The sequence below is a fragment of the Micropterus salmoides genome, unplaced genomic scaffold, assembly GCF_014851395.1.
Source record: "Micropterus salmoides isolate LMB-PRFRI ecotype aquatic unplaced genomic scaffold, ASM1485139v1 Ms_hic_scaffold_16, whole genome shotgun sequence".
NCBI classification, from domain to species: domain Eukaryota; kingdom Metazoa; phylum Chordata; class Actinopteri; order Centrarchiformes; family Centrarchidae; genus Micropterus; species Micropterus salmoides.
Genome location: NW_024040707.1, coordinates 32,723,506 through 32,795,291, shown reverse-complemented (window position 1 = coordinate 32,795,291; position 71,786 = coordinate 32,723,506). Strand labels below are relative to the sequence as shown.

General features: G+C 41.2%; 4 protein-coding genes across 7 annotated transcripts in view; 2 read left to right on the top strand and 2 right to left on the bottom strand.

Annotated features, from left to right (window-relative positions):
- The window catches only part of LOC119904968 (putative beta-lactamase-like 1), an 8,833-nt gene extending 4,190 nt beyond the window's left edge, over positions 1 to 4,643 (top strand). The window contains exons 5-6 of the mRNA XM_038721608.1: positions 2,899 to 3,004; positions 3,150 to 4,643. Coding sequence (XP_038577536.1) covers positions 2,899 to 3,004; positions 3,150 to 4,128 — 1,085 coding nt within the window. The 3' untranslated portion in view covers positions 4,129 to 4,643. The remainder of the gene's footprint in view (positions 1 to 2,898; positions 3,005 to 3,149) is intronic.
- Positions 4,644 to 12,376: 7,733 nt separating this feature from the next.
- On the bottom strand, positions 12,377 to 17,020 carry trappc6b (trafficking protein particle complex 6b). 2 transcript variants are annotated; one of them, XM_038721642.1, is made up of 6 exons: positions 16,511 to 17,020; positions 16,364 to 16,431; positions 15,993 to 16,110; positions 15,772 to 15,855; positions 14,594 to 14,737; positions 12,377 to 14,295 (listed from the first exon to the last, which is right to left on the bottom strand). In XM_038721642.1, the coding sequence occupies exons 1-6, from the start codon at positions 16,589 to 16,591 to the stop codon at positions 14,278 to 14,280; spliced, it is 513 nt and encodes a 170-aa protein (XP_038577570.1). In that variant the 5' UTR covers positions 16,592 to 17,020; the 3' UTR covers positions 12,377 to 14,277. The 2 variants fall into 2 exon arrangements, with proteins under 2 accessions (XP_038577570.1, XP_038577571.1); XM_038721643.1 differs by having other exon boundaries at positions 14,644 to 14,737; positions 16,511 to 17,015.
- A 5,725-nt stretch (positions 17,021 to 22,745) lies between these two features.
- Positions 22,746 to 46,044, bottom strand: LOC119904976 (forkhead box protein P1-like). 3 transcript variants are annotated; one of them, XM_038721625.1, is made up of 13 exons: positions 45,922 to 46,044; positions 45,414 to 45,481; positions 33,546 to 33,697; positions 32,864 to 32,954; positions 32,432 to 32,606; positions 31,262 to 31,354; positions 30,116 to 30,203; positions 29,409 to 29,483; positions 29,130 to 29,277; positions 28,041 to 28,117; positions 27,853 to 27,954; positions 25,330 to 25,451; positions 22,746 to 22,970 (listed from the first exon to the last, which is right to left on the bottom strand). In XM_038721625.1, the coding sequence occupies exons 3-13, from the start codon at positions 33,693 to 33,695 to the stop codon at positions 22,913 to 22,915; spliced, it is 1,179 nt and encodes a 392-aa protein (XP_038577553.1). In that variant the 5' UTR covers positions 33,696 to 33,697; positions 45,414 to 45,481; positions 45,922 to 46,044; the 3' UTR covers positions 22,746 to 22,912. The 3 variants fall into 3 exon arrangements, with proteins under 3 accessions (XP_038577553.1, XP_038577550.1, XP_038577552.1); XM_038721622.1 differs by having other exon boundaries at positions 29,130 to 29,280; positions 45,922 to 46,041; XM_038721624.1 differs by lacking the exons at positions 45,414 to 45,481; positions 45,922 to 46,044 and adding an exon at positions 35,926 to 36,014 and having other exon boundaries at positions 29,130 to 29,280.
- Positions 46,045 to 67,665: 21,621 nt separating this feature from the next.
- The window catches only part of LOC119904977 (probable G-protein coupled receptor 173), a 10,788-nt gene continuing 6,667 nt past the window's right edge, over positions 67,666 to 71,786 (top strand). Inside the window, exon 1 of the mRNA XM_038721626.1 lies at positions 67,666 to 68,801. The gene's annotated coding sequence lies outside the window, so the exon portion shown is untranslated. The remainder of the gene's footprint in view (positions 68,802 to 71,786) is intronic.

Genomic DNA, 71,786 nt, shown 5'->3' with positions numbered 1-71,786 from the left:
TGATGATGGCGCTAGATGAAAAGTCAGAGGATCACCAAAGGTATTGTAGTTCATCCTTTATTAAAGTATTACTGTACATTGTTTAAAACAACATACACGCAGAGGCCATACAAGGAAACGCATCAAGCTAAGGGAGCACTTACAAAATCCAACTGAATTAGCCTCCAAACCCTTAACTAAATTTTAAATGCTCTAATAGGGATCAGCTTATCTAGCTGCATAACTGTCTGCAAGTGGGTCCAGGTTGGACGGAGGCCAAGAACATAAAAGCCTAACCCTAACCCATTTCAGTGAGTCTTAGGGGCATAAGTAATTTGAGCACAAACAATAGTTACTGGTTAAAGATACCTGTTAAGGGTTTAGCTATAAAATCAGATGCAAGTTTATGTAGCCCACCTCACTCAACTCTAATTTTGTCTCAGGTTTGCCATATCATACATCTTCACATCTGATTACCTTTGCATGGGAGGTGAATTGGTGAAAGCTACGTGAAATTTTTAAGTGGGAATATGTGTACTTTAACAACATGCACTTCAGGCATATGACTCTGACTGGGTTGCAAAGAGGCCGAGCTAGCTTATTTTATAGCTATGTTATTATTGTTACTGTGAGCTGGAACTTCCATGCACTCTTTAACAACAATAGCCCTTATTTCAACACCTTAAACACATTATCCTTAACATGAATGAACATTAATCAAACCACTGCGATTGATCGCAATATTAATTCACCTTTATTACATTACCTTTGATAAAAAAGGCTTGGTGACTCAAAACAATAAACCAAATAATAGAACCCGGGATTTTTCTTTACTCAGTTCTCTGTTGGTACCATATATGTTGGCGCGCTGTTGGAGCTCATTTAAGCCTTGCAAATAATGTCTGTAATGTCACTCACGGTTGCTTAGGAAACTCCAAAAGTTGGGACTTCTGTCTCTCTAACCCTGTATCGCGCTCCGAACTGGGCAATGAAGAACTCCTTGTAGAGTCCTTAGGGTGCAGGATTTTCTCCTCTGATGTAACGTGGCGGTCAGTCAGCACCGCGGCTGCTTCCATGAAGGGTAGCCGTCTCCCACAGTCGAACAACAGTTCCCCTCACGCACGTGTCTTCTCTTCACTCCGCTAGCTGCAGTGCTAGCACGCTAACAACAGTTTAACATGTGTGTTCTTCAACTTCAGAATTACGGCGTAAACAGTCCAAATACACAAGTTGTTCCTGCGTCCGGTACCTCTAACACCAAATCTACCCGGTTTCTAACTCTTAACTGCGACGAAATTTAAACATTTAACACAACTAATAACAAGCGCTCAACTTTGCTGTATCGTTCACCTCTCTCTCGCTCTCAGAATCGTTTTTTGCCCCTCTTCCGCTCAACCCCCCCTCTTAGGACCTGATAGGTTGCCAACAACATCTCTAAGTAATCACTGACACACCTGACTATCGAATAAACAGTGAATTATATGGACATGAGAGATTCAAGAACTACAATACTACTACTACTACTACTATAAATGGGACATTTCAACATTTTACCAACTTAGAAATTACTCCATATTAATGCACAGTTAAAACTATTACACAGCAATGATAAATTTAACCTGTCCATGTCTCAATTTACCCTGTACATTTGTTACTGAAATAAACATTATATAAACCAAACTAGCAGGGTGCTACATTTAAAAAGTATGGTTCTGGATTATCTGGACCTGCAGATTTTTGAGTGTCCAGCAAAGGAAGAGCTCTGTGAACTTCTCCAACAGAAATGGGAACAGAATAAAAAGGCTGACTATAGAAAATACATGTCTGAGGAAGGCAGGGTTTTTGCAGGCAGGGACAGGTTCACCAGGGAAGTGCTAGTTCACGCTAATGCTGGCACTAGAGGACAGGTCAGGGGATCAGGATCCATAGGATTCATTGTCTGGGAACCATGAATGTCTTTACAAAATCTTGTGAAAGTCCATGTAGTAAATGTTAGGATATTTCACTGTATAAATATATAAAGTTTGACCTTGATGGTTTTGCTAGATGATCCTGTTATCCTGACCATGAAAGTAGTGCTGTGTGTCTTCTGCAGTGTGGCTCAAAAGTCTTCCTGTGGATTTATCCCACTCAGTTTTTGTAAAGGAATATTGAGTATGCAGGTTTAAATTAAGCCCTGTAGAATAAATAATGTGTTTGGCATGTATAACAGAAGAACATTTGCTTTAGCTGCGTTTCGACGAAAGGAACTATACCACGGATTTAGGAACCTTTGGAGGAACTCACTGCGTTTCCACCAGTGGCACTAGGGTCTAAAGCCACTTTTCCACTGCATAGTACCAGCTCGACTCGCCTCGACTCTACTCGCCTTTTTTTGGTTTTCCATTGCGGAGAAGTTGTACCTGTACCTGCTTCCAGGTCCTTTTTTCGTATCACCTCCATCGAGGTTCCAAGCGAGCTGAGGCGATACTAAAATGTGACGTGAAAACACAGTAGACTGCTGATTGGTCAGAGAGAATCGTCACTATTCACTGCATCATCATTGCAACAGAGTTTTATATTTTACAGTTTTCATACTTTATTTAATCTCTAAATCCACTTCTGAGAGGTTTTGAGGTGAGAAATTCAGAATTTTTTTAATGTATGAATACTAATAGGGCTGCCCCCTAATCGTCAACTAAAACATTAGTCGATGAGAAAAGTCTTGGTCGAACAAGTTTTCATTGGTCAGTTGCAGAAAAAAAAACAATGTCATAAACGTGCAACTAATGGTTTGAACTAACAACTGCTGGTCAACTAGGAAAATCAGCAGCCCTCATTACTGAGCGTAGTCCATTCTTGAAAGCTGCCAATGCATTCATGACTTCATGGACGAAACAGCCCACAGATTTACTCACTTAGGTGCTACTATTTTGACAGGGTTACCCAGAAGATTAAGGTCAACTAATCTCCTTTGGAGTGGAGACACAGAGGCAGCCCTTGATTTGTTACAGGATGATGTCCTCGTGGCAGATCCAGGCACCAAGTAAGACTCCTTTTGCTTCCTGTGTTGCTCTATTTTTGACTGTGATAACTTTAGACTAGGGGGTTGATGTCTGTGTATAGAACAAGGACCCTTATTATTAGGTATTTTGTATGCATCTGTAACATTGCTGTCTCTTTTCAATCAGATGTCACTACAGCAATGTTGCTTTTTCCCTATTGGCCAACGCCTTGGCCCAGAAGGTGACTGGCTCAAACTTTGAGAGCTGGGTGTCAGAAAATGTTCTGGAGCGGCTCAGCATGGAGGACACTGGTTTCAACATAACTCCAGTCATTCAGAGGCAGATGGCTGTGGGCGTGTACAGCAATGGCCAGCCGGCTCCCCTTTACAACCTCGGCTGGTATCGACCTGCAGGTCAGATGTATTCCACCGCAGCTGACATGGCCAAGCTCATGATGGCTCTTCTGGGTGCTTATGGTGGGACCCTGCTCCGCCAGGACACCCTAAAGACCATGCTGACCCCCGTTTTCCGATGCCACAGCAGCTACTTTGCCAACTTCACTGGCACACCGTGGGAGATCAACGAGCAGTTTGGCTATGATGTGGTGAGGAAGGACGGGGACTTGGATGGCTATGCTGCCACCTTCTCCATGGTGCCACGGCTCAAGCTGGGACTGGTGGTCCTGATGGCCGGAGTTCGGCCTACAGACCAGGACCTTGTGAGCCAGGCCTACAGCTATCTAATCCCTGCACTGGAGAGCGCTTTTAGGAATGCTCAACGAACTCTCACACCGCCACCCGACCCAGCTCCATATGTGGGCTTTTTCACTTACAGGAATATGACTTTCTATGAGATAAAGGTGGACTCAGACGGGGTACTGGTCATGCAGCAGTTTGGACCACAGGTGGACACAACTGTGCCGTCCAAGTACCGAACTATTCGGCTGGATTACCTGCAGGACAGGGTGTTCAGGGTGGTGTTTGAGAGCCCGTACCCTTGCAAGCTGAAGGTTAACAGTGCCTCGGTCTCCCTGGAGGCACAGGACAGACAACTCTTCAACTTTTACGTCTTCAGCAAGAAAGGTGTGTCACCAGGGTTTGATTCCCCAGGACTCAACACTTACAGGGTGACAAGGATACCTGGCAGACCATTCTTTACTTCATAAAGACAGGAATTCAACTTAGAACAAGGTCACTCTAAGAGGGTACAGTCGAGGACGAACCCAGTGGGAACTTGAATATAATAAAATACATGGCATGGCAGTTTTGGACTGTTGGGTTAGTGAACATGTGTGGTCAGTGTCATGAAATTCTCTCTTGCAAATTTGATTAATCTGCACTTGTATTTTAATATTATTATATATACCTCTGCTCACCTCTGCTCATAATATATATTATATAATTTAGTCTTGTCCAAATGTCCAAAGGAATCTTTGAAAGTTATTCTTCTGCAAAGTAACTAGCATAAGCAAAGCAAAACTGATGTATTATGTTTACTGTAAGTAAACAAGTAAGTAAGTTTGCTATGATGTGTTTGGTTAATGGACAATGTGGCAGTATTCCTATTTAACCTCTAAGTGCCTTGAATGTGACTTAAGAGGGGAAAAACAACTGATTGAAGTTGAAGTGGTCAAGCTTTTGAAGATCCAGATCCACCAGTAAATCAGGTAAACCTGTTGAGTATATTTCATGAAGAGCAAATTCTATATACCGTATATGTATATAAATATATATGCTAATAAAACTCATATTATATAATATATAATAATATAAGTGTTTATTAAATGTTATTATATCATAAATAAGTGAAAATGACACGTAAACATCAGTCTAAATGCATATTTTCTACATTGCTAGACAAACAGTTAACACTGAGGTGACAAGAAAAATATCCATTGAACAAACCTGCAATATATATACAACATGAGAAACTCTTTCAATACAATATAATAACCATTAAAGTGTTACCAAAACAAAGGTATCGTTTAATGCAGGTTCATCTGTTGCATCATTTACATTGTACAGTGGTTCATCTTGGGTCAAGGTGGACTCAACTACACTCTGGACAATTTCAGGGAATTAACTTCAACACCATTTTTAGTTTTATCAAAAACAAGTTTTGCCTCCCCTTGATCCAAGGTCATAGTTAAAGGTTAAAATCCAGGTTAAAATCAAGCCTTCCTTGGATAACTACGACCTGGATGACAAAGAATCCTCACAGACAGTTTTGTCAGGTGAAGTCCCTAATAATTAAAAAGGAGCAGATGGGACTTTTTAGTATAAATTCCTCCAAACTTAAATGTAAATGTATTTGGTTTTAAAGCTGCATTAATGTTTTTTGGCCACTTGGGTGCAACAGAACAAGCTGTAAACACAACTTTATAAGATGATATATCAGATGTTGTGTTTACAGCTTGTTCTGTTGCACCCAAGTGGCCCAGAAGGTGACTGGCTCAAGTCACCTCAGGTGAAGATACCAACGATGGTTGTTCAGTCTTGGCCACAGGTAGTCTTAACGACTGTAACGACTGTCGTCACAGCAACAAGGAACACTAACGAACCAGCGGTATCGATGACCCGGGATAACGACCACACTGAGGTTAAATAGCTGAGTTTCCCTGCCAATCAGTCAGAACTGAAGAAGTCCTTTGGATGAGGGACGAAACGTCTTCCAGTATCTTCAACCAAGTCCAGTTGCCCTTGATTTTAACCTTCATTGGACTGCTCTCAGAAAGAAACAGACAGTTTTGCAGTTGCATTATACATTTGAAGGTTGTATTCAGGCGGTCAAATGGACGTGAAAAAAATTAAAGATAGAAGCTAAAACCTATCGATCACACAGTACAAGTGAACCACCGCGTTGGGGGACAATGATTGAGACAAAAGACAACGCTCAACACTGTTCCTGTAAAGCAGGGTCGGCCTCTGTTCATTATTACAATCATTAAAAATCAGAACAATAGGGCTTTATTATGTTGCATCCAGTAGGAAGTTAGCTAGCAAGGGAGCGCATCCATGAAAGTGTCGGACCACAGTTAGAGCGAGTCCTATACTGTGCAATGATTGGCCAGTTGTGTATTCGGGGCGTGGCTTAGCAAAGGGTCAATTCCTGTGCAATAACCCAGTAATCAGAAGGAGCTTTATTGCCAAGTAGTGTTTTACACATACGAGGAATTTGCTGTGGTGATAAGGTGCTACTCGTAGACAAACATACAGTTGACATAAATAAATGTAGAAATATATAAATATGGAATGGAAGAACAACGTTGTAGATATATATACATGTGCATTATTCTGGGTCTGTGCCGTGCAGAAGTAACGTAACGGAAGAGAATATTGTGTACATATATATATAAACTGACAACATAAAAATATACAACAACAAAGATCAACAATCAACAACAAATATGTGCGAGATGAAACAGTATTTACATGTGCAGAGACATTTGCATCATTTGCAAGAGTGTGGAGGGATTATTGGGTCAGAACTAAAACTAAAAGTCGAAATCGAAAACTAAAAGTCGAAATCAAAAACTAAAAGTCAAAGTCGAAAATGAATTTGGTATTTAGGATTGGGCATTTAGTCATTTAGGATTGGGGATTTGGTATTTAGGATAGGGCATTTTGTATTTGGGATTGGGCATTTGGTCATTTAGCCTTTTCGCCATTTCGCCATTTCGGATTGGGCATTTGGTCATTTAGCCATTTAGCCATTTAGGATTGGGCGTTTGGTCATTTCGCCATTTCGCCATTTCGGATTGGGCATTTGGTCATTTAGCCATTTAGCCATTTCGGATTGGGCATTTGGTCATTTAGCCATTTCGCCATTTCGGATTGGGCATTTGGTCATTTAGCCATTTCGCCATTTCGGATTGGGCATTTGGTCATTTAGCCATTTCGCCATTTAGGATTGGGCGTTTGGTCAATTAGCCATTTAGCCATTTAGGATTGGGGATTTGGGGATTAGGGGATTTAGGATTGGGGTTTGGGGGATTTAGGATATGGGGATTGAGGATTTGGGGATTGAGGATTGATTCGTGTATGCAAATAAGGAGGCGTGACCCAAAGCCTGCAGGGATGGTTTGGAACGGCTGAGGCGCAGAGGTACTTTATGGACTGCAGGGGGAGCTCTGACTGCCAGCACACTGCCATGAAAGCAAGCAGAGGAAGTGAGCAGGGCTGGAGGGATAATACCATAACTGAAAGTGTACAGCATTTCTGTCCATGTGGCCTCAAACACAAAGTCAACAGTGAAAGGAGAGCTATCCATCTGACGAGAAAGCAGCAGACAGTACAGCAGGTAAGATATGATAACATTAGCAAGTTAGCTGTATTAGGCTAACTGTTGCTGACATGCATGAGTTACATTACTGTCGGTACATGCAGGTTTTAAATGCGGCTATTAACCCCGCTGTGGGCTGTGTGTATAAACTGTAAAGATAAGGTGTAGAAGCTGTGTTTCTGGGTAATAGCACCATGCTGGGCAGGTGACAGGTGTGTGTTTACAGTGTTTGTGTGCTCTGAAAAACATAACAGCGCAGCTATAAAGTCTCAGCCGGCAGACCTAGTATAGTATTATTACTACATACATATGGATGTAACGTTGAGGCCTGATAGACATCCGCTAATCAGAAACAGAGGACACTACCTGCATCACTGCGGATGTCATTTGACCAGGGAGTGAATGGTGATTAATGCGATTGACATCATTGTTTTCCTAGTGTTTGTTTTTGCCCCATGCTCAGCTACATCTACACACCTGCACTGGGTTGCACTAGCTCTGTATTATGTGAGGTTAATGGGTTCTTAGGTTCATAACACAGGCAACCCTTTACATATTGTTTAGAGTGTAGCAGTGTTGTTTGTTTTTTTGTTTCTTCATGTATTGTTTTGTCATACCTTTGCTTTTTGGTATTGTTTAATTATGTATTGTGCTCCAGTGTCCTGTACACAAGCAGGGCATTGTTAAAAAGAAAGTGTTAGATCCCACTTTTACCACAAGAGGGAGTATACTGTTAATGAGTTATGTTAGGAGCAGCCTCAACAAGGCAGTTCTGACCCTGCTCATAACAATGGACCAATCTGTTTGTGTATGTTGCAGGTATTTTGCAAGCAGATGTAATATATGAACAGAACATACACAAGTAAGTAGACATAAATAGTCCATGTATCATCCGCTTAAGACCTTGTGGTGGTACAAAAATTGTGTCTGTAAAGCCTGTAACATGACTGTACATGCAGCTGTAATAAACAGGAGCTACAATACAAATCTGTATAATGTAGGAGTTGTGCCAAATGTTTTCCTTTATTGGTATACTGTTAGTGAGTTATGTGAGAAGCCTCAACATGGCAGTGCATTTCTGTAACTTAACGTGAGTCTGAACTGACCATGCTGATAACAATGTTTCGTTATGTATGTAGCAGATTTTAGTAAAGATATTCCAAGCTACACATGGAATAGTTTTCCCAGTGTCGAGTTTTCACTTTGAAGAGTTTTTATTCAGATGTGCAACAATTACTTCTCTCCTAAGTTCGAGCATAAACTCGACACTAGAGGCTTAGTAACTGCTTATTAGATTTGAACAAAAACAGTAACAAAAATTGGTTGCACCATGATTAACGTTGGGTATGGACTAAATGGAGTTCCAAAGTCTTTGAACATCTACAGATAGTCTTCAAAATGCATGTAAAATAGAGTCCACGACCATCTCCACTGTCTTCTGAGTGTTGAGCTCCAGACTGGCTGCACCAGGTCACCAGATGTAGGCGGACTCATTCCCACCTGAGATGAGCCCAATGAGGGTGGTGTCGTCCGCAAACTTCAGGAGCTTGACAGACTGGTGACTGGAGGTGCAGCTGTTGGTGTACAGGAAGAAGAGAAGGGGGGAAATAACGCAGCCTTGAGGGGATCCGGTGCTGATGGTCCTGGAATCAGAGACATGTTTGCCCAGCTTCATGTGCTGCTTCCTGTCCGTCAGGAAGTCTGTGATCCACCTGCAGGTGGAGTCAGGCACGCTCAGCTGGGAGAGCTTGTCCTGTCTTTAGTCTCTCTGAGTACAGTCGTTTAGCTTCTCGCACCTCCTTGCTAAACCTGTACTTTAACGGCCTGCACCCGGCTGTGTCACCACTCCTAAATGCATCCTCCTTTTCCAACCTTAGCTGACCGAGTTTAGCTGTGAACCAGCGTTTGTCATTGTTATAACTCACCCTGGTGCGTGTTGGAATGCAGCTGTCCTCACAGAAGCTGATGTAGGACGTCACAGCCTCTGTAAACTCATCCAGATTGTTGGTAGCCTTCTTAAAAACATCCCAGTCAGTGCAGTCCAAACATGCCTGGAGGTCCTCCACAGCTTCACTGGTCCACTTCTTTGATGTCCTCACTACAGGTTTACAGAGCTTTAGTTTTTGCCTGTAAGCGGGAATCAGATGGACCATCACGTGATCAGAGTGTCCCAGTGGAGCGCGTGTGACGGCGTGAGAGGCACTGCTAACTGTGGTGTAGCAGTGATCCAAAGTGTTCCCCTCTCTGGTTGGACACTTTATAAACTGTCTGTATTTGGGGAGTTCTTGGCTGAGATTTCCTGTTAAATTCACCGAGAACAATAACAAGGGAGGCCAGGTTTGTCTGCTCCACACACAGTAGCCGGTCGGCCAGCATGCGCTGTGCGTCGTGCACGTTGGCGTGCGGTGAGATATAATGGGGTGGTGATGGCGCATAGATAAGATGCTTGCCTTTGGTGTGGGAGACCTGGGTTCAGTTCCCACTGTGAGACATCCACCATTGTGTCCCTGAGCAAGACACTTAACCCCTAGTTGCTCCAGAGGTGTGCAACCTCCGAGATGTATAACAATTGTAAGTCGCTTTGGATAAAAGCGTCCGCTAAATGAATAAATGTAAACACCGACCAGGGAGTAAAACAGTTTACAGTTAATGATAAGAAATTCCAGATTAGGAGAACAGTGCTGCTCATCACACTGTGTACATGTATGTGTATGTGCACCTGTATATCTCATCTACCCCAACATGTACATCATGATAATAATAATTTACTCCTGCATCCTTTGCACTCTGCTCATTGCACTATTGTCTCAATCTGTCTGTTTTGTTTATAGTGTGTATATGTGTTCTCTATACTGTAGTCTGTGTTTGATTTTATTACTGTATTATTGTGTAAGTAAGCACATCGTGAGCATTGTACAATCCAGAGTCAAATTCCTCGTATGTGTACACATACCTGGCAAATAAAGCTGATTCTGATTGCTAGCTTGTTCTGGGCTAATGCTCTTCTTCGGTAAAAGGAAGGTGAATGAAACTAAACCTGAAATTATTTAGTATTGTTAAGAGGTTGTGTGGTGTGGGGACAGAGAGGACCCAAATGCAGCACTCTGAGGGAAGGAGGTTTATTGAGGGAAAAAGGGTGAGAGGGACTGGAGTGGAGGGAGAGGAGGATGTCGGGGAAACACAGGCACAGGGAACCAAGGAGCCTGGGGGCCAGGGAGCTGGGGAACACTGGGGCCGAGGAAGCGAGGAGGGGTGGGAGAACAGGGAGGACGCCGTGGGGGAAGTCTGAGGAGGATGAGCCCAGCCGACTGAATGGAGGACGAGGGTGAGTGTACCTGGGAGGGAAACAGAGAGACAGGGTTAGAGATGACAGAGACAAAGCACGGGGGAAATGTGAGAAAAAAACAAGAAACATGAGAGCCTGTACGTGGAGGTGGCACTGGGTATGGAGCAACAACGATCAAGCGAGGATGGTGTGGAGAACCGGGGTTGAAATACAGGCAGGGATGAGGTAATTACTGGCAGGTGTGGCAGGCTGACGAGGTGGCTGATGAGGTGGCTGATGAGGTGCAGGTAGTTGGCTGGGCTCAGGAGCAGAGGGAGAGAGAGAGAGAGCACACAGGGGAGAAAACACAGGGAGGCAGGCAGGGAACAGAAAACCAAGGAAAAAGCAGAATAACTGATAAGGAGAAAAAAACCAGGACACTCACCGTCAGCTGGGCTGCCACCACACAAATAGTATTATGTGTTTTACAGGAACACAGTGTGAATGCTGAGCAGACAGCTGTGGAGAGCTTTTCCCATGCAGAGAAAATAACAACCTGTCAGAGCTGATCTGAAGCCACTTTATCAGGTGTGTATGTGTAAAGTACTCTATCAGCAACATAAATATAAAACAATACCCATAATTTTCCACAGTTCCAAACAACAGTGCAGCTATTATGGAATCATAAAGAGCTCCTGCTGTTTTTCATTCATTAACTACCCTTCAGGGGTGGTTTTGCTTTGATGGCATTTGGCAATGCCATATTTGCCAGTAGCCTATTATTTTTACCACAGGTGAATGACTTTGCATATTCCGCAATATTCAGCACTACATCACATGAAAATACAGGTGTAAATGGACTCGGGATGCATTGAGGACAGATTGTGATCTGATCAACAAAACCACCTCTGGAGGTGGTCAGGCACAACATAACTACATGGAGGCAAATGCGTTGTTTATCCACCTACAACTACTTGGGCGGAAATATGTACCGGCCGCATTCTCCTTTAAATAAAAGAGTCAGCACAGACAGGCGCCTGGATAGTGAGTCCATACAACGTGCTCAAACAGTGCCGATCATCGATCATGCTCATGTTTTGGGTGAACTGATCGTAAATGTAAATGCTCCGTACTTGTATAGCGCCTTTCTAGTCTTTTCGACTACTCAAAGCGCTTTTACACTACATCTGCATTCACCAGTCACACACACTGAGCCTAAGTGCTCAAATGGAAACTAACATTCACTCTCACTCATACACTGGCGGAATAGCCGCCAGGGGCAAATCGGGGTTCAGTATCTTGCCCAAGGACACTTCGAACCGCCGACCTTACGATTAACGGCCAACCCGCTCTACCTCCTGAGCCACAGCCGCCCCGTGTCCGTTTGCGAACATGAACTCATGCTAGGGCTGGGCAATAAAACAATGATAATTCAGAACTGAAGAAGTCCTTTGGATGAGGGATGAAACGTCTTCCAGTATCTTCAACCAAGTCCAGTTGCCCTTGATTTTTAACCTTCGTTGGATGACTGAGAATCATCATAGACAATAATGATAATTATCACAATATAATTTTCCTCAAACAAGATAACAAATTTTCAATAAATACCCTATTTGATTTAATTAATTTGGATCACAACAAATTAGCACTTTATTTTCTATTAAGATTTATTTTGTTGAGGAAAAGGGACTGAAAAAAGATTGTAGGCTATTTCATTTTAATTTTGCATAGCCTATTTGTTGTTTTGAATGTTCTACTCTTGTAGAAGTTTAAAAGTACAATTTACCATCTGGTTTCTTCAACTTTCACTCAGGTGCAAAAATCAGCCTTTAAACTTATAGTAATAAAAACAATGATTAAATAATGATTGACTTTTATAGTGAAGTTTTTATTAACATTTTTGGCCATATCGCCCAGGCTTAACTCATGTAACCTACTGCTGTGTTAAACCAAAGTCCTTGGATAAACTTAATATAAACTACTAAAAAAACAGAAAACAATAGCCTACACATTGTAAAGAAAGGCAGCAAAAAAACAATGCGGGCCCAAACTTAGATTTCACTTTCCGGCCGAAATAATACATGGGCGCACCGCTAAAAAGAGAGAGAGAGAGGAGCCTAATCCATGGAGGAAAACAAGTCCCAGCGAAAAGAGACACTTTAGAAAGTTATTTTAACCTGTGGTTAGGCTATAGCCTTGATCATTTTTGGACCTGCGCAAATTTGAGGATGTGATGTTAGGTTGTTTGAGCCAGACAGATCGATCGGATCTTCCTTCAACCACTTTAAACTTGCGTCTCCCAATCTTGCAGCCACAACTGACTATGAAATGTGACGTGATGCCAGACGTCAACGTCTGCAGCTAATGCAAACGTAAAATGTCCATTTTCCCACTAGCCTTAAACGCACCATCTGCAAATTTAATACCTACAGTATGGTAAATTTAAGACAATTTAAGACCTTTTCAGACTTTATAAGGAGCCGCGGGAAACCCGATAATGTCATAAAGTGCTGTCCCGTTCCTGTTTAGCATTTAGAGCCCTTGCAGCCCATCGAACTCAATCACTCACCAGGTGACGTCAAATAAGTCGTGAGTGTTTAGGGGGACATTGAGATTGGGCCAGAGCATTGCAGGCCTACAGAGATATCTTTCTGTTGATAATAGTAGTTCATGTTTTAAACTAAAATTCTGGTCCTACACACTACAGATTTAACGTTGTTTTGGTTTTTACGACCTGAAACTTTCCTGCTGAACTCGGTCACTTCGTCTTCAGTGATTGGCTGACAGGTCATGGGTTTGGATCATATGCTGTCAAACTAATATGGGTCTAAATTCTAACCCATCCGCCATCAAAAACTGCTTTTGTGAAGACCTTCCCGTGAAAAAGCTCTGAAGTCGCTGTGACTCCTGTAAACGGCCAGGTGCTTTATCTGAGCTTAATCAGCTGTTCTCAGCAGGTCACACACAGGAATTCTTTCTGTATAGCATGTAAGTGGGTTTCATATTTCTGGAATCAAGAAATTAACCTGATCTAGGCTGAACTGTTGACAGTGAGGCACCGCAGTTGACTTCACACTGGAATTTATTGCAACGGATTCAACGTGAAGGTTCAAACAAGGTTAATAAAAACCGTACTGAACAGTTAGGACAGACTGCTGCCCATCATCAGTGCTACAGTGAGTGTCTTCACCCTGTGGGGAGCACTGGGATCACAGGTTAATTACTCATCTGCTTCCGTTCAACATCCAACTGTAGAGAAACGCAGTTTGTGTTCCAGGCCCCATTTCCTCATTTGTATTTATTCATTTATAGTTTATCTATCTATCTATCTATCTATCTATCTATCTATCTATCTATGCCATTTCATTTTCTATGATTTGCTGAAACATGAAACTAGTTTCTGAAAGCTTGGAATGATCATAGATTCACTAGCAGGGCTTTGTTTTAGAAATCCTGTCAATGTTACTGATAATTACCAATATCTTTTTAACAGTGCAGTTTAACTTTTTGCAACAGACAGACAGAGGGCGCCAAAGCTCTTCCATAAACAGTCCTGTGTCACACATTCACTCACTCTTCTCAAGAATACTCGCCATGGCGTTGGAAAGTGTTTGTGCACTTATGATAATATTGACTGCAGGAAATCATCAACGTAATCCCCAAAGTATAGAGACACGAATATTTTACTATTTGGCAAAAGCTCAAGGATGTATGAAGGTGAGGGAGAGAGCGGAGTGGGCGTGGCCTCGGCTAGTCACATTTTCTGGATCATGACCTGGAATTTACCTAAAGAGACATAAAGAGAAGAAAGCGTGTCAGGACACACCTTATTTTATTCACAGCACAGATCACCTCACAAAACTAATCCAACACTCCACTTGCTGGTGACAACAGATGTGCTGGTTGAAAGTTCTTGAAAAATAGTTGAGTTTTTGCCATTTTACAAACTGCCGTCTGCTTACTTCCTGTCAGCTCTACAGTAACACTAGCTTCTCCTTACAGATCTGTTTAATCCTCATTTTATTTACAGCCAGGCTAGCTGGGCTGTAACAGATGTGCAGTTCGTAACATGGATATACATCACCCCTCTGAAGATGTCTCTGATTGGATAACGGAGGAGTGACATCGTCTTACATGCGGGCATGATGGACACCTCAGCGGTCACAATACTCTTCACTCCCAGGTTGGACAGAGCTCCTCTCACCAGGCCACAGGTGAAGGACAGGTACTGCAGAGAGACAAACAGTCAGGTGAGGAGTCCTGACGGATGTACACGCTGCCACCAGCGAGATCATCCTGATTAACCTGCTGCTCTGCGCACACAACAAGCTGCAGAGTGTCAGTGAATTATTAAAGTGCATCTGAACTTGTGTTAATCCAGTTTTCCACCGTATGGTACCAGCTTGATTCCACTTGCCTTTTTGAGTTTTCCATTGGGAAAATTGGTACCCGGTAGTTTTGTTTTTTTTTTGGTATCCCGTCCGTCGCGGTTCCACGCGAGCTGAGGCGATCCCAAAAGGTGACATGAAAAAACTGCAGACTGCTGATTGGTCAGAGAGAACCTAGAATAATAACCTTGATAGCAGCGGGTGTGTTTACAGCTGAGCTGCTAACGTTAGATCAGTTTAACTGCTCAGTTTGTTTTTAGTTCACAATTCCTTCGGTGTTGACCATTCAGGAGGTTTCTACCAAGAGCCAACACTCTGCGTCAGGGAGCTGACCTCCTGACAGGAAGAGCTGTTGGCTGGAAATATTTTAACATCAGTCTGATGTAAAACACATAGAACACACCAGAACTTTTAATCTTTATTCATCAGGCCATGCTGTAGGACTGGCGCTGCCCCAGACCTGCCATGTTTTTATGTTTGTGTTTCTTTGTTCCTTTCTCTGTGCTGGAGCTCTTTAAAGAACTTTATTCCACCTTGTTTTCAGTCCATGAAAAGAAATCTCTCCTGTGGTTCTTCACCATCGCTGTTCTTCGTTCATATCTAGTACAACTTTCTTTTTTAGCTGAATCTTCTGCAGCTACGGAGAAGACAATCTGCTTCCTGTTTATACTGGCACGCACATGCCCATTCTAGTGTGGATTTTTTCAAGGGGGTACTGTCTGCAATTAAAAACAGAGGACGGGCACTAAAACGGTTCAAGGTGAGTCAAGCTGGTACCATGCAGTGGAAAAGGGGCTTTCAACTCTGTGGACTGTGAAGCTGCTTCATGTTGGAATGAATGACTGTTTAAAGGAATGAAATCAAGGCAGAGCACCTTCGGGGCTTGTTCCAGATACTGCTTCCCGGCTGACAGTTGACTCAGTAACCGGAACTTGTTGTCCTGGAGAACATAGATGCCCTGAAACACACAACAACATCAACACTGACAGACAGCAACAGAGCAGAAAACAAACAACATACAAAGTGTGTTTAACCCGAAATGAATTATGTCCCACAATGCATTCTGCTGACGTGAATGATAGAGCTTGAGGTTACCTGGTGGTTGGTTCGAAGGTTGTCGATCTGCTTCTTGAACACGCAGGTCCAGAAGTCTTTACAAATGAACTTCATGATGTCCAGCTCGTCTTTGAATCGCACCGTGTCTTTGGTCAATCTACAGAAGAGAAGAGCTGTGAGCTTCACCCTGTAAGTACGGCTGGTTTCAGTCTTAACATCACATTTACTGACAAGAAGGAAAATATAGTACAATATTCTGATTCTGTAAGTTTGCATTTGTTGTTGCATTAATGTATTTCAGATGTTTATTCAGTGTAACGCATCCTGTTGGTCCCTTTAAAAGGTGATAATAAAGTGAAATGTAAATGAAATGAAGCTGTGTGGCTGCCCACGGTGGGACAGCTGGTTACCTCTCTATCAGCCCCTGGCCGACTCTGAACCCCATATTCTCCAGTTTGGTGATATTTCTTCCATTCTCCTGAGGGGAGGACAAGAGTTGAGCAAACACATGAACTGTTCACAGAGAGGGAAACTCGGGCTAACAGACAGTTTCTTACCGTCTCTCCGTTTTCGGATGACTTGTAAATGTACTGGATCATTTCGTTATGTAAAAACTGGAAGGGAGCTTCGTCTGCCATCCTGCTTCCTCTGTAGCCTTTGGTACTATCTGAAGGTACTAACAGCAGCTAACGTTAGCTGCAGCGGCTAACTAACGTTAGCTCAGTGTAGCGGCGGCTGGTTTACCGGGCCTCTCACAAGGGGACCGGCATCACAAACACACAGAGACCCGAGAACAGGGGGCCTTTCTCATTTCCCAAATTTCTTTCTCCTCGATTCTCGAGCGTGTGACCCGGAAATTGATCTCAGTACGCCATCTTGAAGGACACCTCAATTCTTAAAATGCACATCGAGAATGGAGGAGGCTTGCTGAAGGAGCTACAAGCGAGGATACAACAGTGTATCCTTTGCGGAAGTCTTTTCAGCCGCTGTGATGTTTACAAGAGGCGTGACAAGCAGCTGGACCGACCCACAGCCGGAGCAGCACGCTGCAGTGTTCCTCCTGTATTCATAGGTTCTTCTTCTTCTTCTTTTGATTTGATTGGCGGTTGGCAGCCAGCATTTAGGAGCATTACCGCCACCTACCGGACTGGAGTGTGGAACAGATTATGTGCAGACTAACATAATAAACAAATAGAACAAAAAACAAACAAAAATTACTACTATAATAACTATATCCTTTCCATTAATCCCGTATCTTTCAGATATTTAATGAGATGCTTTGATATTCCCCATGCTTTATCCCCAAGGAGGTTCTCGACAGTGAACCTAAGCTCAGCTTTCTTTACAACTGCTGCTATTTTCCTCCTCGCCTCCACACTCAACCAGCACATGTTGAATGGTCTCTATACTATTAGATTTTACACAGTGTCCAGTTGGGTGTTTACCTAGTTTATAAAGTGAATGGTTAAGCCCTGTCTGTCCTATTCTTAGACGGGTAATGACTGTCTCTGTCTTCCGGCACCCACCCAGTTTTCTTTCCAGACCAACATGATTCTGTATACTGTAAAGATGTCTTCCAGTTTCATTTAGTTCCCAGTATTCTTGCCATATTTTTTTTTTGCACTTTCTCTTTAATGATTGTTTTAGCTTCAGATTTACTTAGCGGAACTTGTATATCAACTGACTGATTTAAGTGCTTGTTTTGCCAGAATATCAGCATCTTCATTTCCTTCTACCCCTACATGGGCAGGAACCCAAACAAAGCAGACAGTCCAGCCCTTATGATATAATCTACATAGAGAGCTATGAATACTAAATACCAGATCCAGCCTACAGGACTTGTACTCATAAGTTGTATTAGTTAAGCCTATTAAAAAGAATCAAATGCGCGATCAAATTTTCTGCCCTTCATCGTAAAGCGCCCTCATAAAGCGCTGTTCTAACAGCATTCCTTAATGTCATTTCACTTTGATATCACTGATGTTATTGTTGAATGTGATGTGTGGGTGGGCAGCAGCGTAGTAAAAATAAACAGTACATAGCGGCTGGATGAAGCGTCTCTCCAGTGACACAGTGCGCATTTACGCACGAGCCACAGCAACATAAATTAATAATAATAAATCTCCCGACACGCCGAGAAGATCTGATGTTAATTCATGTACTGTGTTCTTCTTCACATGCAAACGGTCTCACACAGAGTCCAGTTTCATACAGTAAAAGTGTTTGCAGTAAAGCAGCCGTCCTCCTGATCAATCCTCCAGCAGTGTCTTAACGTGGATTATAGAAGCTGAAAGTTTAATTCTGTTTCCTCTGTCCTATTTGTCTCGTGATATTTGCTGTGACATTACTGCACGGATGGAAACGTTTAAATGACTGACAGCAGCCTCTCTAATCATCAAAGTAAATCGTTAAAGATAACACTCATAGTAGTTACAACACACAAGAAAGAAATCACCTGGAGCTGCAGTGAAGGTGGAGGTGGCGGTAAAACGTCCATGCAGGTGCTGGTCTCTAAATCTGATAAAATAATTAGTTGGTGGGCGCGGGTTGGATGATCTATGCGTATAGGCCTATTTGAGTATTCCCGTTAATGTCCGAGTCGATCCGCGCATCACACCAATTCAGCTGCTATAATCCTGACAAATCTGCTGTGTTTCATCTTTTAATAACAGTGCCTATGTAGTCTGCACAGGTCATTCCAACAGTAGAGTCCTGTGGTGACAGTTTTAACTGGGGCTATATGAGATAAATGTTGTCATTTTGTAAAGGAACTGATGATGAAACTCTCACCTCATCAGGCAGAGGGCTGAAATGATCTAGTAGTATGAAAGGACATCTCATTTCGTTAAATGCCCGTTTCTCTCTTCTCGCGTCTCCTCCTCGTGCTCGCATCTCGGGTGGGAGGGACTAACACGCGCCGCGAGGTGTCGAGGATCGAAAAGTCGAGGGGATGGAAATTTGGGAAATGAGAAAGGCCCAGGATCTTTACAACAAACGCTCGCGGTGCTTCCTTGTTTGTTTTTGTTTTTTCCTTTTCTCTCAAAAACATTATTCAAAATTAGAACATACAGCAGGAAAACAACATCTTCTGTACATCAGTAAAGTCTATGGACATATCACAAATAGGCCAGGGAGGTCAAGGGTTATGGAGGAAAGTATAATTTTAACAAAAGCAAAAGAACAATTTAAATAAATATCTTGTAAAGCTTACAGAGGTCATATGATTTAACAGCTTTTTTGTTTGTACACTCAGATATTGAAAGAACATAGTGCTTAATGTTAGCAGCAAGCTCCAAAAAGCTTGATTTCTTTTTTAAGAATTTTGACTTGTGCAAATAAATTTGGTTAAAATAAGTAAATACTTACTTAAAATAAAGTAAATTTACCACATAATACTCTGAACATAATTTTTTGTCATATGTAGTGAATCCAAACAATACATTTTCCCACCGCAATGCAAACTGAGGGTAAATATAGACAACAATAATATGAGAAACTTTGCTCCAGAGTTTCTTGTAATGTCGGCAAGACCAAAATAAATGCACCAGTGTTTCATTTAGTTCTCCACAGACAGTACAGCTGATGTCCAAGTCTTTTTCAGTTTTTGCAGGTAATAGTTAGTGGGGTAAAACCTGTGAAGCATTTTGAATGAGATCTCTTTAACTTTGTTTGTTAAAAAAAACTTGTGTGGCAAAAGCCAAACTTTTTCCCAACAAATCTCTCCAACAAATGAGGACCAATATAATACTCCTAATGTCCTATAGAAAAAGTTGACGAATGGCCTTATTCTTACTTTTAGTTCCTTCACACCCACCAGTGTTGGGGATCATCAAATCCATTAAAACCTTTGAAAAGTGAGATGACAACTGAAGGTATCGCATCGAAGACTATGGAGAATTCCTTTGGTGAAAAATGGATACCATAGTGATGAATGAATTCAGTGTAGTTATAAAGCTGACCACGTTGGTTAAATAATTGATTTACAAGCAAAATGTTATTGTCATACTACTGTTGAAAAAAAATAGATTTGTTTTTATACAAAATATATAGGTTGTTCCAAATATAAAACCTATGAGGAGTGAAGTTGTGCTTGTAAATTAGGGACCAAGCCAGTAGCATTTGTTTATAAAACGAAGAAAGTGCATACCAACAAGAACTGGAGACCACCAACTGACGAACAGACATAATGGGAAATAAAATTCCACAGACTGGTTGAGCAATTTAAGTACCGCTTAATCCAATTAATCTTGACTGAAGCCAGTGCTGAAGCACAAGGAAGTGTGATTGTATAGAAGTCTATGAGAACATGAGGCTACTTCTCAGCTGATTTATTACCTCACTTTCCTAATGAGTTTGTGAGTTTTATATATTATACACATTTTATTAAGTAGATCTTAGTTTGTTAGAAATGCATGTTGGTCAAGCTCCTCTAACAATAAACATCTCTCATCAAACTGTCAAACAATTCTATTTGGTCTTCATTTTTCATAAATAAATCATACAAAGATTTTATACTATGTGAAAATAATTAGTTTAGTTTCATAAAACATGGAAATGACAGGGTGGACAAAGGCTTTAATGGGAGAAGTAGAGGACAGCACATAATGTGTTGAATAACAGGAAACCTTTAAGCATTATAAAGAATGATTTTTGGAATCATAAGTCCTGATAATAAGAACTTATTATTTTGTAGAAAAGAAAAATGAGTATTAAACAATTGTGTGAGTGTGAGGGAATTAAAATAAATTGGAAGGACATCAGAGTTGTATTAATATATTTCATGTTTTGTTTTTAAAAAAATTATAAATAATTATGAGAAGTGCTCTCTTTTTCACTTGAGCCCCTACCCACCAAAATGTCTGTGCACGTCCCTGGTCTCAGTCGCTAGTTTGAAGTCTTCTTCAGCACAGCATGATGTTCATTTAGTAAATTATGGTCCCATTTAGGGGAACAGAGACCAGGAAGCAGGGGAGGCTTTAGGGCGGGGCTACCTTGTGATTGACAAGTCTGTGACCTGTCAATCAGGATAGAGGCAAGTCCTATTCGCTGCTCTGTGTACATTTAACCAGCGCCACTGAAAAAGCTTATTAGGAGTCGGCTGTTCATTTTACAGGTAAGTGCGTTTCATTTTAAGCCTGTTTGTCGCTAGCCAAAATTAGCATCCCGGCTAATATCACAGTTAATGTGAACTACAGATGCACCTTGCTAACCAAGCTAGAGAGCTCCACTAAAGTGACCAGATTTATACATGAAAAAGGGGGACAATTGAGGTTTTTTAATCTGTCAAATATAACTCTTCTGAATAAAATCAAGTCATTTTGAGGCATAAATTACCTTTCAGTCAATAAGTAGAGGCTACAATCACTTTCTGGCAAGTAGAATACTGCATTTTAAGTGTTGTTTTGGTCATTCAAAGGTATTTTAAGAGGTAAAAAGTAGTTGACTTACAATCTGTCAAATATAACTTCTGGATGAAATCATTAAAGGTATTTCAACAGGTAAAAAGGACTGGATTGGTTTGTACACAGCAATTTATAACGTAGAGTCTTAAGGATAATTGCAAAAGAGATCGTGTCTTTATTTTACATATAACTCAGCAGTAAGTCATGTTAATTATTGGCCACAGTCTGTTTTCCAAATATGAACAAGAATATTAGACATAGGCCTACCTATAGATAGTCATGCCTAATTACGCAATAAACTGCAAACACTTATTTGGCCACAATTGTGATTATTCCATTAAAAGAAACAGCAAAGTTTCACAAAGACATACCTTTGCTGTTACCACGTACATAAAGTGATGTCTATTTGCACGTTATCTCTGTTTGACCCAGATAAAAGCAGTTGTAGACGTTAAGATATAGCATTAACACACAGTGCGGGCTTCCACCGCAATCAATTTTCGGCGGACGATCACTTTTCAGCATAATACCTGTATGCTCTACTTTTCAGTCTTTCTGGCTTCGTAAAATCTGATTTCAGGTCTGTTAACACCTTATACAGTCTATGATTTTTGACATTTCCGGGGACAGCTCCAGCCAGGGGTGGCTATGGCTCAGGAAGTAGAGCGGGTTGCCTGTTAATCCCCGGCTCCGGAGGATCGTTAATCAGAAGGTTGGTGGTTCAATCCCTGGCTTCTCCACGCTGCATGTCAAAGTGTCCTTGGGCAAGATACTGAACCAAACTGGCTGTTCCGCCAGTGTGTGAATGGTAGTTTCTGTTTGAGCACTTAGGCTCAGTGAATAAATGTCTGTGAATGCAGATAAAGACCAGAAAGGTGCTATACAAATATGGAGCATTACATTTTTCAACAGATGCTCTATTTCCTCCTGGAGCCTTTTAGACTATTGTTTAAAGGTTTACGTCTTCAGGGAGAACCAATGGGCTTGCAGCTGAGAGCCTCAGAGAGGATGTCAGACAGTGACAGGTTGCTGGTTTGGGTCAGAGCATGAGATCTGGAATAACAGCAGACTGATACTTTAAAGACATTTGTATGATGTGTTTGTTGTGTTACTCACTGAACCACATTCCCTACGCAACTCGTGTTTCAGTATCACATCATTTCACAGAACTCAGTAATATACGGCTGCGTTCTATGTGTGGGAAAGGAAAAACAGAGAGTTTATGAGGTTAGTGACACATTTTCAATTTGCATTTGCGAAAGTCAAGATCGTGGTTCTAAAAAGAGATGTGGAGTAGGAGGACGTTCTCAGGGATGATGTGAGAGGTCTGACCTCTGACCCACTGACTGAAGGAACTACCATGTCATGAATGGATACATGAAGAGACACGTAGGCATGGCACTGTTTATTTTGCAACACGTTTTTAGAAATCAGTGAATACAACACCTGCTACATGTGCAGCCTGCAACACATCTGTATGTGACAGCTGAGGGAAAACGGTACAGAATAAAAACATTTCTCTTCAGTTCTTCCTGCAGGTCTGTGTTCCTGATGCGTTCAGGGGTCTTCTGGGCAGAACTGGGAGTAAGACGTCAGCCACTTCACAGGGCAGTCCCTGAAACACACACACACACACACACACACACACACACACATACACAATATTGGTCCACGAATACAAGTCAAGAAGATGTTTTAACACTATTTTGTAGGAATATTCAGTGCTGAAACATATGAGTGGGGTGTCTGGAGGTCCTCTCCCAGAAAAATGTTGAGCATTAAATACTTTATTTCCTGCATTCAGGAGAAAGTTTCAACACCAATTTATTGCAGGAAATGTCTTTCTTTATATAAAGGAAACACACAATTCAGGTGGCAGGTGACAATTCAAAATATAAAAATATAATGCAGTAATCAGCAGCTTGTTTTTTTGGCTTAAGTTACTTTTTTTGGACAATGCACCTTTGTTTCTCGCTTTGGATAAAGCATCTGCCAAATGAGTAAATGTAAATGTTTATTCTGTATTTACAATGCATTGCAAGTTTTCTTATTGTGCAAATAAACCTTTCTTAAAACATTTTCATTTGTTAGTTAACATTTCTCCTTGCTATTTTTCAGAACATTTTAACAAATGTTTTCAAAAAGTGGTGGGGATATGTCTCCAATGTCCCCAGTGTAAATGACACCCATGTATGAATATATTGAAAAGTATATATATACGTGTGTGTTTGTACCTGTGATACTTCTGGCCTCTCCTTCTCTATATACTCTATATACAGTATATACTGTACATATATAAACGTATGTTTATAGTTAGTGCTGGGCAATGATTTTTAATAGTGATTAATCGCATTGTTATGTGCAAAATTGAATAATGAATGCTAAAGTAGTGTATTGCAGACATTTAAATGTCCAGCTGTATCCACAAAAGTGTAATAACATGCGGTTTGCAAACAGTCTAAACAAATAAGGTGCTTTTTCCCAGCAGTATTCCCTTTACACAGTAGCAATAAAATATTTCTTGTAAATCTCAACTTAAACATTAATGTATAGTCAGATCAAATATTAAACCAAAGCTATTTGCCACTGCCAGGGCATTACCTTTTATCTAGCTTGTTAAAATAAGTTACCATCAGAGTCCAGAGCCACGATCATAACATCATAACAGGCACTTTCTGAGCCACAGATTAACAGATTAAAATCTGTTTTCAGGTACAAACATTTTTCATGTTCATTATCAGGGAGCAGCAGAAACAGTCTGTGTTCAGTAGCAAGTGCATTTTAATATGTTATGTTTATGTATGGCTGCTACCTTGGCCAGGTCTCTCTTGTAAAAAAGATTTTTGATCTTAATGACACTTCCTGGTAAAATAAAGGAAAAATAAGTGTCCCTGTCACAGTGAGGTGAAGTGCTCGCCTCAGCACACGCCCGCCAGCTCCCGAAGCCGAATTGTCTTGAACTTTTTGTACGCGATGCGCAGCACAGATCATTGGAAGAGAGACTGATCCTCGCTGTTTGTGAGTTTCCAGAATCTATCACCGTTTAACTAAATAGGACATCAACAGGAGGGAATTCGCACGGCAGAGCATCCCCACAAATCTAGATGAAGGCCTATCAGACAAAGTTATGTAGCCTATAATTTGAACTTAAGTTAAATAGGCTACAGCTGTGTAGCACACAGAAGCTGTTGCCATGGTTACTATCCATAGAGCGCCTGCCGTTTACTCGCGGAGCGCTTATCTCCTGATCACCGGAGCAAAGAGCGACCCCACGGGGCCAAGCGACTATGTTGTGATTTTAAGAATGTTCCTAAGACAGACATCTTCCCCAGTACTAATCAGCATGCAGTGTGTAACTATCCACTTCACTGTGGCATTTGATCGCTTGTCTCTCTCTCTCTCTCTCCTTCACCCCCAACCGGTCGAGGCAGATGGCCGCCCACCCTGAGCCATGGTTCTGCTCGAGGTTTCTGCCTCTTAAAAGGAAGTTTTTCCTTGCCTCTGTCGCCTAGTGCTGCTCTTGGTGGGAACTGTTGGGCTCCTGTAAATATCATCACAGAGTACGGTCTAGACCTGCTCTTTTATGAAAAGCGCTCTGAGATAACTGTTGTTGTGATTTGACGCTATATAAATAAAATTGAATTGAATTGAATTGAAAATTGTCTTGCTTTTGTTTATCTACTTTACACACGATGCAGGCAGCTAGTTAGCCGAAGCCTCCCTCCACTGATTGTTTGGGAAGGTGATTTGCAGGCTGATCAACATCCCACCCCTCCTGTGACCCATGGTTTGACTGTATGGGTATTCAGAGCCAGTGAGAAACAGACTTTCAAAATAATAATAATAATAAAAACTGCGTTAACATGTGATAAAAAATAATTGTCGGCGTTAATTAATTAATGCGTTAACGCGATAACAACGTTAACGTGCACAGCCCTAGTTTATATGTATATATATGTACTGTGTGTTTGTACCTGTGATACTTCTGGCCTTTCCTTCTCTGGTACTCCATCTCATCCACGGTCCACACAGCTCCCTTTCCTCCCTCCACTCGCACAAAACACTTGTGCAGGCTGAGGTTGTGCCGCACTGCATTCTGGGTAGAACAGGAAAACAGTATTGTGACAGAAGCGTATTTCTGATGGAAACTACATGTTGTAGTCACAATTACATTTTGTCTAGTCAGAACGGCAGTCAGAGATACTCGTAATACAGCTCTGACTTGTCAATACTGAGTTAGAGATATCAGCAGTGATGTCACTGAAAGTGACTCGTCACATTTCCTAAATGACAATCATGAGTTTCAGATATCGACAATTTAATTCTGACTAGTGATAATTCCAGTTTAAGTTATCTACGCTGAGATATCTTAAACTGGAATTATGACTAGTCAATAAGCGGTTGACAATGAGTGAGTGAGTGAGTGGTATCAATAGATATATTGGGTGGCTGTGGCTCAAGGTGTAGAGCAGTCGTCCACTTAGCAGAAGGTTGGTATTTCGATTCCCGGATCCCCCCCCCAAGTATCTGTGGGCAAGATTCTGGACCCCAAATTGTGCGGTTAATGTGATGTAGTGTCAAAGCACTTTGAGTGGTTGGAAAGCCTAGAAAGGCGCTATACAAATACAGACCATTAGAAATGGGTTTTGACTATTGATATCTGCCTAGTTAAAATGTAACTACAGAGATCTGTAGGTGTCATTTAGGACGTCTGATTAATCGTTTTCATTGACATCACAGTAGATATCTATAACTCAGTATTGACGAGTCAGAGCAGAATTACAGATCTCTAACTGACTAGACATTGTTGATATCTGGAATGGTAAATCCAGATAGTCAAACTGGGCTAATAAATATTAAAACTACTTGACATTTACACATGCATGGCAAAAGTAGTTTGAATCTTACTAGTCAACATGTAACTACAGATTTCTAAATTGAGAACTTTGACCTGTCTTGAATTAGAGCTTTGGCTAGTCAACATGTAATTACAGATATCTTGAGTTAGAGCTTTGGCTAGTCAACATGTAATTACAGATATCTTGAGTTAGAGCTTTGGCTAGTCAACATGTAATTACAGATATCCTGATTTAGAGCTTTGACTAGTCAAAACGTAATTACAGATATCTCGAGTTAGAGCTTTGACTAGTACACATGTAATTACAGATATCTTGAGTTAGAGCTTTGGCTAGTCAACATGTAATTACAGATATCTTGAGTTAGAGCTTTGGCTAGTCAACATGTAATTACAGATATCTTGAGTTAGAGCTTTGGCTAGTCAACATGTAATTACAGATATCTTGAGTTAGAGCTTTGGCTAGTCAACATGTAATTACAGATATCTTGAGTTAGAGCTTTGGCTAGTCAACATGTAATTACAGATATCTTGAGTTAGAGCTTTGGCTAGTCAACATGTAATTACAGATATCTTGAGTTAGAGCTTTGGCTAGTCAACATGTAATTACAGATATCTTGAGTTAGAGCTTTGGCTAGTCAACATGTAATTACAGATATCCTGATTTAGAGCTTTGACTAGTCAAAACGTAATTACAGATATCTTGAGTTAGAGCTTTGACTAGTGAAAACGTAATTACAGATATCTTGAGTTAGAGCTTTGACTAGTCAAAATGTAATTACAGACATCTTGAGTTAGAGCTTTGGCTAGTCAAAATGTAATTACAGATATCTTGAGTTAGAGCTTTGGCTAGTCAACATGTAATTACAGATATCTTGAGTTAGAGCTTTGGCTAGTCAACATGTAATTACAGATATCTTGAGTTAGAGCTTTGGCTAGTCAACATGTAATTACAGATATCTTGAGTTAGAGCTTTGGCTAGTCAACATGTAATTACAGATATCCTGATTTAGAGCTTTGACTAGTCAAAACGTAATTACAGATATCTTGAGTTAGAGCTTTGACTAGTGAAAACGTAATTACAGATATCTTGAGTTAGAGCTTTGACTAGTCAAAATGTAATTACAGACATCTTGAGTTAGAGCTTTGGCTAGTCAAAATGTAATTACAGATATCTTGATTTAGAGCTTTGACTCGTCAAAATGTAATTACAGACATCTTGATTTAGAGCTTTGACTAGTCAACATGTAATTACAGATATCTCGAGTTAGAGCTTTGACTAGTCAAAATGTAATTACAGATATCTTGACTTTTAACTAGTCAGCATGTAATGCAGTACATGGTATGTTGCTCCACTTGCTCTGTCTCTGTCATTTGCTTGATTGAAAGATTGATTTGTAGATTGAAGAGTATATGCACTGAGCTCAACACATACACACACACACTCTTCTTGATGAAATACATGTTGCAAATGATATTGGTGATTCTACCTGAGGAAGATTCAAGAATAATTTTTTGACTACTCGCAACTGTGCAATTTCTTTACATGGTGTTAAATATTATAATCCTATGAAGAAGCCGTGCAGGTGAAACAGTGTGATGCCTATCATTTCTGCAGGTATCAGAGTGAACATGTTCAAACCTTCCAGGTAGCAGTGTTGTGTCTGAAATAGAAGAACATGGTCGTGAACCAGTTGTAAATCTCGTTCAGTGTGCGTTGTTTGTCTGGAGACTCCAGGATGGACTGTTAGACAACACACAGGGACAAGTTTTGAACAACTTCACAAACAAGTCAACACCTTCTGTTAGCGTCTTTCCACAGAAACTCACCCATCTTATCAGGTAGGCGTAGGTGTACGGAGGCCGGATGTTGTTGTATTTGTAACATTCGATACTGGGGACCAAATCTGCACAACAATGAGGACACGTCATCAGGTCATGGCTTCAAACACACGTGATTAGGACATTGTTACGTGGTGACTCAGCTGTAAATACCACAATGCGTTGGGGAGTGATAATATATACAACTGCACAGCGTTCAGTCACGGTCACACTATTACACAAAACCTACTCCTATTAAAAGACTGAGATTACAGATTATTTGATCACTGCACAAATCCTGAGTCCTTCATACCCCAATAGAAGTAATCAGAACCTTTTTTTAATCTCACAGGTTTAATTTAGCATTTTGATTCTATTACAAATGTCAAAATGGGTGCGGTGTTTGGGATTATTGTTTTATGAATGAAAGGTTTGGCAGTCAATATGATTCTCAAATAATATGATTAAGTGATTTAGTGGAGATCTTGCAAACAGCATGTTAAAAAACAAAATAACTTTCATGTTACAATAAAAAAAGTAAGAGATGGTTTAGTTTATTTTTTTGTATAAATTTTAGTATCCGATAAATTAGGTCAGAGTGAAGCTGAAAGTTATGGACCCCTCAAAGTCCTGAGTGTTGTTTCATTTTTTAATTTTATCTTGCTCTGACATTAATGAGCAGCAGGACTTTCTTTCCACGCTCATCCCTCTCAGTTTTAAGCCATTTGTATTCTTTTACTGGCTAATTTAATCTACTAATCTCATGTCAGATCCTCATTTGTCTAAAAGACAGTAAATAAACACAAAACTGTGATGATGCTAGTGAGCAATTAGCCGTAGCACATTAGAAAGCTCTATTTTGGGTGGTGATGGCGCAATGGATAAGACACATGCCTTTGGTGTAAGAGACCCGGGTTCAATCCCCCACTGTGACCTGTCCACCAATGTGTCCCTGAGCAAGACACTTAACCCCTAGTTGCTCCAGAGGCATACAACCTCTTACATATATAGCAATTGTAAGTCGCTTTGGATAAAAGCGTCAGCTAAATGGATAAATGTATTTTTATCATCAATAGCCCTCCAGAGGAGGCATGTTACCTGGCAGAAGGTGGGCAGAGCCAGCAGCTCTGTAGCCATGTTGGGACAGCTCCTCCAGATGTTTAATGCCCCACTGCTGCACTCTGTCGCCATCTACTGGAGGCTTCGGCAGGAACAGAGGAAGGCTGTACGGCCACTCAGATGCTGCCTTCTGCGTCAGTGATGGATGAGCAGGGAGAAAATCACATGAGGTTCTAAAGTCTTCTGAAAACTCTTCAATCTACAAATCAATCTTTCAATCAAGCAAATGACAGAGACAGAGCAAGTGGAGCAACATACCAAATCAGGGCACTTGTGTTCAGAGAGGTGAAGATGAAGCTGCATCGCAATGAGTTTCTGTTTTTCCAGTATAAGCTGAAAAAAGAAATGTTTGAATTTACATTAAAGTGTGCTTAAGTGGTTTCACGAGTCAAGACCTGCAGAGAGTCTGTTAGTCATTAGTTAAAGTGTCCTCAGATCAACAGTTGTTTAGGGTTAGGGTAACAACTTCACAGTGTCTCCTGCTGGCACTGATGTAAGAACATACATTATTATATTTTAAACTGTATCAACCATGCAAACAAGTATCACTACTGCCATTTCTGTCTTCATACTCACAATTCAGCAGGCGCTTTGTTGCTTCCTATACCAGAGACAATGAAATACAATCCAGGAAGTCCTGCTGTTACTATATAATAAATCCACCAGTCTTAGCGCTGGATGAGTTCACTGGTTACGCCTGTTTCCTCTAATCCAGGATTCTACAACTTTTAAAATATGTTTACAGTTCTTACCTTTTGCCTTGAAGATCAACACTGTGTCGCCAGAGTTATTCGGATAAATGAGAGGACTGACTCAAACTGAACGCTGCTTTATTTGCTTTCATGACTATGGTTTCTTACTTAAAGGGCGTATACACGGTAACTGAGGCGTTACAAGACTTGATCAATTGTGGGAAGAGAATTCATGGTGTAGTGGTAGACATTCTAGGTTTCTTTAGTTCCCACCTGACTCTCCATGCACTGAACAATATCTTGTTGGACCCTCCACTGAGCAATGCTTCGGTCACCATGACTGTGCTCAGAATGGAGATGCCTACAGGAAGCAAAATAGGACAAGGTTAGTAGGCCAAAGTTTTTAGGAAAAAAACACTTTGCCATGAAACTCACGATCAGATGAGAAGTTCTAGTCTGTTTGTGCCCAGAAGACACAGACTCCCTTTCCCCACAGAGTAGTGTGTCTCCTTACCATAACCAGAACTAGTCATCTCTGTGATGCCTAACCATAACCTGATACTAAATTAAGTGATATCTTAACATGTATTTGAAGGTAGGACAGGACTGGGACATGTTTAACCTTAAATGTACAGATGTTCTTTCAAACATTACTAAAACTACTTCCAAGTTTAAAGAAGAATGTTGGGGTAACTATATGAGGCATCAGTTCTAACTTCTCTTGGGACCACTACCATTGTCAAAGCTGCTATCTTAATGAAATAAACTAAACAAACTACTGTACATTCAAGAGTGACTTGGTCTCATTCATGGTGGAGCACTGACAGAGATCAAACTTGGCAACCAAGGTTGATGCCTCTGGCTATTGTTGGCAATACCAGTTGATAACAACAAATTATGCGGTATTTTGCACATACCAACAACGTAGCAACATGTCGACAGATATAGGTTGGACTGGACTGTATTTAATGAGACACAAATAACACATAAGTGCAATAAACAGTAAATTACTAGAGCTTTCACTACTGTTGATTCTGGGAGCAGCCATCCTGGATTTTGAGGTCGGGGTTGGTGAGGTTCTCCCAACTACTATACATATAAGAGTCAGAAAGTAAAAAATTAAGGGGGCGTTCCTGTTTAAATATTCCGACTTTCCATGTCAAATGGAACGCACCATTAGCAGAAACACTGAGAGCAGGGGGGAGAGGGTTAGCTCCATTACAGTACCTAAGATGTTATGGTGCTGCATTCTGTCCATCTGCTCATTTGACTCTGGGTAAATTCTTTTAAAGAGATAATAATGTAACATTACTGATCTCAACTTAAGAGTGGTGCATCAGTAATCTCTAGCTCTTCAAGGTTGATCATAACTACAGCACTATAATGGCAAGTGAACACAGTATTCAGCAGTGTACTTACTTTAGGAAGCTAGGGAAATCTTCAGATGCTGCTTCACAGCCAGGCCAGCGGCAGAGGCCACTCACAAACAGAGCACTGGTGCCCTCAGGGATGCTGGAGGGAACAGGAATGTCTCAGTGATATCAGTGATGTGACTGAAAGTGCTTTCAGACACAAAGTTCACAAATTAAAGGTTATGTTTGAGGCCATGGTGTGCTGTCCCCTAGGCTGAGACTAACTAAAGTGCTAAAGTTTCTCCTTGTAAAACACTAGTTGTAATAAATCATAGCTTTCCTTTCACCATTAGAGGTGGCAGATCAGGAAATAGTCATATGTGTCATTTTTGTGACAGAACATGCACATCCAGGGGGAGCTCGGAGTAGAACCACTGTTCCTTCAGACAAGTCACCTCATGGAAGCCTCCCTGTGGAGATGTTCCCAGCCTTATACATGTTGTCTAGTCCTGAAAGCCCTCTGCGTCACCCAGGAGGAGCTGGAGGATGCATACAGTCTAGGCAGCCCATTTGTTCCCTGGCCAGGTGGGATATGTGATCTCTCCGATGTTCTGGGTCTGTCATGGGGCCTCCTACAAGTTGGACGTGCTTGGAGAACCTGCACAGGGAGGCTTCCAGGAGGCAGCTCAACTGTTCTTCTGGATGTCCAAGCTTCCCTTCCTGTCTCTAATTGTGAGCAGAGCCACTCTGTGAGGGAAATTCATTTTAATGCTTGTATCTGTGATCTAACTGTTTGGTAAGTATCCAAAGCTCATGACCATAGATGGGGGTTAGAATGTAGATCGAGAGAGATACAAAGATAATTGAACTGCTTCACTTGAAGCACAATTCATACAGTTGCTCCTCTCTGACACCACAGTGCCACCTTCACCCGTCACCTGAATCCTGAGGTCACCAAACTGGACACTCTTTGCTGCACCTTGAGAGTTTGTCCTTGAACACACAATCAGTAAGGCACAACTGTGGTGGGTCTCCTGATGCCCAGCCCACACCAGATACCCCAGTGGAAATGGTCATATCCAGCTGGTCTACTGTCCCACGACCAGAACTGAATGTGCATTCATGTAACCTTATTTTTAGCCAACCCATTAATAAGACAGCAAACGAACATTGCTATCTTATGATGCATTGAGTTATTTGCTAAATATGTCATTCAGTGTAAATGTGTGAAGGTCACCTGTCATGAAGCCTGGTCTCAATGGAGCTCTGCTTTGGCCTGTCTCTCCTTAAGGGGAAGAAGAGGTGGCTTTGCCTGGTAGAGGAGCCCATGTGTGGTGAAGAGGACTGGGGAAGACGGCCCGCATCCGCCTCTTCCTTGCAAACAGAGACGGCAGCACTGCTATCTGGATGTACTAGGGGAAGAAAGTAGGCCTTTGATCTGCTGATGATCTGCTGCATAGACAGGTAGTGAATGTTCTTAAAATTCTGATTCAGTTTATTTATTCAGTTAAGAAAACATCAAGCACCAATGCGGTATATTAAGGCTAACATTGTTTGTGCACGCTAGAAGAGCTTGAAGTATGCCTAAAAATGTCAACACATAAAAAGATTGTCATGTAGATAGGTGTTGTTGTTGGTGTGCAGCTGGGGACAGCTGGGGTTTGCGTACCGTGTTGTCTCCTGGAAGCTGTTTGGGAAACTTGACGCAGCACCGATGGCCTCTGCTGCTTCTGCCTAATGCCTTCCATAGAGCCCCAACACTGGGGGGAGAAAACACAATGTCAACTACAGATGGTGGGACAAATTAAAATGAAGTTACTGGACCTTGTACAAGAACATTTTTATCCTCAACCTCTCCTGCTTTTTCAGGTTTGTTCACATGAATGCTCAAAGTTAGATTCAACAATGTGTCCTAACTACACCAACTGATGGCTGATGGGATAACAAATGGCTCGTTTCAGCCTGATGAACACCAGCTGTTCACGAGGAGTTGCACGTTCATGACATGTGATCATTTCCATAGTTGATGCCCCTAAAATGACCATGTAAGGCTGCCTGTACTGCTCTGTTTGTGGTTATATTCATCCATTTCAATCAGAAAATCTAAGACATGATGATGATGATCTGGCATTAAGTTCTTCTTAGTTATATACTATACTGTATGTACTGTAAAATTACCATTAGACTTATTAGAGCTCTACAATGACCAGCTAGAACATTAGTTGATCATTTATTAATTAATAATATTAACAATATATTATATTGAGACTGTGAACGCTGTCTGTGTTTAGGAAGTGGTTACGTTTGTTCCAGCCACTTCCAGTTCCTGTATGATGTAATTTGTTGCAGACCTGACGTCCTGTGGCGGGCGGTGACACCACGTCCCTAGTGTAAGGAGGAGGAGGTGGAGGAGGAGGAGGAGGTGGCTGTTTGATCCTGTCACGTTGTGGCTGAATTTGGTCCTCTTCACATCTCACAATCTCACCGGATGTCTCTGGCATCTCTGCAGTGACAGGAGACCCATTAACACTTCACTGTTATAGTGATACATAATACTACCTTTCATGTACACACACATTTTAAAATGAACAAAACTAACACTCACAGTAAGCTGCTTCATAGCATAATGTTGTGTAAAAGTTTCCTTTTTCTTGTTTTTTGTTTTGCAAATTTATTAATTATTTCACCCAAACCTAATAATTCAATAAAACAAGTACTTGAAATGTTTTTTAGTAAAATAAATACATGACCATTCATAACTTCCCATTGTTCCTAATATTAGTAAGTTGTTAATATGATGTTAATACATTGTTAATTTAAGTTGTTAATATGATGTTAATAAGTTGTTAATTTAAGTTGTTAATATGATGTCAATAAGTTGTTAATTTGTTTAGTTGTTAATATGATGTTAATACGTTGTTAATTTAAGTTGTTAATATGATGTTAATAAGTTGTTAATTTGTTAACAACTGCTCTGAACTGCTTGAAAACAGCTTGTTTGTAGTCCAACCGTTCCCATTTCATCCCTGTGTTGAAACATGGATGAAAGCAAAATGTGCGTCATAGCGCTCTTCGAGCAGCTAGTCCGAGCTGCAGCACACTTCTCCTCTCCCTAGCTAGCCAAACACTAGCTACCCTCCAGGCAGTCAGTGGACATAAAGTTGTTACTGTGATGTAGAGACAGAGCTCAGTGAAAACTTTATGGTTACAAATTAATATCTCACCACTCTGAAACTCTTGCTGGTAAGGGGAACATATACAGCTGAACTGAAGCCGTGTTTACCGGCTTCTCACAACCCGCCTTTCTCTGCTTCTGATTGGCTAGTAGTCCTTAATAAAGAACTGTGCATGTGCAACTCCCAACAAAGATCATGTAGAAGCAAGATTTATCACTCCATAGCTAAAACGAAGCTTTCAACACACAGTGTGAAAAGAGGAGCTGCAGTATGACAAAAATATGGTGCTTTTCAAAAATGAAACCATGTAAACCTGTTCTGGTACAATCCCTAAATAAAATGATGAACCTGAAAATGAGCATAATATGACCTCTTTAAGTTGTTAATATGATGTTAATAAGTTGTAAATACATTCTTTATTTAAGTTGTTAATATGATGTTAATATGTTGTAAATACGTTGTTAATTTAAGTTGTTAATATGATGTTAATAAGTTGTAAATACATTCTTTATTTAAGTTGTTAATATGATGTTAATATGTTGTAAATACATTCTTTATTTAAGTTGTTAATATGATGTTAATATGTTGTAAATACGTTGTTAATTTAAGTTGTTAATATGATGTTAATAAGTTGTAAATACATTCTTTATTTAAGTTGTTAATATGATGTTAATATGTTGTAAATACGTTGTTAATTTAAGTTGTTAATATGATGTTAATAAGTTGTAAATACGTTGTTAATTTAAGTTGTTAATAAGTTGTTAATTTGTTAACAACTGCTCTGAACTGCTTGAAAACAGCTCGTTTGTAGTCCAGCCATTCCCCTTTCATCCCTGTGACAACACATGGATGAAAGCAAAATGCGTGTCATAATGCTCTCCAAGCAGCTAGTCCGACACGCCCTCAAAAACAACAGTGGAAAAACAGTGAGCAGCAGCGCACATCTCCTCTCCCTTCCAAACACTAGCTACCCTCCCTGTCAATGGACAGAAAGTTGTTGCTGTGATGTAGAGACAGAGCTCAGTTAAAACTTTATGGCTGAAAGATACTTTTGTTACAAATGAATAACTGACCACTCTGAAACTCTTGCTGGTAAGGGGAACATATACAGCTGAACCAAAGCTGTGTTTACCATTGACTGTAAATAAAAATGCACGTAGTGTATGTGACTTCACCCGTTGGTTTTTGAAGAGCCGTTTTGAAGCTCAAAATTGGTGGAGGTGGTCTGCACCACCTTGGCAGTGCGTCACTGTGCGTCACTCCCGCATAACCAAAAATGGGTGGAGCTGAGGTGACGTGTTGCTGAAACCACTCCCTCCTAGCATGACGTGACCGAGTTAGCTCAAGGTAAGGAGCAAATACTATATGCTACTCTGCGTTAGCAGAGGTAGCTTCTAAACCCCTGGTGCTGTACAAAACGAACAATTTGAAGCAAATCAATTAACCCTTTTACATAAGGTTAGTTACGAGTCGTTTATTTGGATGTCACCTCAGTATGTTACTTGTATTCAACATAATAAGCTAGCGGTAGAGCTGAAGAGCTGGAAGCTGGAACCTGGGGCTGTTATCTCCTGTAGAGCTGGACACAGAAAATCACATCTGGAGGGTTCTGCAATCAGCTCCTCTGGTACCTGTAAAGACAACAATGGGTAGACTGTTAAGCAGCTTCTTCCAAACTGCCATAAAGCTACTGAACTCTGAGATCACCTCAGCATGATAACCTCTCTTGCATGCAAAAGTAATTAGGGGTGGCAATGTGAAATACACTGTTTACTAATATGTGCAATTTACGGTTTGCTGCTGGACACTGTGCAATAATAATCCATGCTGCTAGACACCTGTTGACTACTCAAGTCAGATCTTATTGAACGTTTATTATAAGAATCTTATTCTATATTTCTTATTGAACTGTACTACCCTTTTAGGCAAATTCGGCGGCTCTCACACACCTAATTTCTCACCTTAACTAAACCATCACCCTAGTTACAGTCCAGCTACCTTTCTGCAGGCAAATCTCTGCAGGTAGCCTACAACATCTGTTCTGCCGAATAATGCATCCACCTCTTAAGGTCCTTATCAGAAACGTTGCTGATCAAACGCATTTATCACCTGAGATTGTTTGCTGAATCTTAAGGAATGCTACATCTACTAAGTGTAATAACTTATTGATGACTCCTTCAATATGTCCTTCGAATTAATCGTCCCCACTGATGAACCCCACAAAGAGTATAACGTTATCCTTTTTGAACAGTACACTTGGAGGTGCATGGCTCTCCTCGGCGAGAAGGCAGAACTCTGCAGCCGCTCCCCCCTCGGCTCTCTGCCTTTAAACTCTTCGTGTCCCTCTGGTTCAGGTGCAGCCACTTACAATAGTATCTGACTAGTATCTAACTGAACAGTGACTGCCTTACAGGACGTAGCCTAATCTAACGTTGCCCGTTTGTAAAGTTTACCGTTAACATAATGTTAACGTCAGCTAACAGAGCTGAGCCAGAGAGGTTTGGCTGAGCCTTTACAACTTCACACTCGCCTTTTCCAAAGCATCATCACCCTAATGTCTAACACTAAGGTTAATCTAAGACATTTTGGCTTCTCTCTTCATTCTAACTTGTTTTTGACTCCTTAAAAGCTGCAGTTAGAACACAGTAACTCCCGTTGACTTAGCATCGTTAGCAGCTTGGGGCTCCTCGTGTCTGGCTAATTAGTGTAACGAGCTAAGCTAACAAGCTATATACCGACAGCGATACCTGTTAAATATTGTTAACACATAAATAAAATACAGGAATTTCACTCACCAACTGGAGCATGGACTTCCTGGAGGTTCTCTCTCCAATAAACTGCCATTATTCATCTGCATGTAGAAATGTCCAAAAGGCTCCTACAGGCTAAGCCTCAGAGCTCCGTGTGGCTGTGAGGTTAACAGACGGCAGTCACTCGGCCAGGAGTGACAGAGGCCAGAGACACCTGTCAATCAAAACGGCTATGCCCCTAATAATGCAGAACCTTAACACAGGTGAGTTATAAAAATATTCACCCTCACAGTTGTATTGTATTTGCAATATACACTAAAACTACTTTTTAAGTTTTAATATGATGTTAATAAGTTGTTAAAATGATGTTACTAAGTTGTTAATATGATGTTAATAAGTTGTTAAAATGATGTTACTAAGTTGTTAATATGATGTTAATAAGTTGTTAAAATGATGTTACTAAGTTTTAATATGATGTTAATAAGTTGTAATATGATGTTAATAAGTTGTTAAAATGATGTTACTAAGTTGTTAATATGATGTTAATAAGTTTTAATATGATGTTAAGTTGTTAAAATGATGTTACTAAGTTTTAATATGATGTTAATAAGTTGTTAAAATGATGTTACTAAGTTGTTAATATGATGTTAATAAGTTTTAATATGATGTTAAGTTGTTAAAATGATGTTACTAAGTTTTAATATGATGTTAATAAGTTGTTAAAATGATGTTACTAAGTTGTTAATATGATGTTAATAAGTTTTAATATGATGTTAAGTTGTTAAAATGATGTTACTAAGTTTTAATATGATGTTAATAAGTTGTTAAAATGATGTTACTAAGTTGTTAATATGATGTTAATAAGTTTTAATATGATGTTAAGTTGTTAAAATGATGTTACTAAGTTTTAATATGATGTTAATAAGTTGTTAAAATGATGTTACTAAGTTGTTAATATGATGTTAATAAGTTTTAATATGATGTTAAGTTGTTAAAATGATGTTACTAAGTTGTAATATGATGTTAATAAGTTGTAATATGATGTTAATACGTTGTTAATATGATGTTACTAAAGTTGTTAATATGATGTTAATAAGTTGTTAAAATGATTCAATTCAATTCAATTTTATTTATATAGTGCCAAATCACAACAACAGTTATCTCACAGCGCTTTTCATAAAAGAGCAGGTCTAGACCGTACTCTATGATGTTAATAAGTTTTAATACGATGTTAGTAAGTTGTTAAAATGATGTTACTGATTTTTAATATGATGTTATTATGTTGTTAAAATGATGTTGCTAAGTTATTAATATGATATTACTAAAGTTGTTAATATGATGTTAATAAGTTGTTAAAATTATGTTAATAAGTTTTAATATGATGTTAATAAGGTGTTAAAATGATGTTACTAAGTTGTTAATATGATGTTAATAAGTTGTTAAAATTATGTTAATAAGTTTTAATATGATTTTAATAAGGTGTTAAAATGATGTTACTAAGTTGTTAATATGATGTTAATAAGGTGTTAAAATGATGTTACTAAGTTGTTAATATGATGTTAATAAGTTGTTAAAATGATGTTAATAAGTTGTAAAATGATGTTAATAAGTTGTTAATATGATGTTACTAAAGTTGTTAATATGATGTTAAGTTGTTAAAATTTGTTAATACGTTTTAAAATTATGTTACTAAGTTGTTAAAATTATGTTACTAAGTTGTTAATATGATGTTAATAAGTTGCTAAAATGATGTTAATAAGTTGTAAAATGATGTTAATAAGTTGTTAATATGATGTTACTAAAGTTGTTAATATGATGTTAAGTTGTTAAAATGATGTTAATAAGTTGTTAAAATTATGTTAATAAGTTTTAATATGATGTTAGTAAGTTGTTAAAATGATGTTACTAAGTTGTTAATATGACATTACTAAAGTTGTTAATATGTTAATAACAGGGTGAATAAGAACGTTTGTGATTGGAGTAAATCGCACAACTCTGCAGGGCTTCAGAGCGTCATGTTGTTTTTGAGGAAGCTGATTTGTGATATAGGTACAGTCATAATTTCTCATGCAGCAGAAGAAAGTTACTTTGAAGACGAATGGTTAAAAGATGTCTTGTTAAAACTGAAACTATGAACATCATAAAAATCTAATGTTATAGGAAATTTATCATGGAGCTGAAGGTCTTTAGAGGCATAGAGCATGAATCCTTCAACAAACGATAGAAAGGAATGGTTTATAATTTCAACACTTATAATTGAGCTTTGTTAGTAAAGCTTGGAAAACATCAGGATGGTTAATTTTTTACTGTTATTTATATTTAGGATGCTACACTGGTTTCTGGTCTTTTTTTCTAAATAATGGTGTGTGAGCCTGTGTGGGCTGGGCATATGATTCATGCCGAAACAATAATAACAAAAATCAAATAATCATTGAATTATTCATCAAACATTAACAAAGCTATTTGTTGCAGTGTGCAGACCGCTGCCTTACAGAAGGAGATAACAGCACTTTGGATTGAATTCTCTTGCTGCTACTCACAGTTTGAACAAAGCAGCTACAGTCAGATCTACTGAGGCCTACTACTACTCAAAGAGTCTGGGGTGAAAAGGAAAAAGACCTCCTACACACCAGCTGCACCCACATGGAAGGTTTTTGTGATGTTTCACTCTCTTTGTTGTCGGCAGATAGTTCATCATGCACAGAGCAGAATACTTCTATTCTGCAATGTGTTTATACCTAATACTTTCTGCTGCACAGTTTCATTCATGTGGCTGTCTTTATTGGTAGGATCTGTGTTTTCTGTTGGTGGACCTGTCTGAGTATATGCCCCAGACCAACTCAGCTGTGACTGGCCTGTTCTGAACATTTACTTTAAGTTCTGGGCCTAAATAGAATTTAGAGGTGTTTGTACTTTAGTTAATACTTTGTGTCCATAATGAGCTGTAAAACATAACAGATACAGTACAGCTGGTTTCCATTTTTGCATATTATAATTTTATTCAACCACATTTAGGGGCAGCCCTCTGTATTTATCAATCAATAATGTCTAGTTTTACATACAAACACATTATATAAGTTCAGGGAACAGCAGGTAGAGGAGAAATGACTAAATTAAATTCACTACTAATTCAAATGACTGCTCTTGAACCAAAAATTTGTTTGTGAAATTAAAGGAAAATATCCAACACGTATTGTGCAAAGACAGCACAGTGTTGGATAACAGGCAAAATAAGCAGATCCGCATGTCTCTGTCTAAAATTTAATTACAATTGCATTCAATCGAATGGTCTCTGATCCGACGTCGTTCACAAACTATTCATGTACAAATGAGTAATTAAAGAGAAATTAATTTGTGTACACAAAAAATTTATTCATAAGCACTAATTATTCATTTGAGAGCCTAAAAGAGTAAAATCACTATTAGTTATTGATTTCTTCTTATAATTAAATTAAATTACAGCTCTTATGCACACGCAGAAGACGCTGCAGCTTCCAGACATGAGGAATACATATTAGAGCGAAGTCTTTGGTGGTGCAAAACATTTCCTGTATCAGACAGAGAAGCTGTTCACAGGTGCACACACACACACACACACACACACACACACACACACACTCTCTCTCTCTGATAGCATCACAACAGCAGCTAACCCACTTTGTGCAGCGCAGTGATATGTCCCCTGGAACAGAACACTGTGTTCACTATGTGATCACTGTTTACTGAAACACAGACATGCTCAGTACGTTCCTCCTCACAACAGGTGGACGAAGCATTTCACTTCGCAGCGCACTGTAAATGTCACCATTAAAGTATTAAATAAAATATTACTACACTTTTTTCTAGTATAATCAGCTAAATGTACTAAAGTACTTAAATGATTATGCGTTCATGTAGTATATGGTGGAGGTGAAACTAATTTAAACTATTATTTTACAGCTCATTACAGATCAAAAATCTACATCTAAAATAGAAGTGCATACATACAGTAATAGTGTATGTTGTGTGTAGTGTCACTGTGGAGGTGGAGGTTTTTGTGTTTTTATGAGCTGGAAGCCATTTTGGTTTTATTTGGTGCAAAGTGACTCACATTCCTGCTGATCGGCACTGAGTGTAACATATCAATGCGACGAATGTGCAACATATTGAGACGTTTGGAAGCACTTCTCGGTTAACGACAGGTTGTGATAGGCTGAGACTGAGATGTTCTGACTCATTCATATTACCCCTGTTTGATCCCGAATGTTGAGATCTTGTGACGAATATTAATTAATATTTACGATGTTTTATGGTGCTGTAATTTATTGTATTTTGTCTGCAGCCCTGCTGGCTGTGCTGCCGCCTGTCTTGGCCAGGACACACTTGTCTCAGTGAGACAGATGGCAGATGAAGACAGTGTTGTTCATCAAGAAATAGTTCCAGCATGTAAGTTCCCATGACACCATACTGTCATTTGCCCTTTTCTGTCTGTGTGCAGTTTAAACAGACTCAGCATGTCAGTCGGAGAGCCTAAGAGCTGCTCGTAGGTTTATTTTAGAGCTTCACACAAAGCCAGGCTAACTGTTTCCCCCTGTTTCTAGTCTTTATGCTAAGCTAGACTAACCACGTCCTGACTCCAGCTCGTGAGATCCGTCTGAACATCTGACAGAAAGGGAAGAAGCATCTTGTCTGAGTATCACCTGATGAGTGTGGAGGGGAAAGAAATATTCAGGTTGTTGTGTCAGGGCTGCAGTCTGCCTCCTGTTCCTCTCTCTACTCTTTGTGCTGGTCGATCAGTCATTCTGGTGAGAACAACAGTCCTGGTCTACAGCCAGCTCCTGGAGGCGTTCTCCTGTATTTTAAACACATGCAGCCCTGATGGCTCACCTTGTTTAGGCATGTGAGCTCTCATATCTCACATCTCTGTGAAGATGGAACGACTTTCACCGTGTATTATGTTAGCAGCTATCTCTGTCACATCAGATACGTCTTTGAGGCAGTAGGGAAGCATGCATCTATACAGTAAACCATATGCAGATGAAACACCCACTGCTTGTGGCTTCTCACTGTCACTTCTCATTCTTCCTTCTCCAGAGTTCCTTTTATGACCGTGAGGAGAGTTTTAGTCACACACACACTCTTTGATGATGATATTTGGTCTGCTTTCTGTGAGTCAACATCTGCGGCCACACTACAGATGCTTCCTACTGGTACTACTATCACAGTGTGGGTTTATTACTCACATACTCCCATTTCTCAAATCACACATCCCAATCACATAGATACTCTGAAATTGACATTACTGTTGCATCACATTTGCTGTAGTTTAACACAATAATATGAGCATTATACACACATACTCTCTAGATTTCTACATGTGAGTGACACTGAGATAAATAAAAGAAAGAAAGAAAGTGTTGAAGCTTATTATGTCTTTTATTTTATACCCCTTTGCATATTATCTCATATCTTATTATTATTATTATCAGACTCCAGTTTTATTATTCTTACTCTACACAAACTTGATGAACATGTATAATAATAATATATTAGTATATTGGCATTAAATTTTTTAAACCCAAACTGAATTGAATAAACGCCTGTTTCCATCTGGAACCCCGGACCTGGTGCAGTATGTTATAAATACACCTGAATAATAACATCAGACGTTAGCTGTGACGTTTCTATGATCTGTGATGTTACACAGCAGAACTTGAGCTGACTCGTTATCTCCACATCTTAATGATCTCTACATTTTGGGGGAACAGGTTTCTGTACGTCATGTCTGTCGGAGTGGGTTTCATCGTGCCTCTCAGCAGATTGAAATGACAGGAGGAAAAGGAAGTAGGCCTACACAGAATATTACTGTCACGACACTGTGACTTCTCTGTAAAGAGATCGTGAGATAGCGCCAATGTCCTCCTGAGAGCATTAGATCATTAGCTTTAGAGAAACACTGACGCCACAACGACACGATCATGATGCTCTGAAAAATCAGCTGCTGCTGTGTTTCTGTCTCCTTTCCTCTCCTGTTGCTCAAAGCATTTGACTAAAAACCTCTTAACTCAAGGTCCACTTGGCCTTTCCTGAGTTTTCAGCTGCAGCGTACAGCTGTCCGCAGCAGAGGAAGAACACAGGACATGGACCTCTCTAAGGTCAAAAAAGACGCATTTCCTGCATCCTTCACATGACCTTCAACAGCCCCGTTGAAAACAAAGCTTTCAAAATATTTTCATTTAAACTATAAATAAACTTTGCTGTCTACTTGAATATTTGATGACCATTAAAGCTTCTTCTTGGATCTTCAAACTCTCCCTAACAAGAATATCTGAACCACCTTTCATCACAATCCATCCAGGGCAGATAGAGATTCAGGCAGAGAGGCAGACGGGCACGGGTGCAGAAATGTGACATCACACATTTGTTGTTGACCAGGTCTAAATATTAGCAGATTTGTGCTAAATGCTTTGGAGTGGAGTTTTTCAGTGGGGTTTTATTTTATTTGGTGAGCTACAACAAAATGTTCAGAAGGTCAAGGAAACAAAAAACCATAAAGTTTCTTGTTTCCTCGTTAGGTTTCTACAGACGAAACAGGACGCTCGCTTGTTAAAGAGAACTGAGACTAAACAAACCTTCTATATATACAAAGTATCCTTTACTAAAACACTGTCATGCACACTCTGGACTCACAGCCTGACCTGTAGGACATGTTCCTGCCCCCAGCCAGACAAACCTGGTGGAGATCAGAGATCCACTCAGTGCTCTCTCCTTCTTGCTTTTATATTTGTTTATCTTCCCTTTTCATCTGGTTGACACACAGCTTGTGGTTTCCAACAAGAGCAGTGAATAATAACTGAACTTCTAATATAACAAAGCGCAGAGGGAAAGTCACTTGTTATGGAGGAAATGCTTGTTGCGGGTTGTGTTTGTTCCAGAGCTGGAGGTAAATGTCTCACTGCAGACCCACTTCCTGCTGGCTGCAGCTTTCAGAAAAGCTTCCACACACACATCAAGCACAGGAATACCAGTTTCTACACAGCAACATGTCACTCAGGCTGCAGAGAGGTGAACAGCACAGAGAAGCAGAAAGGAAAAGAAAAACAAAGCGTTCCCACTAGCATGACATGTGGCGCTCTGCACCAACAACACTGTCTCTACGGGGGGTGGGGGGGGGCTTTATGCTAAGCTAGGCTAAAGACACGCTGGACCTGTGTTTGTGCAGGACACAGTTACGACAGCAATATCAGCTCCTTCCATTTATTCTGATAGCATGATCTGTTCCATGTGTTATATTAAATTTGGCCTAATTTTCTGCATGTTCTTATCTTTTCACCGTCTGCAGCAAAGCTTTTAGTTTAATATGAAATACAGAGGATATGATGGAAATGAACATTTATTTTAATGTTGGACAGCAAAAGAACAAAGTTCATCTCCTATCCTCATATTTCAAACAAAGCGGGTCTACCTGCGACCCTCCCACCACCAGAGTGTTTTCTGTCTTGTTTCATTTGAATTATGTTTAGACAGTTATTCAGTACTGGCGACCTGTCCAGGGTGTATCCTGCCTCTTGCCCAATGTAAGCTGGGATTGGCTCCAGCCCCCCGCGACCCTGTACACAGGATAAGCGGTTGACGATGGATGGATGGATGGAGTTATTCAGTGTCAGAATCCTGTGAATATTTTTTATACCGGTTCAGAATTGTATTTAATATTATACTTTAAAGCTGAGACGTCACAGACAGATTTACATTTGAAGAGCTGATGATGCCGACAGTCAGATAAGATGTAAAAATGTATTGTCTGTATTTAAATATATTAAATATGAACATTATCTGTGAAACATAAAATCTGAAATTATTGAGGAGGAAGCTTTAAACCCACACAGAATAATGTAGAATAATAGTCAGACGCACAGATTCAGCCGAACCTTCCTGAGAGCTTCACGATCATTCGAGAGATTCTCAGAAGGTATTTTGCAGACGAATAAAACAACTTTACCTTCAACGTGCTGAGCATCTGGATCAACTTTAGAACTGTTTATTTAAGAAGAGCTGCATGTAATCATTTTGAGTGTGAAACTCTTTCAGAGTCTCTGCTGACTTATTTTAAATCTGCAGCTTTCACCATCTGACAATGCACAAGATCATGATTAACAATAAAAATATTATCAAAAATGTTTTAGTTCCTCCAACAAGTCTGCTGTGTTTTTCACTCTCAAAGCGTTTGTGGACACGGACTGAGCGTGTGCGGTAACCCTATAACCAGCGTGTTCTCCTGCAACAATTCAGTTTTGGTGTAAATTTGTTTGCTTACCGTTTCTCCTCCGTGCAGAACCTCCCGCTTGCTTCTGTCTGCTTTTCTCAGGTTCTTCGAGGGAGAGACTTTGAAAAGGTTCAAAGGGTGAGTTATTCCACAGGAAATCTGCTTTTCTGCAAGTAAAACTTTAAGAAAAAGCACGACAGCCCTCAGACTGAGGAAGACCTCAGACTGTGTGATTTAGGTTGGAAACACAAGAAAAAAGGAGAAAACTAGAGCAGGTGTGCTCTAGATCCAAACATTTATCTAGTTTCCTTCATTCTTCTCTCATAAATGATTTGCAGTAGAAGCAGGATAAATAATTCGTCCTGGAAATAACAGAGTTTCAGACAGTGCAGGTTGCACAAAGTAGTCTCACAGAACTGAGTCACACGTGCACTTGTGGAAAGTTTGCATTTATATTTATATTTTTAGTTCAGCTGTTTGAAAGAAAAACTTATTCAATCTAAATATCAAATGATTTTATAAAAACAACTGTGTTGACATTACAAAGGTAAAGACTCACCTGACAGTCTCAGAGGAAGAGGCCACATTAAGGCGCCAGATATCCTCTCACACATTTATACCAACACCCCCCACAGCAGGAGAGGCAGAAAGGTAAAGTCCTCAGCAAATCACAACACAACAAGAAACTGCAACGACTTTTATACTTTCCAAAATATGTTTGTTGGAAAGTAAGCACTTTTATTCTCAAGCAAAAATAGCAAAGGCAAAGTTCATCCAGGCTTGGGAAAATAACGTCTGTTTCCACCTGAACACGGCCTGCTTCTGTCCAAATGCTCTTCACTGCCGGCAAAGATGAGCTTTCAGTGAGCAGCTGGTTTTATTAGATCAAAGCAGCTGCAGCATCTTTCTTTCTGTTCTCTGCTGCTAATAACACACATGACTTTCTCTCCATCTGAACCATTTGGACCAATGGATCCTCATGTTCTGTGTGACTGTTACTAAAGACAGTTTCTGCTGATGCCTTGATGGTGGAGCTGCTCCCTAATATAATCCTCAGTGTGAAGGCTCTCTGAGCTGGACACGTAATTACAGAATCATAGATATCTCAGAGGAGGGAAGGTGTGTGCCATTGAGGCTCTTTGGGTTTTTTGATATATTGCTGCCTGAGATGTGTTCACACGCAACATGTTTAAACGCAATAAGATATATAATAAGATATCTTAAACAAGATAAGATGATGCTCTATTGATCCTTGGGGGGAAAACCAGGTGCTGCAGCAGCTCACGGACTGAAATACCTTAAGATATATAGAGGAAGAAAATGTGTTTTAACTATATGAAATAAGAATAGAAATAAAACTACAAGGCAACTTCCTGTCCGCATCACCCCTTGTGTGTCCAACAGTTTCCTGAACTCTGCTGTTTTCATCCTGTTTTCTGTCAGTTACTATCATCAGACTGAATATTTCTCATTAGTGAGGGCTCAGTAAGTCAGGAGCAGCAGCTGTCCTGTGTTCCTGCAAGTTTAATAGACTTGCTTCTGAGTTCCTGACAGCGCTGAAGTGTCGAAGAATTTTAAACAGACGGCATCAATTTAAGAGCTCATCAATTTAACTCTTTGGGTGCTTAAAATATTCTAACTGTCAAACACAAGTGAAACACCACGAGCTTCCACGTCGCGGATGGCCAGCACTGAAAGTCTCTGTGTGTTCTCGTGTGAATATCAACAGTGTGAGAAAAGCTTTGATGACTGTACTTTCTGATCCCACAGCGTGGCCGAGCACAGGACGGCGGGCTGTGATTCTTGCTGACAGGCTTCTGGGAGATGTGTACTGTACGTGTGCTGCAAACGATGACGTGCGTCAGAGTGAGAATTATTTTGTCAATATGATTCACTCCTTCCTCACAAAGGTGTTGGATATGAGGGCTTACTCAGCTGATTTCATTAGGTGTCACACTCAGCAGTGCTGCTGACTTTTTATAGAGAACATTTCAGAGAACCCAGGCTCAGCGCTCTCTTTATGTAAATTCCACCTGTGGTTTAAACCTTTTACTCTCTTCAACCGAATGTGTGAATCAAAAAGTCTGTGCTCACTACAGGTCCTTTCTCTTTCTCTTCCACTGGACATGAGATCTTAACACTCAGTGTCCTCTTTATTAGGAACACCCAGCTCCTGTTCAGGCTGTGCTGAAGCTGTTTCAGAGACGTGCGGGTGGACTGCAGAGGATGCACTTCACGTCTGCCTTTAACGTCTGCAGGACCAGAAACGCTGACCAGACAAAGCCTTCCAGTCTCTGAACCAGAAGCTGTTCAGTATTTAAACTTTCAGGGATAAAGCTCATGTGAACCTCGGCAGAAACTGCAGACAGAGATATGTTCCTCACATCAGAATGTTTGTGTAAATGAAGGTTAGAATGAAGTTTTCCTTTCAGGGCCTGTCTGATCACTTTTGTTTGAAACTCCCCAGAATATTATTTCCTGGTGTCAGACTGATTGTTCTGCGTAAACTCGTCATTTTCAGTATCAACAACCTCAAATGGTACACCAATACATGGTGAAGAGGAAGCATTAAGAGCAGTAAGCGGGGGGAAAGCCCAGTAACCTGCTGTATGACATTCTGACAGGTGTAAACAGCCTGTTTTTTGTGTCGTCAAAGGTCATCTCACCTAACAGCAGCCTGAGGCACAGCGGAAGCCTGAGGCCTTGATTTCCTTCTGAAAGTTCTGCCGTTATTATTAACCTTATTAGGTAACCTGTGTTTTCAGGACGGAGTCAGGTGGGCGCTGCACTGCTTTCTTTCTGTGTGGCAGATGATGAGATGCAGGTTAAAACTCAGAGGACCTGAAGGAGGCACGTGCTCTCTGGTTAGGTTTTAAAATGTGCTTTGGCTCAGTTTCAGTATGCAAACTGACTTTCTTCCCTCAAACACAACACATGCTCAGCCTCACCAGAGCTAACTCACGTACTGCACTGAAGGAGAGTATTTCCATCTCATGCTACTTTGTACTTCTAGAAAAGGGGGAAATACTGTAATACTGTATTTAGTTACTTTAAAACATGGGATCACTGTCTTTTAGGTTTAAAATGTATTTCATGTTTTAAATGAGCTTCACCTCACTAGCTAAAACATTAAAGTGTTGATGCATGAACAGTAACAGTCTGAGCTCATCCTGACAGAGAAATACTTTCAGTACACTGATGATGAAAAATTAGAGTACCTTTTTAATTTAATGCTGACTTTGTCTAAAATGCCTGGAAAAGAAGTCAGTTTGTTTAATTAGATTTTATTGTGTGTATATTTATATTATTATTTTTACTCTTCTTGATATCCTTTCTGAGTTGTTTGACACGGTATAGGTTTTACTCTGGGCCTGGCTATAGTGAATTCTGTGTAAGCCCATGCAGGCTGTGTGTGATAATACACAATAATAAAAGTTTATTTATTCATTTACTATAATACATTTGTACTTTTACCTTAGTGACATTTTGCATGCAGGACTTGTCTGCGGTGTGATGTCACTGCTTGTACGAGTAAATGATTTGAATACTGAAGCGTCTCAGTGCTGAACAGACGTTTCAATGATGACACAGTTCACACAGTCAGATGTGAGAAACAGCTAAATATCTGATTACTGTAGCTTTCTGTCCACATCACACCTGCTGGGATCTATCGCCATGCTAACCAGGAGTCCAGTGTGTCACCTGGACATCCCATCACTGCCGCCTTTTCCCCAGGAAGTCAGCCGGCGTGGCTGACTTCCGGCTTTCTTCTTCTGCATGTTTCCACACAGTCAGCGTGCTGCAGGACTCAGTGTCGACACGTCTGTGACACCAGGTTTCAGTGTTTCAGAGGATTGTGTGAAAAGATAAGTGTGTGAGAAGAACCGGATTGATCCCAAGTTCCAGTAAGTCATGTGCTGACGTTTGAGAAATATATTATTTATTCTCTATACTCTTTTCATAACAGCCTTTCTCACCACTGAGCTCACTTTCTCTAAACACAGCACGAGTCGACGAAACTGTGGCCACGACTGCTCACTGCACTAAACCCCTGTGTGTTTACACTCCATTTTACAGGTGAGGAGACGGGAGCTGGGGGGTGGGGTGGGGCGGGGGCGGCAGGTGAGGAGAGGAGGTCAAGTCAGGGGGGAGGGATAGGTGAGGAGATGATGGCAGGTGGGGAGAAGGGCAAGTCAGGGGAGAGGGATAGGTGAGGAGAGAAGTGCAGATGAGGAGAGAAGTGCAGGTGGGGAGAGAAGTGCAGGTGGGGAGAGAAGTGCAGATGAGGAGAGAAGTGCAGGTGGGGAGAGAAGTGCAGATGAGGAGAGAAGTGCAGGTGGGGAGAGAAGTGCAGATGAGGAGAGAAGTGCAGGTGGGGAGAGAAGTGCAGATGAGGAGAGAAGTGCAGGTGGGGAGAGAAGTGCAGGTGGGGAGAGAAGTGCAGGTGGGGAGAGAAGTGCAGGTGGGGAGAGAAGTGCAGGTGGGGAGAGAAGTGCAGATGAGGAGAGAAGTGCAGGTGAGGAGAGAAGTGCAGGTGGGGAGAGAAGTGCAGGTGAGGAGAGAAGTGCAGGTGAGGAGAGAAGTGCAGGTGGGGAGAGAAGTGCAGATGAGGAGAGAAGTGCAGGTGGGGAGAGAAGTGCAGGTGGGGAGAGAAGTGCAGATGAGGAGAGAAGTGCAGGTGGGGAGAGAAGTGCAGGTGGGGAGAGAAGTGCAGGTGGGGAGAGAAGTGCAGGTGAGGAGAGAAGTGCAGGTGAGGAGAGAAGTGCAGGTGGGGAGAGGATCATGATATTCTCTCTAACTTCAGTCCTATTTCCAAACTACCCTTTCTCTCAAAAGTGTTGGATAAAATAGTCCTGACCCAACTACAAACATTCCTCGACAACCATAGTATCCAGGAGAAGTTTCAGTCTGGCTTTAAACCACATCATAGTGCAGAAACAGCACTTTTAAGGGTTTTAATGATCTCCTTTTAACGGTGGATTCAGGTAACTCTGCTGTTCTGGTGCTTCTAGACCTGACTGCCTTTGATGCTGCATTCAGACCAAACGCGAATGTAATCCACGCAACGCTCTCCTCGCGGGAGTTTTATCGCTGGACAACTGCTGAGTGTTCACACAATTCAGTTAAATTCAATTCAGTTTTATTTATATAGCGCCAAATCACAACAACAGTTATCTCACAGCGCTTTTCATAAAAGAGCAGGTCTAGACCTTACTCTATGATGATATTTACAGAAGCCCAACAGTTCCCACCAAGAGCAGCACTAGGAGACAGAGGCAAGGAAAAACTTCCTTTTAAGAGGCAGAAACCTCGAGCAGAACCATGGCTCAGGGTGGGCGGCCATCTGCCTCGACCGGTTGGGGTGAGAGAGAGAGAGAGAGAGAGAGAGAGAGAGAGAGAGAGCCTACACAATATACACACAGAGGTACAGACAGTGAAGGTGATGTTGCTATAGACTAAATGAAAAATGGTACAGATATTTATAGTACTGTTAATGATAACAGTCGTAATGTTAATGATTATAATAATAATAACAACAGGACTAGTAACAATAGTTGTTGCAGCAGAGGGTGTCGAGCAGGAACACGGGGGCAGCAGGTGACCCGCAGCCACAGATCCAGACTCCACAGCTCCAGAGCCAGAAAACCTGCAGGAAGTGATAGGAGGAGAGAGGAGAGGGACGAGAAAGCACAAGACTACCAGAAAGGGGAGAAGTTGTGTTAGTAACATGCAATAATGGGATGAGGTTGCATACAGAGGGAGAGAAAGTAGAGGAGAGAGGAGCTCAGTGCATCATGGGAAATCCCCCGGCAGTCTAGGCCTATAGCAGCATAACTAAGGGATGGTTCAGGACTCACCTGAGCCAGCCCTAACTATAAGCTTTATCAAAGAGGAAAGTCTTAAGCCTACTCTTAAATGTGGAGATGGTGTCTGCCCAAACTGGAACCTGGTTCCACAGGAGAGGAGCTTGATAGCTGAACGCTCTGGCTCCTAGTCTACTTTTGGAGACTCTAGGAACCACAAGTAACCCTGCATTCTGGGAGCGCAGTGCTCTGGTGGGGTAGTAAGGTACTATGAGATCATCTGCATAACAATGAATGTTTATGGAATGTTTCCTGATAATATTGCTTAAAGGAAGCATATATAAGTGAAGAGGATTTGTCTGAGTACAGATCCTTGAGGAACTCCATGAGTAACTTTGGCATGCATGGAGGACTCATCGTTAACATGTACAAACTGAAATCGATCTGATAAATAGGACTTAAACCAGCTTAGAGCGGTTCCTTTAATGCCAATGAAATATTCCAGTCTCTGCAATAGGATCTGATGGTCAATGGTATCAAATGCAGCACTAAGATCTAATAAAACCAGTACAGAGACAAGTCCTTTGTCTGATGCAATAAGGAGGTCGTTAGTAATTTTCACCAGTGCTGTCTCTGTGCTATGATGAGCTCTAAATCCTGACTGAAAATCCTGAAATAAACTATTGCTCTGTAGAAAGTCACACAGCTGTTTAGCAACTGCTTTCTCCAGAACCTTAGAGAGAAATGGAAGGTTAGATATAGGTCTATAGTTGGCTAAAACATCCGGATCAAGTTTGGGCTTTTTCAGAAGAGGTTTAATTACAGCTACTTTAAAGTACTGTGGTACATAGCCTGTTGATAAAGATAGATTTATCATATCTAGTAGAGAAGTGCTGACTAAGGTAACGCGAATAAATAGTAAAGTAAACATTTTGCTGTGACTAAATACCAATAAACGGGTTTGTTAAAGCAGATTTGTTAAACATATGAATTCATGCTTTGTCAGGTCTGTCAGCAAGACAACAGGACAACAACTTCTAAAATGTTTGTTTTCTGAATGGAGTTTGATCAGGGCTATGCTATGCTAACTATTACAGTAAAGTACAACGATAGCTGGACTAAAGTTCCATACACATGTTTTCTTAACTCACCAGGTGGTTCAATCTCCTCGCTTTCTTTTCTCCCAGCAATGTCCAGCTTTGCCCGGTTTTTATATAAATGTGAAGTAGTGCCAAAAGACGCTAACAACACTAGAACTGGATGTGCACGGAATCTAGCTGCTGAGAAGCTCGAGTGAAGATAAATTAACATTGTAATCCCAAAAACTTATAAGCTAATTTAATAAAAACAGTTTACTCCGAACTCCTCCCGAGAGCAATAGGCGTAGTTGTCAGAGCTTTGTCCAAAAGCTGGAGCACAGCCTGCCAGCAGATTTTCAATCTCCACACAACGCTGTGAAGCCGTTGGTGACGTACGGCTTCTCTCAACGTTGATAGGCTCAGTGTCATGCGAATTTCTCGCTTGAGTTGAAAATATTCACTGCCCCCTTCCCGTCGCTTTGCACCGCCTGACAGGAAACCTCGGCTCTACGTGTCTTTGCATTGACTTTCTATGTAAACTCACCGCCCCGACCGCTCGCTTTGCCTTTGGTCTGAAAGCACCATGACACTGTGGATCACACAATCCTTTTATCTCGCCTTGAACATGTTAGGAATATGGTTTTTGTGTTCATGTTTCCTGTTTAAGTCCGTTTTTGGTTCTGTGTTTCTCTGTATAGTCTTGTTTAGTTAGTTCTTAGCCCTGTGATTATTATTATTCATCTGCATCCTTAAGTTACTTAGTATCTATCTTGTCTCGTATGTTAGTTCCTAGTTCAGTGTCTTAGTTCTTAGTCCTGTACATTAGTTCTTGTCTTAAGTGTTTACTGCAGGTCTGTGTTCTTCTGTTGGTGGTTATTTTGCCCCATGTCTGCCTGTCAAGTATCTGTCTGTTTCCCCTGCTGTCTCTCTGCCTGTCTGCCTGCCTGTGTCTCGTTAGTCTCATGTCTGTCGTCTGTGTTGCTCCCGCCCTGCTTGTTAGTCCCTGTGTGTGTGTGTGTGTGTGTGTGTGTGTGTGTGTGTGTGTGTGTATGTGTATATACCTGGTGTTTCTGTCTAGTCTTGGTCCGGTCATTGTAGTGTGTAGACGCTCTGTCCCATGTTGCTGTGTGTTGTCCTGCCAGCCTGCCTTATTAGTCGTGTTTCCCTGGACTGTACCTCCTCTGCTCTGCGTCCTGCGTTTGGGTCCAACCTGCTCAACCACCACAACACCCTGACAGAACACTGTGTAGGTATCAAAGGTACTTTCTTGAAATGGTTTCAGTCATACCTGATTGATAGGAGCTTCTCTGTTCATTTAGCTGAACACTCTTCATCAGCTGTTCCTGTCACTTGCGGGGTCCCTCAAGGCTCTATTCTGGGCCCCATCCTCTTTTCACTGTATATGTTGCCACTGGGTTCCATTTTACAGAAACAAAACATCTCATATCACTGTTTTGTTGATGATGTCCAAATTTACTTGCCTATGAAATCCATGACAAAAGATTCTGTGCAGCCATTGTTAGACTGTTTAAGTAAAAACCTGGATGGAGTTAAACTTCCTCACTCTGAATGAAAATAAAACAGACATCATCCCGTATGGATGTTTAGACATACTGGGTGACCCTGTTGGCACTTTGGGCCCCTTGGTCTCCTAAAATTGATCCGCTATTAAAAATCTTGGTGTTATTTTTAAGATCTCATTCACTTTCAATAAGCAAATCAGTGCAGTTGTCAAGACCAGCTTCTTCCAGTTAAGACTTCTAGCTAAAATAAAGGCCTATCTTCCTCCCAAAGACCTTGAAAAAGTCATCCATGCTTTTATTACTGCTCGGCTGGATTATTGAAATTCATTATACATGGGTCTAAATCTTTAAATCGCCTCCTGTTAGTCCAAAATGCAGCCGCTCACCTTTCAACAAAAACAAAAAAGCATGACGGGTGCCGATGGCACAATGAATAAGATGCCTGCCTTTGGTGTGAGAGACCTGGGTTCAATCCCCCACTGTGACCCATCCACCAATGTGTCCCTGAGCAAGACACTTAACCCCTCGTTGCTCCAGAGGCGTGCAACCTCTGACATGTATAGCAATTGTAAGTCGTTTTGGATAAAAGTGTCAGATGAACACATAACGCCTGTCTTGGCCTCCCTCCACTGGCTACCTGTCCGTTATAGGATAGATTTTCAGATTATATTGCTTGTTTTTAAGGCTGTAAATGGTTTGGCCCACCTTCTCTGGCTGATCTCTTATGCCACTATTCCCGATGTCCCGAGATCAAAGCTAAAATATAAGGGCGATAGAGACTTTGCAGTGGGCGTCCCATCATATGGAACAGCCTCCCCATGCATATTAAAGCTGCACAGACCCTACCCTAACCTGGTTTCTGATGTTTTAAAGTGTTTTTTTTTTTGTTTCCCTGTGATTCACTTTGTCTGTAGTAACTTTTGTATGTTATTTATGTATTTGACATCGACCCTGTTGAGCACTTTGGTCAACTGTTGTTGTTTTTAAATGTGCTATTGACATTGAGGGGAGAGGGGCAGGTGAGGAGAAGAGCCAGTGCCGCTGTATCTTTACATAGATGTGTATTATGAATGATCAGTGTATACATATATATACATATATATATAAGGAGCCAATCCCAGCTGACATCGGGCGCAAGGCGGGGTACACCCTGGACAGGTCGCCAGTCCATCGCAGGGCCACACATAGATGAACAACCACTCATGCTCACACAATTTAGGGTCACCAATTAACCTAGCCTGCATGTCTTTGGATGGTGGGAGGAAGCCGGAGCACCCGGAGAGAACCCACACGGACACAGGGAGAACATGCTCCACAACAACTCCACACAGAAAGGCCGGGGAAACCGGGGGTTTGAACCCACGACCTTCTTGCTTTGAGGTGACAGTGCTAACCACTGCACCGCCCTATCAGCCATTTCATAAATATATATTTAAAAAAATGTAAAAATCCCCCTCTCACCCCTTGCAGGGTGGTATGTGTCATCCTCAAGCTCGGGTCCTCTCCCAGAGGCCTGGGAGTTTGAGGGTTCTGCGCAGTATGTTAGCTGTTCCTAGGACTGCACTCTTCCGAACAGAGACCTCTAATGTTTTACCTGGAATCTGCTGTAGCCACTCTCCCAGTTTGAGGGTCACAGCCCCCAGTGCTCTGATTACCACTGGCACCACTGTAACATATATATATATATTAGGGCTGACCCCAAATAGTGGAAGTGGCGGAGCCTGATTCGACTGTCAATCTCACAGTGGAAGCTTTGCAGCGAAACAAGGATCGTGCCATTTTGGCGATATGGGGGTGCTCAATGTCTGATTTTACATAGAACTACCAGTTTTTTCCCAATAAGTTAATATACAGCCTGTTACAATATAAAACTTCCAATAATTGTTTTTAAAGTGCATGAATAAATCCAAAATTGTAACCCTAACTCTGGGTCGTCAGTGCATGTGTGTGTGTGTGTGTGTGTGTATGTGTGTGGGTAGTGGCAGTGGAGGAACACTTGCTGGAGAGACGGAGCCCCAGCTTCACTGGTGTTGTGCTGAGTTGTCCGCACCTTGCAGGACTTTTGGATAATTTATCACCATTGATGAACAACACAAAGAATATTATATCATTTTTAAACAGCTTGAAACTGAAAGTTTTAAACTACTTGAAATAGACACGCAAGGAACCGCGATGTGCATACAGTTGTTGGCAGCACAGCAAAAACTCTGCACAACACCGGTGAATGGCAGACGAGAGAGAGAGAGAGAGAGAGAAAGAGAGAGAGAAAATGGTCAACAATAAGCCTCAGTTTAGCTTTGGCTTGCGCACAAAAACACACATAATTTGACTATCAGTCGAATATAGGCAGGACTAGAGGATTCTGATTCGAATATATATATCCATTATATATATATACAGTGGGTACGGAAAGTATTCAGACCCCTTTAAATTTTTCACTCTTCGCCCAGCCAGAGCCCTGACTTAAACCCAATTGAGCATCTCTGGAGAGACCTGAAAATGGCTGTCCACCAACGTTTACCATCCAACCTGACAGAACTGGAGAGGTTCTGCAAGGAGGAATGGCAGAGGATACCCAAATCCAGATGTGAAAAACTTGTTGCATCTTTCCCAAAACGACTCATGGCTGTATTAGATCAAAAGGGTGCTTCTACTAAATACTGAGCAAAGGGTCTGAATACTTATGACCATGTGATATTTCAGTTTTTCTTTTTTAATAAATTTGCAAAAATGTCTACATTTCTGTTTTTTTCTGTCAAGATGGGGTGCTGAGTGTACATTACTGAGAAATAAAATGAACTTTTTTGATTTTTGGAAAATGGCTGCAATGAAACAAAGAGTGAAAGATTTAAAGGGGTCTGAATACTTTCCGTACCCACTGTATATACATATATATGGCAGAGAATTTTGTACAGCTAAATCAGGCTCATTGGTTCTGAAGCTCAGAGGGAGAAAGTCAGTGTGAAACTGCAAGCACTGCCATTAAGCCTGAGATAGGGTTAAAAAAAGTGGGAGTCTTCTTTGACTCAGATCTCAGTTTTCAGTTGTACATTTAAAACATTACTAAGAGTTGTTTTTATCATCTCAAGAACATTGACAGAGTGCGACTGTGTCTCTCTCAAGCCGATACAGAAACACCGATGCTTTCCTTACCTCCAGGATTGATTAATTTAATGCTCTGCTCTCTGATCTCCTAAAAATAATACATTTCAACTGCTTCCAAATGCAGCTGCACGTTGGATGACCAGAAAGACAGCACATTACCCCAATTTTAAAGTCTCTGCATTGACTCTCTAATCTCATAGAGACTTTTCATATAGAGCAGGTCTATACCGTACTCTGTGATATTTTAAGGTCCTTTTATTGGTTTTTAAGTCTCTTAATGGTCTTGGTCCTGAATATTTATCAGATTTGCTTTTATCTTATGAACCTTCCAGAACCTTCAGGTCCTCTGGTAGTGGCCTTTTAATTATCCCAAGTCTGTGGAACAGAGAATGCTGATATTTAAAAAGCAAACTAAAGACTTTTGGTTGAATTGTATTTCTTTTATTTTATTTATCTGTTTATTCATTTACTTATTTATGCTTTTTTGATCTATGTACTGATATTTTAGTCTGTTTTACTGATACATTATTTATTCTATTTTATTGTTCTGTTCCCTTATTTTATTTTCCTTTTTATATATAATGTATATTCTGTATTTTTATGTTGATGTGGATTATGAAGGCTCAGTGTATATACTGTATACAGTACTGTATACAGATATGTATTGTGTGTATCTGTGTATATATATGAAGTATATTGTGTATATTTATATAGATTAGGTGAGGCTAGGAAACATCACATCCAGCACCCGGACTATCAGCACTCCTCAACAGCCCTGTGTCTGCTGTGGAATCCTTCAGGTTTCTGGGTTCCATTATATCCCCGGACCTGAAGTGGGAGCCCAACACGGACACCATCATCAAGAAGGCCCAGCAGAGGATGTACTTCCTGCGTCAGCTCAGGAAGCTCAACCTGCCTAAGGAGCTGCTGATCCAGTTCTACACAGCCATCATCCAGTCTGTCCTCTGCACCTCCATCACTATCTGGTTTGGATCTGCCACCAAAAAGGGACAGACTACAATGGAAAGTCAGGACTGCAGAAAAAATAATCGTGCCAACCTGCCCTCCATTCAGGACTTATACATTTCCAGAGTCAGGAAACGGGCAGGAAACATCACTGCAGATCCATCTCACCCCGGACACAACCTGTTCCAGCTTCTCCCCTCTGGTAGGCTCTACAGAGCACTGTACGCCAAAACCAACAGACACAGAAGCAGTTTGTTCCCAGAAGCCATCACTCTGATGAACAGCTGATTTCTGACTCACAGTGTCAGGAACAATTCCTGTGCAATAACCCAGTAACTCTGTCTCTAATCAGCACCTGTTTACTGGTTTCCACTTATTATTTATTTATTCTCCATTCTCTATTTCAGTGCTGTTCATACTATGTTCATACTATGTCATATTGTATATACTGTATACCAATACACCTACCTCAGGTCATAGGTCTTATTTATTTTTTCCAGCATCTTTTGCACTATGCTCCATCACACTGTGTACATTCAATTCAATTCATTCAATTTTATTTATATAGCGCCAAATCACAACAACAGTTATCTCACAGCGCTTTTCATAAAAGAGCAGGTCTAGACCGTACTCTATGATGATATTTACAGAAGCCCAACAGTTCCCACCAAGAGCAGCACTAGGAGACAGAGGCAAGGAAAAACTTCCTTTTAAGAGGCAGAAACCTCGAGCAGAACCATGGCTCAGGGTGGGCGGCCATCTGCCTCGACCGGTTGGGGTGAGAGAGAGAGAGAGAGAGAGAGAGCCTACACAATATATACACAGAGGTACAGACAGTGAAGGTGATGTTGCTATAGACTGAATGAAAAATGGTACAGATATTTATAATAGTGTTAATGGTAACCATCGTAATGTTAATGATTATAATAACAATAATAACAATAAGACTAGCAACAACAGTCGTTGCAGCAGAGGGTGTCGAGCAGGAACACGGGGGCAGCAGGTGACCCGCAGCCACAGATCCAGACTCCACAGCTCCAGAGCCAGAAAACCTGCAGGAAGTGATGGGAGGAGAGAGGAGAGAGACGAGAAAGCACAAGACTACCAGAAAGGGGAGAAGTTGTGTTAGTAACATGCAATAATGGGATGAGGTTGCATATAGAGGGAGAGAAAGTAGAGGAGAGAGGAGCTCAGTGCATCATGGGAAATCCCCCGGCAGTCTAGGCCTATAGCAGCATAACTAAGGGATGGTTCAGGACTCACCTGAGCCAGCCCTAACTATAAGCTTTATCAAAGAGGAAAGTCTTAAGCCTACTCTTAAATGTGGAGATGGTGTCTGCCTCCTGAACCCAAACTGGAACCTGGTTCCACAGGAGAGGAGCTTGATAGCTGAACGCTCTGGCTCCTAGTCTACTTTTGGAGACTCTAGGAACCACAAGTAACCCTGCATTCTGGGAGCGCATTGCTCTGGTGGGGTAGTAAGGTACTATGAGCTCTTTAAGATAAGATGGTGCCTGACCATTAAGAGCTTTGTAGGTAAGAAGAAGGATTTTAAATTCTATTCTGGATTTTACTGGAAGCCAATGCAAAGAAGCTAAAACAGGAGAAATGTGATCTCTTTTCCTGGTTCCTGTCAGAACATGTGCTGCAGCATTCTGGATCAGATGAAGAGTCTTAATGGACTTTTTTGAGCAGCCTGATAATAAGGAATTGCAGTAATCCAGCCTAGAAGTAACAAATGCATGTACTAGTTTTTCTGCATCATTTTTAGACAGGATGTTCCTGATTTTCGCAATATTACGTAGGTGAAAAAAGGCGGTCCTTGAAATTTGCTTAATGTGAGACTTAAACAACATGTCCTGATCAAAGATAACTCCAAGATTCCTCACAGTGGTGCTGGAGGCCAAGGCGATGCCATCCAGGGAAACTATATCTTTAGATAATGCGTCACGGAGGTGCTTAGGCCCCAGAGCAATAACTTCAGTTTTATCTGAGTTTAACATGAGAAAATTACAGGTCATCCAGGTTTTAACATCCTGAAGGCACATTTGAAGTTTAGCTAACTGATTTCATCTGGCTTGATCAATAGATATAACTGAGTATCATCTGCATAACAATGAAAGCTTATGGAATGTTTCCTGATAATATTGCCTAAAGGAAGCATATATAAAGTGAAGAGGATTGGTCCAAGGACAGATCCTTGAGGAACTCCATGAGTAACTTTGGCGTGCATGGAGGACTCATCGTTAACATGTACAAACTGAAATCGATCTGATAAATAGGACTTAAACCAGCTTAGAGCGGTTCCTTTAATGCCAATAAAATGTTCCAGTCTCTGCAATAGGATCTGATGGTCAATGGTATCAAATGCAGCACTAAGATCTAATAAAACCAGTACAGAGACAAGTCCTTTGTCTGATGCAATAAGGAGGTCGTTAGTAATTTTCACCAGTGCTGTCTCTGTGCTATGATGAGCTCTAAATCCTGACTGAAAATCCTCAAATAAACTATTAGAGATAGATTGATTGACTAGGTTGCTTAAAGATGTTTTACCCTTAGTCAGCACTTCTATACTAGATATGATAAATCTATCTTTATCAACAGGCTATGTACCACAGTACTTTAAAGTAGCTGTAATTAAACCTCTTCTGAAAAAGCCCAAACTTGATCCGGATGTTTTAGCCAACTATAGACCTATATCTAACCTTCCATTTCTCTCTAAGGTTCTGGAGAAAGCAGTTGCTAAACAGCTGTGTGACTTTCTACAGAGCAATAGTTTATTTCAGGATTTTCAGTCAGGATTTAGAGCTCATCATAGCACAGAGACAGCACTGGTGAAAATTACTAACGACCTCCTTATTGCATCAGACAAAGGACTGGTTTTATTAGATCTTAGTGCTTACCATTGACCATCAGATCCTATTGCAGAGACTGGAACATTTTATTGGCATTAAAGGAACCGCTCTAAGCTGGTTTAAGTCCTATTTATCAGATCGATTTCAGTTTGTACATGTTAACGATGAGTCCTCCATGCACGCCAAAGTTACTCATGGAGTTCCTCAAGGATCTGTCCTTGGACCAATCCTCTTCACTTTATATATGCTTCCTTTAGGCAATATTATCAGGAAACATTCCATAAGCTTTCATTGTTATGCAGATGATACTCAGTTATATCTATTGATCAAGCCAGATGAAATCAGTTAGCTAAACTTCAAATGTGCCTTCAGGATGTTAAAACCTGGATGACCTGTAATTTTCTCATGTTAAACTCAGATAAAACTGAAGTTATTGCTCTGGGGCCTAAGCACCTCCGTGACGCATTATCTAAAGATATAGTTTCCCTGGATGGCATCGCCTTGGCCTCCAGCACCACTGTGAGGAATCTTGGAGTTATCTTTGATCAGGACATGTTGTTTAAGTCTCACATTAAGCAAATTTCAAGGACCGCCTTTTTTCACCTACGTAATATTGCGAAAATCAGGAACATCCTGTCTAAAAATGATGCAGAAAAACTAGTACATGCATTTGTTACTTCTAGGCTGGATTACTGCAATTCCTTATTATCAGGCTGCTCAAAAAAGTCCATTAAGACTCTTCATCTGATCCAGAATGCTGCAGCACATGTTCTGACAGGAACCAGGAAAAGAGATCACATTTCTCCTGTTTTAGCTTCTTTGCATTGGCTTCCAGTAAAATCCAGAATAGAATTTAAAATCCTTCTTCTTACCTACAAAGCTCTTAATGGTCAGGCACCATCTTATCTTAAAGAGCTCATAGTACCTTACTACCCCACCAGAGCAATGCGCTCCCAGAATGCAGGGTTACTTGTGGTTCCTAGAGTCTCCAAAAGTAGACTAGGAGCCAGAGCGTTCAGCTATCAAGCTCCTCTCCTGTGGAACCAGGTTCCAGTTTGGGTTCAGGAGGCAGACACCATCTCCACATTTAAGAGTAGGCTTAAGACTTTCCTCTTTGATAAAGCTTATAGTTAGGGCTGGCTCAGGTGAGTCCTGAACCATCCCTTAGTTATGCTGCTATAGGCCTAGACTGCCGGGGGATTTCCCATGATGCACTGAGCTCCTCTCTCCTCTACTTTCTCTCCCTCTATATGCAACCTCATCCCATTATTGCATGTTACTAACACAACTTCTCCCCTTTCTGGTAGTCTTGTGCTTTCTCGTCTCTCTCCTCTCTCCTCCCATCACTTCCTGCAGGTTTTCTGGCTCTGGAGCTGTGGAGTCTGGATCTGTGGTTGCGGGTCACCTGCTGCCCCTGTGTTCCTGCTCGACACCCTCTGCTGCAACGACTATTGTTGCTAGTCTTATTGTTATTATTGTTATTATAATCATTAACATTACGATTGTTACCATTAACACTATATATCACTATATATACTAAATATCTGTACCATTTTTCATTTAGTCTATAGCAACATCACCTTCACTGTCTGTACCTCTGTGTATATATTGTGTAGGCTGCCTCCCTCCCCTCTCTCTCTCCTTACATCCCTCTCTTTTTCTCTCTATTCCTCTCCTGCTCTCTCTCTCTCTCTCTCTCTCTCTCACCCCAACCGGTCAAGGCAGATGGCCGCCCACCCTGAGCCATGGTTCTGCTCGAGGTTTCTGCCTCTTAAAAGGAAGTTTTTCCTTGACTCTGTCGCCTAGTGCTTGCTCTTGGTGGGAACTGTTGGGCTTCTGTAAATATCATCACAGAGTACGGTCTAGACCTGCTCTTTTATGAAAAGCGCTGTGAGATAACTGTTGTTGTGATTTGGCGCTATATAAATAAAATTGAATTGAATTGAATTGAGTTTAGATGAAGAAATTATTGAAGTTAGTTGGTAAAGATTGAGGGAAGCAAAACAGTCTAAACATGTATCTGGTTCTACAGCTGTTTCTAAGGTTCCTGAGTTTAGAGATAATTCGGTGCCAGTTGAGGGCAGGTCTTGGTGAATTTTGTCTCTAATAGCTAGAATTTTATCATTAAAGAAGCTCAAGAAGTCGTAACTACTGAGAGCTATGGGAATACTTGGCTCAATAGAGCCTTCACACAGCTCCAGTGATCTGTTGAAGATCTGTGTGAAGATGGGGGCCACTTAATATACTGTCTGTACTTTGGGAGTTCGTGGCTGAGGGTTGATCATCAACCAGTCTGGATGGTTTTTCTCCACGTTAGTTATCCACCTCCCCTTGCTTTTTCCAAAAGCTCATTTCGGTGCGGATGAGATTAAATCCCCGTAGGTAAAGTCCGCTATCTGGGATGTGCTCGGTGAGCCAGAGGGCGGCAGATCTGCAGAAGTCAGGGTTAGTTCTGTTGAGGAGCAGCAGTTTGTCCATTTTGTTGGCAAGAGAGCGGACATTCGCCAGGTGAATCAAAGGGAGCGCAGTGCATAAACCCTGCTGTTTCAGTTGAAAGCCTAGTTCACACTACACGATTTTTAGCCTGATTTGCCGCTCGGTGAGCTCAGCAACCGTCAGGCTATGATCGGGAGAAAATCAGGGGTTGATCGGCGGTCGGCAGTCGTTATGTGTGAACTACTCAACAACGCATCAAAACGGCTCCCTGACACATCACTGCCACATCGCTGACGTCTGCCAGATATCTAGCATGCCAAATATCTAGCGGAGTCGGCCGACTCCACATCCACATCCAGCCAATGAGAGCAGGCAGCTACTTTTTCACTGCAACACTTTTTACTCCCCTCCAGCTCAGACAATCCCTGCTACCTGTGTGTGCTAATCCTTTCTTTCACTCATATTCTTTGTCTTTATAATTGGTATCTTTATAATAACGTCATTTCCCGTTTCACATTTCACGTGTGTTTTCTTGACAAAACATGGGTTTGGAGACCAGAGGCGGCCATCTGCGGTGCCATCTTGGTAAAAGCTCGGCGTGCACGAACGGGCTCATGCTGTTTCAGGTGTCAGATATACATGTGTGTATGTAAAGTACATATATAGTTCACCCCAACCGGTCGAGGCAGATGGCCGCCCACCCTGAGCCATGGTTCTGCTCGAGGTTTCTGCCTCTTAAAAGGAAGTTTTTCCTTGCCTCTGTCGCCTAGTGCTTGCTCTTGGTGGGAACTGTTGGGCTTCTGTAAATATCATCACAGAGTACGGTCTAGACCTGCTCTTTTATGAAAAGCGCTCTGAGATAACTGTTGTTGTGATTTGGCGCTATATAAATAAAATTGAATTGAATTGAATTGAATATATATATATAATGTGTATTATGCATATCTGTGTATGTATAATATGTGTATTGTTTATATTTATATATAAACGGTACACAGATGAGTATGATGAAGGCTCGGCATACACACATAGGCTTGTGCTGTGTCAGGTGTCATTAGGTGGTTTTCAAAGTGTCTCATTTGAATGAATGAATCATGGAAAATCAGATAAAATCTGGTTCATCTGCATTTTAATGTTTTGTCATTTCATCACTGAAACTTATATATTTATTGATCATGTAGTATGGGTTTTATAAATATGGATGTGTTTTATATCGACAGAATGATACTTAATGATTTAACTGATTATTTCTACATAAAACTTTAATTTAAAAATGTTGTTTCTTTCAGACATTCAGTGAGCTGAAAAACACAAACCTCTACAATCATCCAGGATGTTTATTTATCGTGCAACACACTGAAATCTGACTACTTCGATCATAAACTCATTTTAATGGCTTGTTTCAGGTAAAATGCAGTCATTAGTTTTCAAACTGAATATCTAACTGAACTGGCGAGCTGGTGAAATCTGGCTGTTAGAAACTCTTCTCAGCACTTTGACTTAAAAGAAAGGTACTTAAAAGCTGTTCTGTCTCAGAAGAGCCACGAGGTCTTCTTACTGATCATCATCAGAGTGTTTAATCAGGAGTCACACAGTTTTATTCAAAATCAATTTCAAATGGATCAGAAATGTGCAGATTTGCCTTTTAAGTACAAACTCTGAGGTCAAAGGTTTAAATAGTTTCTGAAGTTAAGACTTAACTTTTCAACAGAGTAGCTGTAACATCTTCCAAAAGATTCAAATATTTTATGCACTCTGACATGAGCATCATTTGTTTTGGTACTATAATATATTACATTATAGTACTGGTGTACACAGGAAGTTAATGGAAATGTAATCAATATATATAAACATTATAGAGCTATGCAAAAAACAATATCTTGATTTTTCTGTTTCTACATAATATTCCCCAGGAAAAAGTGCAATAATTTCATTTAGCATCTTGGATAGCTAGTTAGCTGGTTAGCTGCAGCTTAAAAACTAACCTGGGCAGTTAGATTGTGGTGTCTTCAACATTGATCACAGATGCTGATATATATAAATACTTCAGAGAGTAAGTGTGTGTGTGTGTGTTATGAAATGGCTGCATGCTGGCTGCATGCTGGCTGCACGCTGGCAGCCCACTGAGCGGCTAGGTGAGACTTTCAATTTTCTGAATTTTCTGGGTCACATTTCGGCCCGTAGGCGCTGCGGTAACAAAGAAAAGGAGGTGAGTCACATCTCAAAATTCCCTTTTAGGAATGAAATCAATCATAAGTGCATGAAAGTGAAAATGACCAGGATTCTCAGTCTGGTATCACTGTGTTGTTGTTGAGCTTGTTGGAGCTCCAGCACGTCCTGCGGGGCCCTGAACGCTCCGTCCAGAAGCTAAAGCACGATCACCTCGTTCATCAGTGTACGCAGCTGGCTCAGCTGTCCTCATTTTAAGATCTTATTTTTAAGGCTCTCCATGACCAGGCTCCTGATTATATTTTAGAACTCCTTCTCAGCCTTTGTGTAGTTTGAGGTCTCCTGTCTCCCTGAGTCCTGACTAAGGGCTTTGCTGTCAGGGCCCCGAGGCTCTGGAACCACCTGTCAGAGTCAGTGTCTTCTTTTAAGTCTCTTTTAAAAACCTCATTTTATCTGAGCCGCCTGTTTAGGGTTTATCTTTTTATCTCCTCTTATATTGTGTTATCTCATTTTACCCTCTTGCATTCTATCATCCATCGTGTGTGTCTGTTGTGAAGCACTAGTGCTCTATAAATAAAGTTTATTATGTGGCCTGCAGTACGTATGGAGTTTCAAACAGGTGGTAACAGGTGGTGGTCAGTGTTGGGCAAGTTACTCAGAAATTGTAATATATTACTAGTTACTTATTACTCCTTAAAAAAGTAACATTTTTACTTTACTTATTACTGGGTGATAAAAGTAACTCGTTACCTTACTATATTACTTTCCAGTGTTTCCCGCAGAATGACAGTGGGTGGGGGGTTATTCTAGCTTTGGGCAGGTTTTTGCAGCGGTGTTCAGGAGAGAGAGAAAGAGGGAGCGAGCGAGGAGTTGCTGCACGAATATATGCTCCTCAATAAAAAATGATTTTAAAAAAAACAGAAAATCAATATGTGGCGGTCAGCGTTGATAATTATCCAAATCATAGGCTAAGTATGGGAAACACTGCTTTCACTACCACCCCCTTCACCCCCAAACACGGCAGTCTCTCCCGACTTTTGAACTAATACCATATTCCACCGCAGCAAGGAGTGTGGTTGTTACAAAGCATATAGCCCAGGCCTAACGTTTCTTAACGCCACCGGCTGAAATAAAAGAATAAAGCAAGTAAATCCCGACTTTTAAACAGCTGTTTTTCTGCACATGCAGCCTGTTTATAAGAGCAGTCTTCAGTAGTTATAAAACGTTACGTTAACGCCACTCTCTGCCGACGAGTCCAGTGTCAGTGGCAGCAGCTGCCGGAGTTTCTTTCTGGAAGTTTCACGTCGCTGTGCTGCTTCAGCAGATGCTCCAATAAATCAGATGTAGAAATGTTTGCGGTTGAAAACTTCTTGCTGGTCGCTCAGAGTTTACAATAGACGACAATGTTCTTTGCATCTTAGACTGTGACACAATAATGGCAGCAGCTACTTGTGCCGCTGAGCTGCCGCACAGTCGTGGATTTACGTCAAGGATGGTGCGTTCAGTAACGAGTAACGCAGCGTTACTTGCCTTAGTAACTAGTAATAATATTACCGTGTTAGAAAATTAGTTACACTACTAGTTACTGGGAAAAGTAATAGCCTACTGCCTAACACTGGTGGTGATACAGGTGTGACTGTCCTCTGACCTCTTGGTATTGTTCAGGTGTCCTCCACACTGCGTTTCGTGCGCCGTGCGTCCAGCAGCTGATAATAAAGCTGCAGGAACTTCAGGAGGTCAGCGATCCTGGTCTCGCTGTGCAGCTCTGCCCCCTGCAGTGACCTCTGCTAGCTCACTCCTGAACCCTGCAGGGTTGCTATTACCAGATAAGCAGGATCAACATGGCCTCCTCCTCCTCCTCAGTAGCAGTCTCACATGCTGGTGGGACTGTGTAGTGAAGACGTTGGATTAAGTTTAAATGAAGAACTCTTTCAGCAACAATTAATTGACATTGATCTAACTTTTAATGAGGACGCAGAGAGCCAATCAGAATTGGCATTTCAACTCTTCACATAACAGCAACCTGAGTTTGTGCATCCGGTGCACCTTTGTTAGAAAAAGACAGAGTCCGTCTGTCAGATTCAAAGTACTTTACATGAGACATCAGAGGCTTTAGGACATGATCTAATGGAAACTAAGACACGTGATTTAAAGACAGCAACTGTTTTGTGAGATAAGAAGATCAATATCATTCTCATGTCTGTGTTTGAGTATTTACGGATGTGGTCACCACACATCATATTTACCATGTTCACCATCACAGTTAGCAGGTTAGCGTGCTAACATTGGGTAATTAACAGTAAAACCAGCTTCTAATCTGGATGTTCTGTGTGGAGCTGTGCAGCTTTTGGGGCCCTGATGAGACCTGGACTACCTGTCCACGTCCTCACCTGGTTCTTCCTCTCAGACACACTGTGTGCAGCCAAACAATCATCTGATCATAAATAAAGTATTTCTGAGGTAAAGAAATGTGAGAGGAGGCTGGGGAGAGTTTGATAACAGTATATTAATACACCACATTAGGCCTGGTGTTACGTCCACCTGGTTCTCTCTCTCCAATGCTCTGACCCTGACAGCACCACATGGGGCAGCACAGTGCTTCCTCATTTATCATCAGAATGTTTCTTTTTATTTTGTAGAATTTGAAAAACAAACAGGATGTAAACCAAGTCAGTAGATTTTTAATAGAAATAGGCTATTTCCTAACTATATAAAGACAGAGCATGCATGGGGGCTCTGTGGGAGGGGGAGGGGCCGCAGAGAGGCTGGGGTCGCCCCTGTCCACTCAGACGGGATTAAATCAGCAGCAGCCTCGTCTGTTCGGACTCCTGGATGAAACCTGCCCGACACCAGCCCCCCCGCTCCGGCTCCACCTGCCAGACTCCGCTCATGGAGGACTCTGCAGCTGCAGTCTAATCCCGCAGACCCGCCTGTCTGAGCTAAGCCCTGTCGCGGACAGAATGAGGACCGGTCTTGCTGTTGTCCCGAAGCCCGAACCCGCCGGCTCGGATCCCCGGGGCCTCGGAGGAGAGCAGGTTTATGTGAGCTGGAGCTGCTGAAGGATTTCACCGACATGCCTGGAACAAAGCGAGCGGAAGTGCGGCGGCGGATCGACAGGGTCCGCAGGGCGTCTGCCGGGGTCTGCCAGTTGAGCTCATGATGCTGTAGACCAGTAGCCTACCGGCCTGGAGAGAGGAGCTGCCGATGCACAGCAAACCCTGTGGATGGTGAAGAAGCATCGGGACCGGGACCTTGTGTGGAATACACGGAGACATGACATGCACGAGGAAAAAGAGGAAACGCTTCTTTAAAAGCTGCGTTTTTTAAAGGGATTCCGCAACAGGCTTTCACAAAGACCCGGACCGCAGCGGTCCGTGGCAGCGGCAGGTGCCGCCGTCTCTCTTTGTACCAGTTGTTTTTGTGGGGCAGAGCCAGGTGAACCTGGACCCGTGTTTCATGTAGACCGCAGCAGACCGTGAGGAGGACCAGCAGCCCGCTGCAGGTAAGCAGCACCATTTTGTTTTACCTACAGGTCCGGATCTGCAACATGTCCCGCTGCCTGCCTCTGCATGTCATGAGTCTAACGGGCCTCCTCCTGCAGGCCCGGACCGGATTTTGTCTGCCTCTGCAGGCGGGTCAGGTGTGGGGGTCCTGGTGCGTGATGTAGTGGTCAGGGTGGTGATGATTGATACCCTGCAGGGCCTCGGCTCTGGGACGGACGGGGTTCATGTCATGTGGTGTAATATGGCCTGAGAGGACATGGGCTGTGAGAAGCATTTAATGCCGGACTGCAGTCCTCATCAGACCTGTAAGGCTCCTGTGTGAGGAGGCCTGATGCTGGGCCGCTGTCAGACCGGCTCAGTCTGCATCTGTCGCCTCCTCCCACCGACACCGAGCCAGAGGGATCGGGCTGCTGTTGCTACCCAGTTCCTGACAGTGACTCTGCCCTCAGCCGCCAACCAACTGCCAGCTCCACCAGGCCCCTCCTTTCAGACTCCCAGCCCCCCTCTCAGGTCCCCGGCTCCCCAAAATGACCCCAGGAACAGTGGATTCAGTCCTAACTGGTCTAACTCTTCGATCCTGATGGTCAACATGTTTCCACATAAAATTTTCTTTTTCAAATGAAATGTCCTCAAACAGCTGATCTCAAAGTCACACATAATTCAGTTATTCATCAGAGGCTTTTATTCTGAAAATCTTTGCTTCTATCTCTTTTCTCTGCAGGCAGGAAGGTTTCAAGTTGAGCTAAATGCTAACATGCTAACATGATGCTGACGTACTGCAGCTAATGTTTGTCTGACATATTAGCAGTAAATGATCCAGTTATTCCTGACAGCATCTCTGGATTACAGAGTCTTCATCGTCTGATCGAAGGTGTCATTGAGCTGGAGATGTCTAGAGGTACACCATACAAAGGTGAAAGGAATGCTTCAAATGTTTTATAAGAGAAAAGGTTTTAATAAAGAGGAATAAGCTGAGTTTAAACGTGGCAGCGCAGGTCACTTCTGATTTCAGCCCACACCACATGGACGTATACTGAGGGTTCCCCGCAGTGAATGTGTTGACATTCAGTATCCAGACTAAAACAGTGAATCCAAACACCTAAAACGGAGAAGTCTGAAACGTTTTCACTCTGTTTCACTTTGTACTCCCGTGTTACTTTCAGGAACAGTTCCACCTTGTTGTTAAACCATGCAAAGAAATCTCTGCTGTCTGTAAGACATTCAAGTTAGTTTACCTTGGAGATGCAAGTGGGTTATCTCTACTTAAAGACCGCCTTTGTTTCAACTCACAAATTAAAGTTGATTTAACTCCAGTGTTTTAGTTGTCTCAACGTTGTTGTTTTTAGTTGACTGAACTTTTTATAACTTGTTTCAACTTCATTCTCTGAGTTAAAACAACTAATTATTTTACTTTATCAATGCAAGAAAACTTAACTCTTAACAAGTCTATCTGACACACATTAATGCATTATTCAACATTAACTACTTTCCATTTCAACTTTAGAGGATTTAAATTCCTAAACTGTTTCAGCTTACATTTATAAACAAGAAAGAACAAGTGCTACCCTAAGTGCCTGTCTTCCCACCAGTAGCACTAGTTCTTTCTTGTTTACCACAAGTGTCTATATTTTAGTTGAAATTATCTGCAATATATAATAAGTCGGGAGGAGCGAGTACACCACTATCTGGATCTGTACTCGGAACAGACAGGGCATAGCCTGGATGTGGGACTAACTGGAAGTTATTTATTTAAGCCTAAAATTGGTACGGGTTAATCAGAAGTATTTATTATTAAAATAAGGAAAAGTCAATGGCATTGGAGTCCGTATATTAAAGAACTGTGCTGAATAGCTGGCAGACATTTTTGGTTTTATTTTCAAAATGTCTTTACATCTCCACACAGTTCCTTGCCTTTGGACAGTCTCAACTATTGTTCCCGTGCCTAATAATAAGGCTCCAGAGTCTATTAATGACTTTAGGCCTGTGGCGCTCTCGTCCCTCACTATGAAGATGTTAGAGAAGATCATGAAGGACAAACTTTTGAACTCTGTCCAGGATCTACTAGACCCGCTTCAATTCACCTACAGACCAAACCGGGGAATGGAAGATGTAGCATGTACTCTTTTTATCTTGATCTATACCCATCTTGAGAGTGCAAAGAGCTTTGTACGGCTGCTTTTTATTGACTTTTCTTCAGCTTTTAATTGCATCCAACCACATATTTTAGCAGGGATTTTAAAGAGTACTTTTAATGTCGATCCTAGTCTTATCTGTTGGTTGATGAGCTTTTTAACTAACCGGTCTCAACGTGTGAGAGTGAATAGCATTTTATACGATGTCCACTTTTCCTCCACTGGTTCCCCCCAGGTCTGCGTCCTCGCTGCGATTTTATTTATTTTATATACAAACGCATGCCAAAGCCAGCACACCAGGCGTCATATCATTAAGTTTGCTGACGACTCTAATAGTGTCGCTGTTGACGCACAATGACCCTAAGCATGGCGCTATTTTAAATGATTTTACAGAGTGGTGTAAGTCATCTTTTATTAACATTAACATGGCAAAAACTAAAGAAATGCTGATCGATTTTAGAAAGAACCCCCCCACCCTCTCTTCTACCTTCATTAATGATCAAGCTATCGAAGTGGTGAAGCAATACAAATACCTTGGTATTATAATCGATGACAAACTCAAATTTGAGCCACAAGTTGACGCTGTCTGTAAAAAATCACATCAACGCATGTTTTTTTATCGTAAACTTTGCAATTTTAATGTCTTTTAATGTGCTTATGTTTTATTGTTGTTTTATTGAAACTATTTTGTCTTTTGCCCTTGGGAGCTGGTTTGGTTCCCTTACTCTTAAAAACACAAACAGGCTGCAATATATAGTTAAGGTGTGTGGCAAAATTTCCCACAACCCTCTGACTGACTTAAATTCTGTATATGAGACAAGGACCCTCAAGAAAGCACAATCAGTCCTGGCT

Coding starts and splice junctions, on each gene's coding strand:
- LOC119904976 (XM_038721622.1), bottom strand. CDS start 33,695: ATGCCAGAGACATCCGGTGAGATTGTGAGATGTGAAGAGGACCAAATT. Junction 32,955..33,545: donor CGCCCGCCACAGGACGTCAG/GTCTGCAACAAA, acceptor TTCTCCCCCCAG/TGTTGGGGCTCTATGGAAGG. Junction 31,355..32,431: donor GAGACCAGGCTTCATGACAG/GTGACCTTCACA, acceptor TGTTCCCTCCAG/CATCCCTGAGGGCACCAGTG.
- trappc6b (XM_038721642.1), bottom strand. CDS start 16,591: ATGGCAGACGAAGCTCCCTTCCAGTTTTTACATAACGAAATGATCCAG. Junction 16,432..16,510: donor CATCCGAAAACGGAGAGACG/GTAAGAAACTGT, acceptor TCCTCCCCTCAG/GAGAATGGAAGAAATATCAC. Junction 15,856..15,992: donor ACCTTCGAACCAACCACCAG/GTAACCTCAAGC, acceptor TGTGTGTTTCAG/GGCATCTATGTTCTCCAGGA.